Here is a 72,089-nt window from a genome sequence, read left to right as displayed (position 1 = left end):
CATCACCTGAGTAACAAATTTAAAGGAAACAAGCCATGAAAGTTTCTGTCCTGGATCAAATGTGAAAGGGGAAACGACAATGGCAGCTCAATATTACATGAAAATGGTCTTAAAAGACACTTTGTGCAAGCGATTGTATAATATCCTTGCTTGCACATATAGGTTGAAAAATGTATTTTATAAGTTTGACTTGTACAAAGACGTATACCTAATCATGAGCCATGTCTTTTCTTGGATGAAGAGGTGGTATATTTCACTTTCTGCTCCAGAATCATTCAAGGATGAAGAGGTGATGTGGATCGGACTTACATTCACATTATAATTATTAATAATGTCTTCCTATTTAAGCTTCTCCAAGGCACTTTTCATCAATATGTAGACATATGTTTATTCTTTCCAATTTCCTCACATATATGTCTTTCTTAAGAAAAATGAAAAATTTCTTCTGCAAATTGAGTAATATCTGACTATTGATGTTGAAGGCATAATAACACCTGCCAAATCTAAATTATCCCACACTACAGCTCACATACATAAAGGTGACTTCTAGGAAAAGACAATACTATTACCTAATTATAAAGGATTACATATTATGCATACTGAACTCTCTCTGTAATCTCCAACAAAATCAATATCAATAACCATGGCATGTTAGACATTCAGTTTCTACTTTGCATATCTACCTTATGGTGTCTTTTCTGTTCTTATCTTTTTTAAATTCACACACACACTATGAAACTTCAAGCAGTATCTCCATGCATGAACTAATGCTTTTATAAGGAAATGGATGCACTCTACTCCAACAGTGTTTCTAAACAAAACTTGTCGGCAAGAGAAGTAGTATTCATATTAGACCAAAAGGTCAGGTAAAAGATCTATTGAACCTCTAGAAAGATTGCTTTTGTACTTTTGAGCAATAGTTGTTCTTATGAATCTATTGATATAAGGGTTTTCCTATATATACATATATATATATATATAACAGCACAGTCTTGTTGAAAACACACGAGGGAAGGCTATGTAGCAATGATGGGAATTCTAAAAGAGAATGACCATAGAATGCAATTCCAGATTGCTTAATTGCAGCATCTTATAGATCAGCTACATGGTAACCTAATAACGCTATTATAAAAATATTTCAATGCTCAATTGTACCATCAACTTTTGGTTACAAGGGCTCTTCTTTGACATGATTAAGCTGGAAGACAGACTCATACCAAAAGAAGCTGAGAATATTGTTATCTCGCTTGATAAATGATAAATAAACATAACCTAATAAAAGAAATGTTAACTTACTTACAAGTCCTACTATACAGGGAATATGATTTTACGTCTTTAATATGCTGATCTATGAAAAGTTATACATCTTTAATATTTTCATGTTAAAGAGTCTTCTGAATATTTATAATGCACGAGAAATTATACTATCCATGTACCAAAAGGAAAATCATGCTTTTGAAATGCATTCTCTTTCTTTGTAATGTAATATATCTTGAAGAGATTCAGAGGCTATATATTTGCCACTGGCCGTTAAAGTAGCACTAAACAAACAACCAGCTATATATCTTTTCTGATTTTGAGACTACATTTAGCACTTAGCACTGTCCTTGATTAGTTTTGCAGCTATATAAAGGGGAATAGAAGAAAAATAAACAAAAAAAGGTGCTGTTAAGAGTCGAAATGAAGATATTCCATTACAAAGAGGTAGCATTCATTCGAGGGTTTCGCTTACCTAATATTTTCAAATGTTTTTTAGACCGTTTTAAATGGTAATTATATCATCATTAAGCATTACTGCCAACTTTCCCTCGTTGACGTACAAATGGCAAAGTTATGATTACTAACGTCCTAAAGGCGCGAAAAAAAAAAACTGAATTTTGAATATCCAGTTTATACCTTTAGCGAAGAAAGCATACCTTGACAGGAAGAAGATGAAACAGTCGTACCCTTGGTAGTGCATATAGTAGTACAAGAGCAATTTCCCATCCTATATCATCAAAATTCAGCTAGTTAATCAATGTTATTAAGATGAAACACATGTCATTTATACACTTAAAATTCTGAACATATGGATAGTTTGCTTCAAATTATCAGTTCTAATTCACCATTGGATACATAAATTTAGTAGGTTGAGAATTAAAAATTGTACATTTGAGAATTAGGAAAAAGGTTAGATATCTGTTTTTGAGCATTTCCACCTCCTTGTTCAATGGCCTATACAAAAAATCATGTGAAAGCAAAATCAGTAAATGATATATCACTCAACCATGGCAGTCTACTGACTAGTATAAGTTGATTTAAAGCAATAGTCTAGGAATAGATGGAGAAATAAACTGTTGCATGATTGAAGATCTTCGAAGATCAGAACAGACTGATCATGGAAATTTATCAGACCTGTAAGATCATTAATAGATCAACATCTCATGAACAATGAACTCCAAGAAATGAAAAATTGTGAAACACAAAAAAAAATGACAAGGGGACATAAGGAAAGGATCCAAATGAATAGAAATCACTCAAAAAAAAAAAACCATTGTTTGTCTTGGATTTTCTTGTTTCAAAAGTCTCTTCTTGTTCCTTCCAGTTGTTGATTGAATTTCAATGCCAGTTTCTCCATTATTGACAGGGTTAGTGCTGGAATGTTCCTCTTGCACATGTGATCTGATAGTGTGATTAGAGGCATAGGATGAACATCCAAGCAGTCTGTGTGCTCTTGCCATTATAGACTGCCAATCAGTGTCCACCTCCTCTGGTGCTTCTCTAGCTGGTCCGTTACCAGGTGCAGGTAAAGAGGACACTTCCATTTCTTCTTTCTGAGATGGAACGTCCTCTGATGAGTCAACTGAGCTTGGTATGGTTGGAAATGAGGGAAATCTCTTTCTAATCCTCATTTTTGCAATTCAGACAGAACAGAAATAAAAATTTGTGTTGAAAAGACGTTATGGGTTCTTGCAGTAAAGTTTTGAGTTTGGTTTATGAATGTCACTAAGGAAAGTGAAATCAATTAAGGAATGGAATGTAAGAATGGGATAGAGTTCTCTGTGTCACTCTTTGCTGTTAATTATCTGAACTTATGGCTCCTTTATTCATTAATTATGAGTAACTGTCACAGCTCAGGCAGCCATCATTTGCAAACTAGGTTCATTTTCTCTCAATTCTTACAATATGATCACAAATTTATTTTAATTTGAGTGGGAACATTTTACTAATGTAAAGGAACACCATCCTGCAGTCTACTCCTATGAGACAAACGTTTGAATTTTTGGAATGCCCGAAAGACAGACAAATGGTAAGAAAGAGAGAGGGTTGGCTTTAGGCTTCATCTTATTGCATCCATGGCTTACATGTGTTTTATGATTCCAGGTTCATAATTTAATTATGAGTTACACATGATACTATTCAGTTGAAAATTAATTCACATTCAAGCTTAAAATCAGGTCCTAGTCAAATTTTCATGCTAATTATCTGTCAAATGAATTTCTTTTGTTCTTCAACATCTATCTGCAAAGTCTAAATATGGAAGAAAATCTGAAAAGATTCAAATCATTAATGCAAAAAATTAATCACAATCCAGCGTGTAAGGAAACTTCATCATAGTAGTTAAAGCACAGGCTCCCATTTTTGGAATGGACAGAATAGCATGCATTGGCTATACATATATAGAGCATATCTGTTTCTCATACCAAATGTGTTAAGACAGTTTAACAAAAAAGAAAGAAGCTGAAAAAGCATTAGGACTAATTATTATGAATTTCATGCTGGAAGATCACCATCTCAACAATGATGTATGAAGTATGAACTGCCTGTGTCATACCCATCCCGAAAGACAGAACCATTTATCACTTTTGTTCTAAAGGGGAACAACCATTGACAGATAATAACAAAGATTGTGTTTGTTAAGAAGAATAGTACCCCTCTCCTAATAATCATCTTTTCAATTTTTTCCCCCTTTACCTCGTATTTATTATTTTAACATTTATTAGAGCAATGCTACACCTTGAGCTATATTAGTGTAATCTAGACCTCAGGCTAAACTATTTGATTGTAGCAGTTGTTGGTATTTTCTTGCAAGACTTCATTTAACATATACAATGACTGCCTTCAAACACAACTTTCCTGAGGGTTCTAAATTACTTTTAGGGTCCAACCACAGGCAAAGTATCAAGTGCAAGATGAAGATAATTTCAAAAGAATTGAGAACTTAATATAAAACAAAAGCTTTGACTGCTTTCTGAAGAAAACTGCTGAAAACATTTATTATCTCCATATCCATGTAATAAGACAAAAATTATAAAATGTCTTATGTGCAACAAAAAGGATTCAACCCAACCTAAAGCATAAAAAGACAAAAAAGCGGGTTTGTTCCCTTTGCTTTTCTTTCTCTGCTGCTCATTTTTTGTATGCACAAAGCCAGCTATATTTCCTGCAGACTACTAAATTTTCTTGGGATTGTTCCTTAAAGGATTCTCTTATTATTTGGCAACTCTGAACCGCAACATTGTTGCTATCATACATTTGGTCTTCCTTTTCTAAAATTTTTTTGGATGGACATCATGATCATGTTTATGGTCAAAGTAATTATGGCAAATTCGGGTTTGAGGTTAGTGCCCCTGTTCAACTATTAGAACATTCTTGCTTTCTTAATCCTGGGACTAGTTGGTATCTCATAAGCGATAAAAATACTGCTTAAGCTTCATCATTTTATTTTTCTGACCCATCAGCACAATGCATTTGCAGCAAATAGAAGAATGTAACTCATGTTTATCAAACAAAAAAAAAAAACCAAAGAAAAACAAAGATCAAAGGTAATGCATAAACTCTGATTTTTATTTCACTCTGTTTCTTTCTCCATGACACCTCAGGTGCCATAGCATAAGGCTTACGACAACATATATTTCAGGAAAGAAAAAGACCATGAGGGCATGTACAATTTATTTATGACATTGTTACCAGAAGAACTCAACTAAGTCTCAATGTATACTCTTAAGGGCAAAATACTTAACTGTTACCATCAGACATATGTTAAGGGCAGTCAGGCAATCATCCAGCACAGCTCTTAATGTAATTTTTCACACCACTCAGTCATGTGCATCAGAAATGCAAATATGGCTCATAGCACATGTCTGAAAGCTATATTGGAAATTGTACAATCAGGTCAGTGCAAGGAAACCAAAATTTTGTTATGAGAATATGGAAAACCATATGATGGTTTTAAGAAAATTTATGTTCTGTGAGAGGATAAAAACAGGAACTGAACCAATTTTTTTTTTTCTGCATTAACACAAGCATCATTAAATCATTTGGCATGATATTAATATAAGCAGTACACTATTTATAACCAGGATAGCAAGTTCATTCTATTTTTCAAAAAAAAAAAAAAGCTCACTCTAAATTGTAACAAACTTAATGACACCTGAGAAGCCATGGGAAAACTAACTTTTTCATTGTTCTTATAGTTGATTGTCAATCACAGTTCCTAAGACTCAAGTACATTGAAGTTATTACCGGTATACTAAGCTGAGCATGAGAAATTTTATGATGGAATAAAGCACACAGTCACAAGGTAAATGCAGACTAACTCAAATTCTTCCTTGGCCTCCCTGTTTTAGGCATTTGTCTTTCTTCTTTTCTGCATAATCAAATTCTCATTACTATATATAATCTAATATAAAGATGATGAAGACAGAGAAATTCACATAGACATGAACACTACACAGATGCATAGCATTCACATGTAGGCATTGGTAAGTATATCCAAGAAACACACTAAACATTTCTGACCAGAAAAAATAAACAATTTAAACATGCATGCTGATAAGATGCACAAGTGGGAGATGTACCAATAGTTCCAATTGGTAGTGTGCTCTCCTCACTTTGGCAGCCTTCCTTGCTTGCCTAGAAACATTCTGTTCCTGAGAAAATCATTAGAAACAAAGGCATGCATCGGCAAATAACAAAAGCATACAACATCAAATTAAGAATAAGGGATTCAATATCAGTTGGGAACTAACCATTTTGTGTAGTATTCCTTAAAGTAATTGAGCCATTTTAAGTCTTTGGCATATATGTAATTTAAATCCTTCCAACACGCATAGAAGTTAGAATCAAATAATTTCTAAGGCTAGATGTTTTTCAGTTTGAACACCAGTTTTTTCGAGTGTTTCTTAACCATTTTATCTAATAGTTCCTTCTCGTTGCAAATTTGATGACTGCCAATTATATCCTATTTAAGAGACAATAGTACTTGAATAAGTTTCTTAACACTGAGAAAAAAAAAGGCTTAAATTTCACCAGAAGAATTACTTCTTCTGCACATGTATGGGTACTTACTCAATAGACCAGTTGGCATCTCCAGATTGATCACCTTCCTTCCTTTTCCCTCCCCTCTTGGCTTCTCCTTAAGCTCAGCAGCTGTATCCTCTAAGCCCATTCCTTCTGGAATTTTATGTCCGTCAAAGCCCTCATTGTCAGGGGGGATGAGGTATTCACAGTTTGTAGGACAACTTATAGTCCTAGTTCTCTTGGTGCCATTTTTGTCTTCTACATCTTCTTGCTTGGAAATTATTCTTGGCTCTATCTCTTTTTCTGGTATTGCATGTTCCTCTTTCTCTCTTGTCAACTCCATCTCCGGTTGGTAAGTTTGTTTTCTCATCTTGTAAGCAGTTTATTTTCTTCTTCTGACTTCTCCATACGTCGCAACAAATTAAGTTATAAGTACATGTAAATAGGAAAGTCTAATTTCCTACATTTCTGGGAAGTATCCTTTAGTCAATCATACCGATTTCGCATATCTAATTTTTCCTCTCCAATGCGTTAAGAACAGGGTTCAGTGTTCACTCTTGTACTTAAAATGCTAAAGATTCTAGCCCCCAAGGTTGATGATTGTTGAACCTAACATCAACTTGTAGACATGCTTGGCCCCAATTTTTGAAGCTTTTGAACGTGGGTGTACATAGTTGATTTTACTTATTAATTTATTATTGATATTAAATATATCTAAATAAATTTAAATAAATTTTTATTTTTTTATTACATTTAATAAAACTCTAATATTTTTATTTTTAGTCAAATAAGTCTTTATATTTTTGTTTCAAGTTAAATAAGTCCTTATGATGAATGGTTGATATAATCAAAATGTGATTTATCATTTTATGTCATGTAACATTCAAGTGACATGTTGACATGTCATAATAAATAATTATATACTACGCTGATGTGGCATAATTACATGACATGAGATATTTTTCACCCTCTACTCAATGTCACGTCAACATCATACGAGTATAAAATAACAAGTGACATTTTGATTAATGACAATTAGTTAATCATTAGTCATAAAAGCTTATTTGACTCAAAATAAAAGTATAGAGGCTTCATTGAACGCAATAGATGAATTAAAGCCTAATTGAATTTTCTTGAATAGTTCAAGAACTTATTTGAACATGATATCTATATTTTTTTTAACAGGTGTTTTACAATAACGATGTTATATAGAGACTAACAAAAACAACTACTTTACGCATATGGTAATAAAAGTAATCAAGAACAAGTGATAGCATCTATAGGTTAGTTTCACCTTAAGATGTTCTATTCTTTTTTCTCATACGTTTTCTCTCTTACTTTCTACTCAAAACCAAGTCTTATTACACTATTAATTATCATAAAACTAACTACTTCAATGGTGACATAATGGATTTCTAACATTACTCATTATATAGAATAAAACGCTACCTTAATATCAATATAATGGATTTTCTTAACCATTACCCATTATGTGCATTAAAGGTCTTTTCAATAATGTTACTTATGATATGCATTAAAGTCCATTCTTCAGTAATTGTTTCTTTTGCCTCTATATATAGAGTTTTGACAATTCATTTTAGGAAAAGAAGATTTCTTGAGCTAATGCAAACACATTTTTCACTTTTAGCTTTCCCTTTCAAATTCTCTTTGACTTAGCTCTTCTACACATTGTTCTCAACCTTGCTCGATTGTGTCACATCTCAAATCTGAGATCATAATCGACAAAGGATCTAATAAGAAAGTCCCACTCGACCCATGAAAGCTTTAGAAATACAAATAGAAACCAAGTATAAACTATAAAATCCATGGGACGCATCACCATGTACACATTAAAATTCAATTCCAAAAAATCCATATGCACCATTTCGTGCTCAATATTGAAAAATAGAAATACTTTTCAAAATAGTTGGAGTAATAAGCCTTTTTGTGGCCAAATCAAAGTGTAAATACTTAATACAAAGTATAAAATAGAGTTCAATAATCCTTTAATAGACAAACAAAGACAATATGGGCAGTATGGACGGTGGAGTACAACTTAAAAAAAATGGGTGACTACACTAGATGACTTTAGACCCCCTACCATAGAATAAAGTAGCTCCCTCCAAAGGAAAACAAGCCAAATAGACTATTGATCTTGAAGCAAAAAATGCATCTTACGTGTGTTAGTTATAAATAACTTCATGAGTAAATACAGGGAAGGGAAACAAGCTAACCGGACTAGTAGTTACAAAAATACATTTTTAGTAAAAAAATGTGAACATAAGTTCAAAACTCAAATATTTTCATATCTCGCTTTCAAAGTATGATCAAACCCAATTCTGAAGGTTATAAATGTACATAAAATCTTTGAAGAGCTTCCTTGAATATAACCAAGTCAAATGTATCTCAAAGTCCCTTTAAAAGAATGCAAATTTCAAAAATAAGCCTTAAGTTTCGAAATTTTAGAAATGCAAATCATCTATATCCACTTTTAAATTCAATCTCATGATTCATCAATCATAGTATGAAATCTCATCTACAAAACATTGAACTTTTGTAGAGTACTACTGAAGAAAAACTAACAGAAATAGAGGATAGAGTATCATCCCGACTATCTAGACAAACAACAAATGTTGAAACACCAATACGTATATAATATATACATATATATATAGTCTATTGTATCTAGCCACTTACTTTCAAATAATTAAAGGATAAGGTATCGTCCCCACTATCTAGAACATACAAAGGGTGTTGTCAAACCTATGTGGTCCGGTGCGTAAAGCAACTGATCATAAACCATACAGATCATTACGCATAATGGCTAGTGTCTATTGTTGCTAACCACAAATCCTTATCTTAATAGGCTCCAATAAAACATTTCCAAATTAGATTCATTTCAAATCGTTATAACAAAATGCATTGGGTGAAATCATTCACTTATACAATCCAAATGTTAAGACATAAATCCTCTAATGTCATCAATTCAATCTAAATTATCAAAACAAAGTGATCTGATGCTAAAGTCTTTTCAAAATTATTTTCATCATAAATATCTAATATTAGACATACTATCAATTAACATACAAATTCATAATTTTAAGATATCAAAACATTTAAAGTGCTTCTTCCCCATTCACAAATTAAATACATAATATGCATATTTACATAACATATACATATATTTCTTTAAACTCATTTAAACTTGTTAAGAGATGACAAATCCTTTTTCATAATCTATACTTCATCGAAATGAGATTTTCATAAGAAATTGTAGATAAGGCATGCTTAATTATATCAAAATAATTAAAACTATCATATTTACTTACCTTATCAAAGTGTGTCATTCCCTTTAGCAACTTTTGACAAAGAACTCAACCTTTCAAAGCCATTAAATGTTTTAACAGAAACTATCCATGTATAATGAATTATTAATACCTTTTTCCTTATTCATAACTTTCATAAATACCCATTTATCCTTCTACAAATTTCTTCAATCATTCTCTAACCTAAAATCAGTAACTACAATCTAATATAACTATGATTTTATATTTTAACTAGTTAGAGTTCTTATTTACTTTGTCAAGCTTGTGAAGACCAAAACCAATCAAAAACCTAAATTTTAGAGAGGAAAATAGATTTTTAGGAACCACAAATTCTGGAAATCAAAACCCAAAGATTAGATGTTTAAGATGCGGAAGCCTTACCTCAAAAAGTCTTTAAAATGAAAATTTAAACTCAAACATGAGTTTAAATGGTTTAAAATGCTTTAGAAAGGTGAAAAAAAATTAGAGAAAAAAGAGAGGCCAAGAATAGAGAGAGAAAGTGTAACAATGTCTGAGGGGGGTTTATATAGTTTTAGGGCATTATTTTATTTGTGAAAAGACCATATGTGAAACCACAACCCTTAATAACAGGTTAAAGTTGTAACTTACCTTGGTGAACGTGTAGATTTATGTTTTCTAATGATATTTTTGAACATATACAACCTAAAAATGGGTGTTTTCATTGTGAAATGAGTTTATTTTAAAGTTAGGGACTTAAAGAAGGTCAAATACTTTGGTTTTAGTCATGAAAACTACATTCTAAACCAAAAGTATCATTACCTATTCATAGGTAATACTTGAAACCCAAAAATGCATCTGTTGAATAAAGTATCGACACTTGTAAACCCAGAACAAAAGTATCAATACCTATTCCAAAAGTACCGATACTTCTATCGTAGATTGAAAAAAAGTAAGGATGATAATTCTATCATATAGAGTTATTTGGGTCTAATTTTGATAGTAATTTAGCTTAGTTATTGTAGTAATGCATAAAAATTACTAGGTTTTATTTAAATTATTTTGAATTAGTTAATTTAGGTTAGTCAATCTAATCTTAATTAATTTTATGCTTAAATTGTTGTTAATGTAATTAAGATAGGTTGTTATTGATTTATTTGTGCTTTTGTAGGTGTTTGATGAAAGAGGAATTTTAGTGGAAGGAGAAGAGCAATTTCAGGAGGTAGACTTCCACTGCATATACTTTAGTATTTTCACCATAAGTCTCTCTACGAAACTCCAAATGAGATGATTCTTAGACCGTTGGAAAGAGAAAAGAAAAAAATACAATTTCATATTTACTACTTCACCTAGTTTAGCATGGAATGTAGTCAAAAACTTATTGAAGTTGATGCACTGTAGCGGTCCTATAACAATTACGATTTCAACTATTTAAATGGTGTAGGCTACGGCTTTGGAGGTAGTAGGCCACAACCCACATAGTCTGATGAGGAAATCTTGATTGGAATTTGACTTCTTTCTTTACCCAACTTGACCTTATAAAAATAACCTTTTGAAGGACTTTTGAAAGGAAGAGAGGAAAAAACACTAGATTGACAAATGAGATTCAAGCCAAAAAATTATTGATAAAAAAAAGTCTCATTGGAGCTGAAAAGAAATTGAAGGATTCAAGAAGATTTGGAGATCAAGAGTTTCACTCTTGGAGTTTCTTTATTTTTTATTTTTCTTGGTTTAGTTTCAACATTTAAACTTTATTTGATGATGATGTGTGACTTGATAAGGAATTAAATTGTTTATCTAAGGTTATGATTGAACTCAATGTGTAGTCTGAATTATTGATCTCTATTTTACTTATGTTTGATGGATTTGGGTTGTTTATTTTATTCTATTCTCAATGCTTCTAATTGCTGATCACCAATTAGATTGAATTAGAAACTTAGGTTAAACCTTAACGAAGGAGATTTAGGTAGACCTTGAATAGAATAGAGTATGATCAAATGCACTTAGTTGATTAGGTAGTTTAATTTACATATAGGGTAGACATACACTTATAAGCCATACGTAACTAAAATTAGAGCACAAACTTAATGAATCTTTTTTAATTTAATTTGCATAGACATATAGTAAATTAATTAAGAGAGGTACTTTTATGAGAAACTCGACAGAGGTTTGTAAATAATTTAGGACTCTAAGTTAACAACTTAATCCATTAAACTAAGTTAAGAGAGAGAGAGACAATAATCAGATGAAGTATTGAGGGACATCATAATCTTAGGTCTAGTAGTTAAGTGAGTTTTATAAAATAAAATTACTATTTAATTGTAATTTTAATTTATTATTTTAATTTTTTTAAAATAATTTTAAATGTAATTGTTTGGATAAAATTAAGGTGTTACAAATTTAATAGTTAAGAATAAGAATTGATTCAATTCTCTATGAGATTGATATTTTACTCATTAATATATTATCTTTGCAATACGTATACTTATGTAGGTAGAAAATTGAACAACAAAGGATAAAATGAAATTTTTCCTAAAATTTTAAAGCCCTAAAACTCTAAATTTTTCATATGGATGCAATGAAAGTAACCCGGAACTAGTAGGGAGGGTTAATAGGTTAGTGTCACCATGCAATGTTCTACAAAGTTTTCCTTGGTTGCTTAGATATAAAAGTAGCTATTAGGTCTATTTTTTAATCTTTTCTTGAATCACAAGTGTTTCTCCCTCTTACTATGTTTTCTCATACCTTTTTCCTTTATACATTTTCCCTCTTTCTTTCTTCTCAAGAAATAATCTTAGTATAATATTAATGAATAATAACCACATAATGGGTTTTTAATCATTACTCATTATATACAATAAAACTACTATTATTTAGTAAATGTTACCTATTATGTACATTAAAACTCTTTTCAATAATGTTACTCATTGTGTACATTAAAGTCTATTCTTGAGTAACTATTTCTTTTGTCTTTAACTATAGAGCTTTGACAATTCATTTTAAGGGAATAATGTTTCTTAAGCTAGTGTAAACACACTTTTCACTCTTTGTTGCTCTTTTAAATTCTCTTTTACTTAATTCTTTTATGTCCTGTTCTTAATATTACTTTACCACTTACTTATTCTTTTTTACCTGCCACAACACTTAGTACTTCAGAGATTGCTCTAATCTTCCTTTATGTCACCTCCATCACATTTTTTTTACTTATTTACAGCAATACCTCTCTACTTATGACAAGAACCCTTCTACAGCCATTGTATGATTTGTCTAATGCTTATTATTTAGCAAGCTAGTGTCAGACAAGAGAATATGGAGTTTGTTGACTTGAAATCTTTATTTCTTTATTTCATTTCAGTTTACTTTGCTTGTAATATTTGCTTATTGTAATTTGTATTTGCATTCAATAATTGTACCAAATTCCTAAAAAAACTTGCTATTTTATTTTTAATTTGAAATGTAAGTGGCATAAGTAATGAAATTTTGTGCATTCCATTTGGCCGAGCAATTACATAAGCCTTCAATATTCTTTATTCTTAGTTCTCTATCTTTTAATCTTTGTGATTGTATAAACTTCTTACTTTAACATGCATCAGAGCATTGAAAGTCTTAAAGGACCTTTGTGAGTTGAAAATATGCAAGAACAACTACAAAGTAAGCACAAAATCACTTCCTTTCAAGCAGTTTTCTATTCCACCTTTTCTAATATGTCCTCCACGAATTTTACTACTCCTTCCCCTTCAATATTTTTTAAGAAAGTTATCTTATATGGGCTATTAAAATAAAAGCTTACTTGAGAGCTTTTGATCTATGGGAGGTAGTAGATATTGGAAGCGAACCACCTACCTCAAGAGCAAACCCAACCATAGTTCAAATAAAATAACACAATGAAGAAGTGACTAAATGATAAAAGACCTTATCTTGTGTCCATTTTGTTGTTTCTAATGTTATATTCACAAGAATCTTGACTTGTGAAACACCCAAAAAAGATTGGAATAAGTTGGAGCAAGAGTTTTAGAAAAGTGAAAGGACTAGCACTACAAAAAATAGGGAATTACCAATGAAATATTCCATCGATAATACCTTTGATTTCATCAGTAATGTGGTATATCGATGGAAACTTTCGTTCGCATAATTTTCATAGGTAATGAAAAATCTGTCAATAATGGAATTTTTCATCAGCAAGGGTACTGATCAAATATTCAGTCAGTATTTCTATCGGTAAAGGTTTTGATCCATTAGCCAATATGTTTGTTAGCAATTGGAGATATTCGTTGGTGATTTTCATTGGTAGTAATACTAACGGATGTAAATCTGTTCATAATCACTAACAGAATAAATCTATAGGTATTTTTCCAACTATTTTACCACTGAATTACCAATGGAACACCGATGGAGTCAGTTTTGAAGTTCAAAAGCCTTATTCATCATTAATGCCTTAGAATCCATCAGTAATCCATCAATATGTTTGTTATGCACTCTGTAGGTAATAAATGAATTTCATCTCTAATTTGATTGCTAACTGATGAACTCTGTTGGCAATGGATGAATTCCATTGGTAATTCCATCGATAATAAATGCTAAAATGATTTTTTTCTAAAAAAAATCATTTTTTTGCTTGTTCTATTAGTAATATAATTATTATATGATATTGTTATTGAAAAGCAAATATATATGTTCCTAAAAATATGAAAATGTAATACAAACCATAATCAATACAAATAAAAAAATTCTAATGTAAACATTCATGAAAAGTAAGAAATACAAAGAAGTATATAACACTCGATCATTGAGAACGTGGCTGTTTGTCTTGCTACTGCTGTAGTTGAGGCAAAAGAGTCAACTGCTGTGATAAGGAAGACGCGGAGGCATTTGAAGGCGTTAACCTCTCAACAATCACCTTCAACAAGTCATTAATATTGCTCGTCAACATTATTAAGTGATCAATGTTAGTAACTAATTATTAATAGCCCTCGGGCTTAGGCGTAAGACTCAAAGGAGTTTGTGCAACCTCAAGACCTCATGCAAACTTAGACATCGCTACATATATATATATATATATATCGAATATAAACACATATATTATCACTTACACTAACAACCTTGGACCTGTTGCCTATAAATTCTCTTGTACTTTTCTATCACTCGTGAGTACATTCGAAGAGTTTGAAGAATTTCATTTGTCTTTGCATCACCTCATATTACAATGACAAAAAGACAATAAAAATAAAAAGCACATCATTGCATGGTGTCGCAATTGTTAATGACATAAAGAACAACTAGTAAAGTAAATCATTTTTGTAGTACTACAATAAAAACATGTACCATTCTCTTATAGTGTATTGCAAAAGGTAAAAAGCCATCTATGTGTTTTGTTATTCTACCGTCTTTCTTTGTCAGGCAATTTTATTCGGCCTTGTGTGCATGTGCCTGCCACTCAAATGTGGACCATATATTATCAACTAACTGGTCCCATACCTCTACAGTGATCCAAGGTCATGGCTTACCCTTCGTTATTAGGATATCGACTTCAAGGTTACTTGTGTCCTTATTGGCCTTCTCGCATTTATCCCTTAATAGATCCTTGAAGCATTCTTCGTAAATCTTCTCCCATATGTTGTGGATGTCCATTACATCTAAAGTAGTCTATGCAAAAGATTTTTGCATTAAAAAAATATATATTAGTATGAAAATGATGATAGATATACAATAAGAATAAATCTTAATGTTACCTAGTATTTACGCCACATGTTCTAATGCTCTTGAGGAATATGCCTACAAGTTAGCTAAGATCCATTGAAGTTACTCGTGATTATCCTTGTTATGGTCAGAGTAACTCCAATCTCCTCAAAATTCCTAAAAAATAAATATATTGTCAATAAAAACGCATTAATGAACTTAATGCATATAATGATATAAACAAAAGTAGAAGAAATTATCTCCCTCTAAGAGGATACAAAGCATACATTCATACGAATGAATAAGAATGGGTAATCTGAAAGTGAGTGCTTAGGCCCTAGCTTGTGACAAATTGTTGGATATAAGAGCAGCATCTAGAGTAGAGTTTCTGATTAGAGTAGTTGAACTTAGCATCGGTACCTCTGGCTTTACAAGAGTATCTGCCACTGAAATGGAAGTCCAAGGTCTAGCAGAAAGATGTGGCATAACAAGTGGGGCATTGAAAGCCCAGCGACACTAGACTATCTTCGAGGGTCTACCTTTGTCTTTGGCTTAACCATGTTTGTGCAATGATAACTGAAAGATATAGAGTTATTTGGGCTTAATTTTGATAATAAATTAGCATAGTTCTTGTAGTAATACATAGAAATTAATAGATTTTATTTAATTATTTGAAATTAGTTATTTTAGGTGAGTCAATCTAATCTTAGTTAATTTTATGCTTAATTTTGGTGCTAATATAATTAAGATAGGTTGTTATTGATTTATTTGTGCTTTTGTAGGTGTTTGATGAAAAAAGAATTTTAATGAAAGAAGAAAAGCAATTTTAAGGTGCAAACTTTTACTGTACATGTTTCGGTATTTTGACTATAACTCTCTCGATAGGGCTCCATATGAAGCGATTCTTATACCATTGGAAATATAAGAGAAAAATCTACAACTTTCATGTTTAGCACTTCATAGAGTTCGGCCTGGAAGGTAGTCAAAACCCTTGTCAAATGTGATGTACTTTAGCAGTCCTAGAGCAATTATGATTTCTGGGCAAAGCTACGACTTATATAGTCGGATGAGGAAATCCTAGTTGAAATTGACTTCTTTCTTCACACAGCTAGACCTAACTTCAAAGCCTATAAAAATAACCTTTTGAAAGACTTTTAAAAAGGGAAAAAGAAAAAGAGAACAAAAACACCAAATTCATAATTGAGAGTCAGCCACAGAGTCATTGAAACTAAGAAGAATTTGAAGGATTCAAGGAGATTTGGAGATCAAGAATACAACTCTTGCGTTTTCCTATCTTTTCTTTTATTCTCTTATTTTCTTGGTTTTGTTTTTAATGTTTAAATTTTATTCGATGATAATGTGTGACTTCATGAGGAACTAAACTTTTTATCTAAGATTATGATTGAACTCAGTATGTAGTCTGAATTATTTATCTCTCTTTTACTTATGTTTGATAGATTTAAGTTATTTATTTTATTTTATTCTTAATGTTTCTAGCTTACTAGCCACCAATAAGATTGAATTGGAAGCCTAGGCTAAACCTTGACGAAAGAGATTTAGGTAGACCTTTAATATAATAACCTATGATCCAATACACTTAGTTGATTAGGTGATTTGATTTGATATAAGGTAGATATACACTTATAAGCTATACGTAACCAGGATTAAAGCACAAACTTAATAAATCTTTCTTCAATATAATTTGCATAGACATATAGTAAATTAATTGTGAGAGATATTTTTATAAGAAACTCGACAGAGACTTGTAAATAATTTAGGACTCTAGGTTAACAACTTAATCAATAAAAGAAAGTTGACAAAGAGAAACAATAATCAGGGGATATCATAATCTTAGGTCTGTTAATCATTCCATATCTGAGCCACCAAGCCAAACTCTCAAGAACATCCCAAGATGAAAATAACCTATAAATCATGTTACTTACTCTGAGTTGCTTTCACAGCTATCCGTGTGAAGTAGTTATCCTAATATTATTAGTTGTTCCACATGGAATAGTGCTACACTTATTCTAGTTGTTCTACGTGAAATAGTATTTCATTTGTTCTAATTATTCTACGTGAAGTATTACTTCACTTGATTTAGTTATTCTGTATGAAGTAGTGCTTCACTTGTAATGGTTATTCACATTATTCCTTATACAATATTATGCTTTAAAATTATTCTTTAGAGAATACTTATTAACCAAAATCAAGTATCTACATTTGCTATGCCCATAGAACCAAAACACAACACTGAAGTTTCTCATAACCATATGCACTATAAGATGAGCTCACTATAAACTCCAATTAAAGCGCCTTACAGTGTGGAGCAGTTGCAGCATTTCAGCTTTTGGCTACGTGCTCTGTTTGGGAAAAAAAATGTATAGCCTGTCTGAAGCCAAGTACTTTGCACTCCATTAAGAAAGATATCTAAAATTTTTATCACACCAAAGCTGCTATCATCTATTACTCCTACTGCAAAGCAATTACTTCACAGAACAAACTGAAGAGTAGGCTATGCTACAATGGTTGCAAGGTTCAAAGACTGTTGAAAAAAAATAATTAGGACACTCTCCATACAAATTGGTCAATCATAAGAGCTTCCAAACTTTCCCGTTTTGATATTCACCTGAGGAAGGAAGATGACTCCAAGGCTTTTTCCACCTCTAAGAATACTTTTATCATTGTTTTAGTATATTAGATGAAATATTGCCATGTTTTGCAGTTATACAAGTCTCCACTCTCCACCAAATAATTCTGTTCATTTTAACTGATTCATCTTAATTGCTTTTATGGTAACTAGAAGAAAGAACATTCCTTCACGTGACTTAAAAAGTATCATAACCAATGTCTAAATGGTGTTGCTGTACTTAGCAATGTCCCTTTCTAGTGCGCTTTTCTCAAGTTGAACATAATGCTTAGTGGTTCCTGCTTAATATCGAGGAGAAAGTATTTCGCTGTATGCCTTTTTTTCGTTTTTTTTTGAATTTTTATTTATTCTATGACATGAGAATTGTGTCTACAGAAAAGTGATTATTAATCAGATTAATAATGCCTTAAGTCCTGGGATGCGACCTTTCGATTAGATGAAACTTCAATGTAGTAGAGTTTGACTTTATCACTGGTCAAATCAAAATATATTCAATGGCATATGTTTCTAATATATTCTGTAGTTATTCTACTTGAGCTGTAATTTCTCATTATGAACTCAGGAAGAAGTTTAGCTATATCAGAATGTGCCTACACTTCAGTCAAATATCTTATGCATAGAATGGGCAGGTATGGGTAGGGGTCTTATACAGCCTAGCCCTTTCTCTTTAAACTAGAAAGCAAAACTATTTTCCCCCTTGGGACCGAACCTGGCGAAACAGAACAATTCCTAGTGCAGGACACCTCCACCATAAACGAAGATGGAAAACATATATATCTGATCATAAAGCAATCATTTCTTTGAATCAAGTACTGACAGAAAGCTGACATTGGAAGTTTGGGACAGGGAGAAACAATAAATCACAGCTGAGAGGATACTTACGATACTAGATGAGGAAATTGAACACTGGGGAAGGGAACATTGAACTGGAAAGACACTGTTGTGTGTCTGTGAGAGAGAGAGAGAGGGAGAGTCCACATACCCTTTAGGCTGTAAAGGTTTTATTCTCTACCTAAAAGGACCTTTAGCAGCATTATTGTTATTTGGAAGGTAACACGTGTAGTTGTGTTTACATTATCTGCCTCATGGATCATGTTACCTACAAACCTAAACAAAAAGGAATATAAGAGCACCAATCTGGTTTTGTTCGTCACATGTAAAGAAACTAGGAAGAACAAGAGTAAAGATGGTACAAATTACATCTTGCAATTTCGGCATAAAGTTTCACTGCAAAAAGAAATTAAATTACTTAGGCCAAAAGTAGCAGTGGAAAAACAAGAAAAACAAAAACACATAAACCATTAGCACAAAACTGGTGATCTTCTGAAACAAACTATACTATTTCGTTCTGATGTTTTATTTACAGGGACAGGGTTCTGTAAATACAGTTACATCTCACCTCTAAATCTACTGCAAAACAGGACTTGCAGGAAAAAGAAATAAATATTGAATAATTTATGGATACAGAGCAAGAAAAAAATTCCAAGATCCAACTTTCCTACCTATCAAAAGGTAAATTTAAGCAAACTGCAAAACTGTTGAAAGAGAATTGAGACTTGATTTCTCGTTCTTCCTTAAATCTCTTGACATAACACTGGAGTTACCTGTTTTGGGTGGGATTTGAAGCACTCGGCGGTGCTTTCCTTAAACTTGTCTCCACAGCTTTCTTTGGGTCTTGAATGGCTCTACTCAACTTGTTTAGATTCGCAGAAATAGAAGCAAAAGAACCTAGCAATCTCCTCGGTTGATTTCTAACTCTTGAATGAGTGTTGCTCCAACAGTGGAGGGACAGTGGAGAACAGATGAGTAAGTGAAAGAGTAGTAAGGCAAAAGCAGCAAACAAAGCTCTATGAATGGATTTCATATTGTTGTTCAGTTGGAGAAGAAATGTAACAGAGATGACTTCGACGCTAAGACATTCATAGGTATCTTCAGGAAAGGTGACCGTGCATGTGTTACATGTTGGTTCTTCTAAAGTCTTATACACAAGTGTAACATATACACATAGATGTAGATATAGATATATAACTAGAAAACTACGCCTTTCCTAATTAAAACCTGTTTTGAAGTTGAATATTCCTATCCTGGCTAGGTATCATGTCTTTAGACTAAATTGAATACCATAGCTATTTAACCAGGGTTATGACATATTTACCTTGTCTGGTTTCGAAAGGTAGATGGAACCTAGTTACAATCAGGTTCTGAAATAACTGAAGGAAAGATACTCATAAGCACAAAATCATTAGCAACACAGTTATAACCAAACATTAATTTGGATAAGAGAAAATTAATGACAGCAAAGTAGGTCAGTAAGGCTGTAAAATAATCATAAAGTGCATGTTGGGATTTCCACTAATAATACATAAGAATTTTATAGAAGCACAAATTTGACTGACCTTCAGTAACATCTTCTTGATTAGATATCTTATAATTCTTGTTCATTTTCTTTGTTGTTTAATGGGTTGGATCTTGGAAGCAGCTCATCATGTGATACTGAATTGAGTAGTACATTTCTCTGACTCTTCTGGAATACTCAAATATTAGATAACATGTGTCCTGTGACCTATCACATGAGACCAAATCAGTTGCATCATTTGTCTGCCCTACCCTGTTTATTAAATTAGGAATCATTTTTTTGTATCTCTATTAAGTGTAACAAAAACAGCCAAAGCTAGCTGGGTAATCCTGCTTTCTGCAAACAGTTATCTTCTAGGAAAATGCCCTGTTTACTCTTCTAGTTTTACCATCTGGGATTTGGGGTTCTACTAAGGATCTACATCTTTACTCATCAGTGACTTTTCTCACACATATAAGTAATCTTTTTCCTTGATTAAGTTTAGCAGGAACATGGTTTCAACTTGGTAACAATTTAAAGCACACAGCTGCCAGACATTATTAACAAACTAAAAGCATGTTGAAAAGATCTTTTTCTTTTCTAACTTTGGCAGGTTTCCTCCACACACCACACCCACCCCATTCTCCCCACCCCCCCCAAAAAAAAAAAACCTATATGATGCCCCATCACTGATTAGTCAGCAATCAAATAAAATAGAGAGAAAGACAGTTAACATAAACATTCCAGTCCCATCTCCTTAGGAATGGTCATGGTGATAGAATACGAAAGCCATTACTATAAGATCTGGTCAAAAGGACTCCCAAGAGTTGTAGTTGAAGGATCCCTATGAAAAGTAAGAACATGTGAATAGATTGGAAGAACCACGTTCATTTGTCAGAACCCGAGTAGACGTGACAGTATAGGCTTTCGAGTTAACCCACACTCTTATGTTGGTCAAATGGTACCAAATTTACTTGAGCAGTGTTTCATTCATGTGGGCAATATGATTTTCTGGAGTGAAACAACCTGGATCAAACACTAGTTGCATATAAGCTTAGGTTCCATTCCATGAGTTCTAATCCGATGGATTTGATTTCGAAGGGAGTTATCACATGACATAGTTGCAAGTACAAAATTCTAATTCATAATAAACAAATAAGCCTTGCTTTAACTACTTCAATTTTTAACTAATCTGATTCCTTTTTTAATATAAGTTTAATATAGATAAATCCAATGATAAATTGAATTTACAGCTTACAACCTAAAAACTTAAAAACTAAAAAACATCATATACTTGAAAACCAACAATTTTGATTAACTTTCTCCCATGAATATATTAATCAGAGGTTACATAGTGAAATCATTTCACGTACTATAAGTTACAACTCACTCAATTTCTTCATTATCGGACAATATCAAGGGACTCTCCTTCCATGTGATACTACTATAACCAAAAAGTCTTGCAAAACAAGAAATTAACTGCTCACGAATTACTTCTTCAGCAGGAAGCACAGCACCTGTCTCCCTTCTCAAAGATGTAACTTCTTTATCTCCAATCCCGCAAGGTACAATATGTTTAAAATACTTCAAGTCAGGATCAATGTTGAATGCCAACCCATGAGAGGTTACTCCATACGATATCCGGACACCAATTGCACCAATCTTTCTGTCTCCAACCCAAACCCCTGTCTCACCCTTTTGTCCAGCACAAGCTTTCACACCATACAAGGATGCTAATTCAATCATAGTTAACTCTAGTTTCTCTACATAATTCCTAGCACCAAGCCCAATTTCCCGAAGAGAAATAACAGGGTATAAGATGGCTTGACGAGGACCATGAAATGTAATGTCTCCTCCCCTTTGTGTATAATGAAGTTCAGCTCCTATTTGTTTCAATTCAGACACAGGTATTAACAAATTGTGATCAGTTCTCCGTTTGCCAAGGGTATATGTTGGAGGATGTTGCAGGGACAGGAGAGTATCTGGAATCTTACAAATTTTTCTATAAGATACCAGCTTCTCCTGCAGCTTAAGTGCATCCAAGTAGTTGACAACGCCCATCTTCCACACCTCAAGATTCCGTGGACTTCTCATTCCCTGTAGAATGCGACATGATTAACCACGTTTCCTTGATTCATCATTTCAACTATTGTGACACATCGAACTATCCAGTACAGAATAAAAAACTACTACTGGCACCATCTGATCCCAAAAGGGAGAGCAAAGGCAATTCTTCATATGCAACATTTAAGTTATTGTTTAATTTGTAAAACAGCCCAATGGAACAAATATTTTAGGCAATTAGAAAACAATAGGAGCATTGAAATGACCATAGTCAAGATAAATTAACAGATGCTTTAGGGCATCTGAAGTTCGAAGGAGCAATTTGATGTGATTGAACAAAACAAAAACAAAGATGAAAGTCAGAATGAAATCATCGTTGTGCAGGTCGCAGCAATTTCGGGTAAAAGTAAGAGAACAATGATTAGACGCTTAGCACATCTAAAACATAGTCTAGGGAGGTAAAGGCTTGTAGGAAAGAATTGAATAGAGCAACATGTTTAAGAAAGTAGAGCATTAAGGCGGAAACAGAACACCCCTTCCCTCCCCTCCCAAAGCTAGTTTGGAAATGAAAAGAGTTATGTCAAGTTGCATATGACAAGTGTTTCAACTGCAAAGAAACTTGCCACAAACAAAAGAGAGTAGTAAGCTTTAATATTACGACCATAGAGCGTCTCAATTTACGTTTGCCATTAACAAAAATGGAACTTTTAGGAGGTTATGGAAGTAACATTCAAACACCTTTCAATTCATTAGCAAACCCATCAAATGAAGAAGAAGAAAACTATGCCCAGAAATTCAGATTTGCTCTTACTTGACAACTCATTGAAGCATTTTCTCATACACTTGTACAAGTTTCAGCAAAACTGAATGTGGGTATCAAGAATTGGGGAGAAGAATTAGTGTTTTACACTATAACGCAAGAAATGACGAAATCAAATGAGAAGCAGCCAAAAAATTAAAAAGAACAAACCTTACCTACCTCCTATATTTGCAAAGCACAGTTATCAAAACTCTGAGGGAGATGATTTAAGCCTCTGCAATGACGCTCTCACACGGACGGAAGAGGCCACTCTGTTTCCGGATCTTGACATTTGTCATCATATAAAACCAATGGTTGAGCTTTCATGCATTAATTAAAATCAAGAGAATCCAAAAGGGTGCGGAATCAAGAGTTATTATCAATTTTAGACACATATAACAAGAGACGATTCCTCCAGTCTTCACAGTGTTCGTTTTATTTTTATATTTGTCTGTATGTCTGTCTATCGCTGGGTGATGCACCTCGCCTCTCTGCTCTGCTAGATCGTCAATTTGAGCGCTTTGACTTTGTAATAGCCAACGTGTCAAGATCTGATATATGGACTGGAGAGGAGAGGAGAGGAGAGGAGCTAGATCCAAATCCAAGATTTAAATTTGTAAACACACTACTGAAAATATAATAATATTAATTTACAAAGATTACCATTGTCTAGACATCAGGATGCCACATCAATAAGAGAGATAGAGATAGTCTTGAATTTATAAATGAAAATAAATCGAAATAAAAATATCAAGATTTAAGTAAAAAATGAAAATCAATTATACGTAATAAAATATCCTTGATCCCTTAAGCATATAAATAGGAACCTTCCTGCCTTCACCCAGTAGAGTGATCGCATAGGCACTCCGCTGAGAATATAATTTCAATTTATGCAGTCCAGTCCAAAAGCTAGGATAGTCAAATGTGACAATGATTAAGATGGAAAAGAACCACGAGGGGGTAAATGGAGCCTCCCACTTTGAGCGTCAAGGTTTCCTGGTAGGTTTTTTTTTTTCTTTTTTTCTCTAGTATACCATTACATCAAATGGGCAACAGATACAAGAAGCTGATGCCATGGCTATAGCATAGATACGCATTACAGAGTGAAGTGCATGCTGTCCCCACTGGGATACAAGCATTACTACACTTTATTGCATAAGGGGAGGAAAAGCTAAATAAAAAACTTTTCCACTATTATATACAAAGGTGCACTCTTCCTTTTTTTGGTATTTCTAAGTTTGTGTAACATGGCCAACTAATGAACTCATGAAGAACAAGACAGCATGCAAACACCAGGCCGATAAGCCCATGCTGGAGGCAAGCGTGCGTATTTTTCCATTCCCGGTTGCTCATCATATGGCCGCTCCATTACTTTTAGCAGCCTTCGCACCTCTCCAAAGTCACCAAGTTCAGCTGCATCAATAGCACTCTGACAAAGATAGTTCCTGAGAACATATTTAGGGTTCACTGAGTTCATTGAAGTTTTCCTCTCCTCGTCTGAGATGCCACTGGCAACAAGCTGCAGAAAAAAGATATCTTGTCAGATTTTCTGCAGTTGCTATAACAAATTGGAAAATGAGGAACACAACTTTGTTTACTTATCAACACCAGTTTGGCTACAATAACAGAAACTAATAAACTAGCATAATTACCAAATAGGCATATGGCAACCCTATAAACCCATTTTTGGAGTTTAAAAACTTCAACACCAGATTATAGGATAGTAATTCACACACACATCTCAGTGTGTATATATTCATGTGACCAAAATACTATTGTACCTCTTGTATATAGGATTGAACCCAACTGACCCATGCCTCCTTGCGTTCCTTGCCAATATCTAGCAGAACAGCCTTCAGTGGCACCAATAACTCATCTTCTGGAATACCAGGATCTGCTTTGATATTGGAAAGTGACCGAAAGAAATTCGTGTAATCCACTTTATCAACAGCCAAATTATTAAGAAGTCTATTGACAAGCTGTTTATTGTATTTTTGGAGGCCAAGCTTTTGGCTCATTATAGCTTGGTAATCATCCATAAATTTTGTCCCATACCTGCAACAAGATAATGTATAAGTGGTCTATAACAGAAGATTTTTAGCATTATTACAACGAAGCGAGAACTCAAAATTAGACATACCTTTCCATAGCATAGTTTGCTTCTTTATCATTTATCAAATGTGCAGCCATCAAAGTTGAGGCAAATTGTGCAATATTCCATAAGCCAATATCAGGCTGATTTGCAAAACAGTATCTTCTCCCAGGAAGATCTGTAGTATTTGGTGTGTAACTTGGGTCAAAAGCATCCAAAAATCCAAATGGACCATAATCAATGGTGAGACCCAAAATGCTCATGTTGTCAGTGTTCAGAACACCATGAGTAAAGCCAACTCCCTGCCATCTTGCAACCAAAGAAGCAGTCCGCTCACCAACCTCCACTATCCATGCTGATATGAACCAAAAGAGAAGTAAAAAATTAGAATTATTACCACTTAAATCATCAAATTTTACTACATTGCGTTCAATATGGACAAACTGCACTCAAGGCATACACAAGACATAACTAGTTGTCAACATTGCATTAAGGGGTACAAGGGGGATCGACTCATGTCCTGCACCACACTCAAAGCATACACAAGGCAAAACTAGTTGTCAACATTGCATTAAGGGGTGCAGGGAAGCACTCATGTCCTGCATACCACAGACAAATTCAACTCTCTATGTATCATTGAGCCAGTCACAAGGAAGTATAAATTTGTGAACATAAATCAAGACTAAAAATGTAAAATGTTTCCTTCTTGACCCAATTGTAAAGTTGGAACCCAGCAGAGTAAAGCTAGCCTGTCTCAATTGCTTCCCAACCAACAAGTCAAAACCATTAGGTCATAACACTAGAGAAAGGAGCACGTGTCATTCACCTAGATACACAAGTGAGCACTATGCAACAACAGTTCAGGCCTTCTTCCAGTATGTGGGATCAGCCATTGTGCTCTACACAAACTCTATAGACAGAAAACTTGGAATAGCCCTACAATTTTTGAATGTGACAAAGCTTACAGCCAACGGCAATACGAAATCATGTTTCATGGTCATTAGAGAAGTAAAAAGAAATCCACAAAAGACAGTAGTTGACAGAATGCAGAACCACAAAGAAAGAAAGGAGACCTACTAGACCCACAAACTAATTTTTCATCTATCCACCCTAATTTTGCCTAAACTACTTTCATATAGCTCATCAAGTTTACCATCATCTATACCACGTGTGGTAATGAATCCTATATATTTACCTGCATACTTGTTTGAAGTCAAATCCACAACTGAATGATCATCATCACCTGTGCTAAAAGACAAGCTCTCACTTTTACTTATGTTCTCGATATGAGGGAAGTGATGTCTGATGGCATAGTCCGCCAAACCACGAACAATGCCAAGGTCCTCTTCTCCCCTAGAAGCATGTATCTGGAATGAACCAAACCGCAGGAAGGACTGGGCAACTCTGCAAACAACTGCACCAGGTTCTTCCTTTGGATTGCCACTGCATTAGAAGGTTAAAAGAATTATAGTTGAAAATACACCCCACATATTTATCAAGTAGTATGCAGGAAATGTCCACTTAGCCAGTCATTATCTAAATCAAAACCCAGTGAACATACTCATAGAACATGTCTCGAGTTACAAATTTTCCAGTAGTCACAAGACAAAGGGCACGTGTAGTTGGGATTCCTAGAAAATGCATTGCTTCACTGCAAAGAAATTCGCGGATGCTACTTCGCAAGACTGCAAGCCCATCTGCAAATCGACTGTATGGGGTCTTCCCAGCTCCTTTAAGCTGCAATTCCCACCTTTCTAACTTAGAATTTAGAATCTCCCCAAGAGTAATTGCACGGCCGTCACCCAGCTGACCAGCCCACATTCCAAATTGATGCCCACCATAGCATTGAGCATATGGCACCCTGTCAAAGGGAATATCAATGAGGACCAGCAGGAGCATAACTAAGAAATAAGCTGATGGTAATAAAAGCTTTGTGACAAATACTTACGCTCCAGCCAAAGGAGAAGCCCCAGAAAATTTAAGGGGAAAATCTGGTCTTTCAAATCTGCAGCTCCAGTGAAGAGCTATATGGTTAATCCCTAGGATAACATGAAGCAATACAAAGGGATACAGAAAAAGGCAGTAAATAACAATCAAGACCAAGGCTTGAAAAATGAAAATTTCAAGAATATAGGAAATGACTTAATCCTATAAATTAAGGTTATGTTTAGTCAATAGGTTAATAGATAGAATAGGAGAGGACAAAATTATGAGTAAATTGTCTTCATTTACCTTGTTTTGGTGCACGCATAACGAGAAGACTTCAATTTATTTTACTTACTCCTAACCATATAGGAGTGTGCATATCGTATAGGTTGATTAATCCAACTAACTCTCAAATTCTTCTATCAGAGACTAGATAAAATAAAATGACAAATATAGCATGAAATAAGACATCATCCCATGCATGAAACAAGCCTTAAAAGAAAACATGCATTTCAGCATTTTTACAGATAAATATCAAAGCACAAACAAATGTAGACATGGCAAGTTAAAAAGACATCCTTGTAAATCAGAATATTGCCATATGATCATCATAGCTATACAAATAATGCCCCCCCCCCCCCCCCCCCCACCTTTCCCCTTCTTTTTAGTTTTCAATCAAATGCTAGAAGTTGAACATTCCAAGAATATCCAACATCAATAACGAAAAGAGTTTAAGGCATGGTGAAAATTTGAAAATAGAAAAATCTCTGACAGTTTCCATGATACTCAGGAAATGTATATTCCAAAGACATTTCAAGTTCTCACATGGAAGATCTTAACAACAGTATATCAGAAACCCAAGGAGTACACATGGAAGCAAATGCCCGCATGTTTTTTCTAGGAAGTAACATTTCAGCTAGGGAAATTGAAACTAACATTTCACTCACTACTTCTAATCCTGCACCCACAATATACATAATAACGCTAAATAAAGATTGCTTAGATGCCCATCAACATTCATTCGCTCATGCTTTTTAAAATCACAGTGTAATGCAATGCTTACTCTTTAGGATTCAAATCAAGCAAATCAGCCACTGAGTCTGACCAGGCAACAAGCTTTGGATTCTCTACTTCAGCTGATGGCAAAACTTTCGTATAACAGGCGTGTAAAACCTGCAAAATCATCATAAAAATCTTTAAAAAAAGCTTATTTCAAATTATACAAATCAAAGATTCAACCTTGTCATTTCTCGCTCTTTAATCACTAGATAAAGATCCATTTTTTTTTCCTTTTTCCATTCTTATGAACTAAAACCATTAACAAATTTGCGATTTTAACTAGTAGTTTAATTTTAATAAAATACAGGAAAAAAATACAGGAAAAATCTCCTTATTTTAAAAAACAATATACTTCCAATAATTTCCTATTAAATCAAGAAAAATAGCATAAAATTAAAACGTGCAAAAGAAAATAAAATGAAGTTAGAAAAATAACCTGACGTGGTATTGAATCACTTCTAGGGTCACCAGGGAGCTCTCTAACGAAGGAATGGTCCCAATTCAGATCTTCAAGGCCTAATTTGACATTTTTGTTTTTAATTTTGTTGTTGATATTATCATTATCTCGCTCTGTTAAGCTTTGATTTTTCAAACCCTCGGCTATAGAGTCGACGGAGAGGGAAGAAGGGGGGTCGGGTGAAGGCGAGTCCATGCGAAGGCTGCCGCCGGTGGAGAGGTGGCATGCAAGGGAGAGGCGGGTTTGAGGAAAAGGGGAGGGCTTGAAGGGAATTTAGGGGAAGAGCGAAGGAAGGCGCGGAGGCAAAGAGAAGTGAAAGAGGAAGAAGCGAGTGAGAGGAGCGGTGATATCGGAGAGAAATGAAATATCATTTTTTCCTTTTTCTTTTTTTGATAAAATAAAAATTATGGTCAGGGGTTAGAAAAGGTTAGAGAGAGGGCGGTTGGTTAGTCGGTCCAATACGTGACCAAAGCATCTCACATACAACTGACCACATGTTTCTAAGTTGACCCAACCCAACAACAAAACAATCCCCTCAGTTGGGAACCCCATGCTTCTTTTCAAAATTATTCACTTAAACTTTATTGAATTTGCACGATTTTATTTTATTTTTCAATTTATCATATTGGATCACTTGAGCCTACTAAATTTGGGCTTTACTTACTATGGGTTTAGTATATTCATTGAAACATTGGGGTTCGTGTGATTCAAGTCTGCACTGTGAACCAAAATTTATCTTTTTTTTTAATAAATTTAAATTAAAATTAATGTGTTTATTTAGATGATTAATTGTAACTAAATAAGAAAAATACTGATTGCGACTTCTTCATTATCAGATGAATATATTATTGAATTTGGTACTTTAGGTCGAGAGGTAAAGTAAGTGCCACGTAACCTCAATTAATGAGTTTTATTTTATTTTAATATATTTTAATTTAGAACTTAATTTATTGTTCATGATCTTTATCTCTATTTTAAGTTTTTTACCTCAAAAAATGCATTGCCTCTTATAAATCTAAATACCAAATAACAAAAAAAAAAGAGAAAAAGGAAAACGAGACGTATGGCATTTGAAATGGTTAACTATATTACTAAATTAAGTAAGAAAATTAAGCAAGAATTAAAAGTTTCAAAAATCCGAGCTGTCATGTAATTGCTCTTGCAATCTAAGATGAAAATTTTAAGAATTTGATAAATTCTTGCAGCAGAAGTGTGGTGAGTTTGCATCAGGTATGTCTTAAGTTCTAAATCTTTATGAATTGAGTATAATATTTAAAAAAGTTCATAAAGTATTTAAAAAAATTTAAATAAAATTTTTTTATTATGTTCATGTTAGGAATTTGTCAAATTCTGTCTACCTTACTAAATACTGTCTATCTTGTCAAAATTTTTACCTATTGCCAAATACTATCTATCTTGCCATCTAACTCTTTCTCGTTATCCAAAAAGCAAAAATGGCATCAAAATATGTGTTTTAGGTTCTTGGATTTATTAGTTTATATTCATAGAACCCCAGAATTAAGGGGTTGAAATTAATTAGACATGTTCGTAAATGTAAACATTGTATAACTTTGGTAACTTAAACCTGACTGGGAACAAGTAAATTAATTAGTTATTAGATATTGCATTACTAGTTTTAAACATTGTGTCACTGATTTTTAGGTATTGTGATACTGATTTTTAAGTAATGTGACTTATTATTGTGTCTTTAGTTTTTAGACATTGCATGACTGGTTTTTAAGTATTGTGTAACTAGGTTGTAGGTATTGCATGATTGATTTTTAGACAATGCCTAAGTCATACAATGTCCAAAAACCAGTCACGCAATACCTATCAATCAATCACGTAATACCATATGAACCAGTCACGTAATACTTAAAAATTAGTCAAATAATGCCTATCAATCAGTCATGCAATGTTAAATCAACCAGTTACGCAATATCTAAAAACTAGTCATGTAATGTTTAAAAACTAGTCACGTAATACCTAAAAACTTATTACATAATGCTTAAAAACCACCAAAACTATTGAATTTCATTTAACAAAATCAATAATTTTAAACAACACATCATATTTCATTTAACAATACAATCAACAAGTATACTTACTTGGCAAAAAATACTCAAAATGCTCAAAGGTTTTTCTTCCTGTATCAAAAACACTCTAAAATGCTTAAAATGCTCAAAGCGCTCTAAGGTTTGTCTTCGTGTATCACAAATCACTATAAAATGTTCAAAATGCTTAAAGGTTTTTCTTTCTAGTAACGAATACTTCGAGATGAATGGTTTGGCGAGGAAAGCTCAAAGGTTATGAGTCGATTTGAGGCAAAGACTTAAACATATAGGTCGGTTTCATTAATGGTAACTTTATTTAAAATTAATTTCTCTTGGCTAAAAATAGTTAAATTATAAATAGGGCTATTTTCAAAAACACCTTATTTATGAGGGGTATTTTTGAAAAGAACCCTTTCACCTTTTGTTATTGGACGGTTATGAGGGTTTACAGCATAAGGTTTACAATTGGACAACTAATTTAAATATTAATATTGGATCATTTCTTGTAATTATAGTTACTCCAAAAATGCAACCATAAATCTATGATGAAGTGATTTCATAGTTAATAAACTTGAATTATCTTAATGAGATTAACAATAATTCTAAGTTTATTGACGTTTAGAATAGTTACGTCTAAATAGGTTCCCCACTTAGCTCCGTAGAATTCAATTTGTTTAAGTTGAAATGCATACATTTTTAATTAATTAAATTAATGTTCAAAAATGGTAACTTTACATATTGTCTTAATTAAGACAAGAGTTGTCTTAAATTAGACAATAGTATATGTGTTAATTTAAGACAAAAAATGTTTTAATTATATTATTTCATTTTTGGTAAGTCAAAAACTTATCTTAATGAATAAATATTTTTTTAAGGTAAGAGTTGTTTTAAAATGAAAAATATTTATTAAAATAACTATTATCTTAAAATAAAATAATATTGAAGGATTTTAATTATAATTAAAGAATTAAATAATTTATTCTTTATTTATAATTAATTATAATTTCTTGACAAATTATAAGACTCCATGTTTGACAAGGATTTCTTTATTTTATTATTAATTTGTTCTAATTAAAAATGGATAATAACAATACAAAATAATTATTCAATAAGAAATCCTATTTTGACATGAACAAATAATTGTTAGCTATACGATTGATCCTTGTTTTAATATGACAAAAGCTAATGATAAAAATATTGAATGCTTGATGCATTAGGACTTAATGAAAAATCCCTATGCTATTGATTGACAAATAGGCTATGCATTTCAAGATTAATTATGTGTTTTAAGGCTTAAACTAAGTTGTAATGTTAAGACCTCGGAAAAGAGTATCGAGACTTATATGTCTCATGTGCCTGAGGAAACATCCTACGTATAAAGGCGTATCAGTATAATTTGGACGGTATCGACATTCCACTAAATAAGAGTCATTTTTCCAAAGAACGTGTACTGAAGTATTGAGAACAGGAATAAAATATCAAGACAACTATTTAGAAAAGTAGAATTTTAGAGAGCAAGACCAAATGCATCGAGACACACATCTCAAGAATCAAGCCTTGCTTTCAATCTTCAGAATCTAGTGAAAAAGTTTGAATGTATCGAGATAGAAGACTTCAAGTACCGAGACTTCACCTTAAGACTTCAAGAGTAAATGTCCAAGTGCTTGACATTAAAATTGGGTTCAAAAAGAAGAATTTTTCTATATATCAAGACAAAGGTATAGAGATATCAAAATGAGGTATGGAGACATTTCACAGAGTCTTGATACTTTGTTTCAAAATCTTAATACTTGGTTTCAAAGTCTTGATACCTAATTTCAAAATCTTGATATTAGGCGCAATGTATAGAGACTTGGTTTCAAAGTCTTAATACTTCACCATTAGATTTTAAATTCCAGAGAGCAAAAGTTAAAGTATCAAGATGTCTTTGGAGGGTATCAATACCTCATTTCATAAAACTAGAAAAAGACAAGAATAATGGTTAATTTCTACATCAAATCATCCTCAACAGCTATAAAGCTTCTCCAACGTCTACAAGCTTCTCCAACAATAAAAAGGACTTCTCAAGCACATTTAAAAGGTAAGGAAAGTTAAGAAAGAGATCATTTGACCTAGAATCAAATGAAAAAAAAAAAGAGGAAAAAGAAAGAAAAACCAAGCTAAAGCAACCACTCATATTCTTCCAAAAGCTTGTGAGCTATATTTGGGCTTCCACTCCTTTGTGCTTTCATTCATATCTTTTGTAATCATTTTTTAGCTTTACCAAACTCTTCCTTCATTTACTCACCTAGCCAAATTAGCCTTTTAGAATCATATGTGAGCTTTAATGTTGTAAAAGAAAAAAGGTTATGCTTGAACCTTTAGAAGGCTAAGGTCTGTTTGATCCTTGAAAAGACTAAGGTTATGTCTACTCCTTGAAAAGGCATTGTGTTGATTATCCCTACTCTCGTGAAAAGGTAGTGTGTGGGTTGTGCTTGATCTGGTGAAATGGTAGTGCAAGGTTATGCTTAATCCTTTCCTAAAGGCAATGTGTAAAAGTTATGCTTGACCTTTGAAAACGTAATCTTCATAGTAGATTGAAAACACCTTGGTTAGCCAAGGAAGAGGATATAGGCGCTTAGGGAAAAGGCTGAACCTCTATAAATAGTTTGTCTTTTCTCTTTTCCTCTTAAACTTGTTCTTTATCTCTTTACTCTTCACTATTTCTCACTTATGGATTTTTACTTTGCTGTGAAGAGGTTTGAACAATTGTTTTTGATCTTGCTTATTTCGTTTTAAAAAAACTTTTTAAATCTACTATCAGCTCTTTTCTTTTTTACTTGGAAATTATGCTTTTTGTCTTAATGTGAAGATATGTGAATATTTGTCTTCAAAATTGTTTCATTTCAATGAACTCTTCAAATCACTTTTGATTTACCTTAATAAATATCTTAGTTTACTTTTCTTTGAAGAGTTTTGAGAATCCACTTCCAACCTACTTGATCATTTACGTTTTAAATTGGTCGTGATATGTTTTAAAGAGAGAGCAAGTTTGTAAATCTTTTTTCTTCTTGAGCTTGTGTTCTTATCATGAAAAATGTTTTAGAAATTTGTTCAAAGCTCACTTACTTTTCATCTTTATATTTGAGCATTTCACTTCACCATGAAAAGTATTGAAAATTTGTTTTCAGCTTATTTGTTCATTTCCCTTGGTTTGTTTTAAAGTGAAAACAAATTTTGAAAACCTGTCATCAAGCTCAAAAGCTCAAGTTGTTTAAAATAATTTTTTAAATCCAATTCATCTTCCTCTTAGATATTCCCACATCCTTTTTATTGAGCTAATCAAACTGACAATAATTATAATTAAATAAATAAATTATTTATTATTTAATTATAATTTTTATAATATTTGGAGGAGTGTGATGCAACCATAACTTTTTATGGATGACCTACTTAGATTCTTGATACGAATTTAATTTTAATTAAATTCTTTAAAATAAAAAAAAATCATGATGGAAAATAATATTAAAGGGGTGGCTGTACCTTATAAAATAGCACAAGAAGAAAATCTTTTAGCTGAACCTATTGTTACAAATTTTCTTCTTCCAAAATCCTCCATCGTTGCCTTTTGCTTTAAGGTCTTCTTGATCTCAAATTTTTGTATTTTTTCTAGACATTTCTCATAAGAAAAATAATCATTGTTTTAAAGAAGAAAAAGAGAGAAACAATTAAGTTACAATCTTGATTTAGTATTTCACTCTTTGTCCATTCAAGATGCAAGTTGAAGAGATTCTTGAAGAATAAGTGATAAGTTTGTTTGTTTAAGAAATCAATCCTTGGTGTGACAGGTGAATTTACTACAATTCACTAAGAGGCAAGATCCAAGATTTTCACAAGAAAAATGTGTGATTTCTTATACATCTTGATTCTTGAATTTTTTCATGCGATTAAATCAATTTGCTTAAATGTATGATGTATAGTTCCATTTATATATTTGGATTGATTATTTCCGTAATTAGAAAATTTTTTGAAATCTATAGTTTACACAAACACATGCATGTTGGATTTTGATTGTAGTGAATGTTTGTGATTGTTTAACCCATGGACTTTAAAAATTTTCTAACTACGGAAGCAATTTATCCAATTTACACAAGTGAAAATTCACAATCATATATCATACAAATCAAATAATAATCACATCAATATAAAAGAATCAAAAGTAAAAGATATTACCTACTCCATCCTAGGAATATATTTAATTCTTTTCTCCTAATGAATTATAGTAAATTCACTACCACACTAATTGTTAGAATTCTCAAGTAATTTGAATTACCACTTATTCTTCAAGAATCTTTCAATCTCGAACCTAGAGTAGGCTATGTGTGAGATATTTTTCAAAATGATAACTAGATAGTTTTCTCTCAGCTTCTTTTATGACAATTTTTCTTTGTGTGAGGCTTGTAGAAAATTGCTAGAGTAAGAAGAAAACCTAGAGAGAGATGAAGTTTGGCTATCTCAAAAGAGGGTGGCTAGGGTTTTGGCCAAAATCATATATTTATAATGTGATTTTTGGCCTTATAAAAATAAGAGAGATATTTCTCTCTTAAAACTCCTTTTAATTTAATTAATTAAAATTAAATTAATATTTACCATTTATAATTATAATTAAATAATAATTTATTTAATTTTAATTGCTAGTCTATGTCAAATTAGGATTATTCTATTTTATTATTATCCATCTTTAATTAAAAAAAATTAATAATAAAATAAAGAAATCCTAATCACACATGAAGTAATATAATTATCTCATTATTATAATTACTTATAAATAAAGATTTAATCATTTTAATTATTATATTTATAATTAAATATCCTCCATTATTATTTTTATTTATAAGTCAATAATTATGTCAATAAACCTTTTTTTACAAAAAAATATTTCTATTTTAAGATAATTTTGACTTACTAAAAGTAATATGATAAAGACAACTCTTGTCTCAATTAACCCACAAATACTCATGTTTATAATTAAAACATTATATGCACCTTATCTAAATTAAGATAACTCTTTTCTTAATTAAGATAACACTTAGTTACCAATTTAAACATTTATTTGTATAAATAATTAAAAATGCATTTCATCCTTAACAAGTAGAATTGTACGAAGCTAAGTAGGGAATCACATTAGACATAGATATTTCAAGCTCTAATAAACATAGAATTATCTCTTATTCTCAATAAAAATAATTGTAGTTTATTGACCATGGAATCACTCCACCATAGATTCATGTTTGCACTCTTGAGTAATCTACAATTATGAGAAATATCTAATATGTAAAATTTAATATTAGTTTGCCCAATTGCAAACCTTATGTTGTTAACCCTCATAGCCATCAAATGACAAAGATGAATTTATCGTTTTACCCTTTATATCAATTTTGTCTCTTAATCTCAAATTTTATCCAATTAGTGATCCAATACTCGAGATCTAATCTTTTAAGTATTAAGATGTGACGTCAAGGCATTTTAAAGACACTAGGGCATTGTGAAAACACCAATTGTGGTGAGGTTAAAAACCCCACTAAGGTGAACACCAATCTTGGCAAGGTTAGAAAACCCCATTAAGGTGAATAATGGCTAAAATCCCACTTTGGTTGGCTAAACCAAATATACTAAAATCTTTTACTCTTTTGAGAAAAGCCTAGAGATAACAAGCATTCATGTTTATTAAAAAAACTATTCTATATTTAATCTCAACTTTAATGTCTAGTAATTAAGCTAAGAAGGCTTTATATAACTATTCTTAAGGAAGAGAGCCTTCTTGCTTTTCCTATGTGGAATTATTACAATAAAAATAAATAAGAAAGTAACCTAACTTAAACTCTTTTGAAGTACAAGTAAAATAAACGATAACTAAGGAAAGATTATTATGGAAATAATATTCTCTATCTTAATGTGCAAGTAACCTAATAACATACTCCAGTATCATTCTCCATAGATTAAAGAAAAAAAATTGCCTACACAGGTTCCTTTGTCCAAATCGAATCTCTTTCACATCTAACACTTCTTCAATAACTCTAGCCTTAGCAATGGAATGTGTTGAACTTGAGAAATCTCATCAAATCCATCAAATGGATACAAGTTTGAAACATTGAATATAGGATTGATTTGTAACTTACGTGGTAGCTCAATTAAGTAGGCAGTTGAATTTATTTTCTTTAGCACCTTACAAGGTCCAAACTTTCTAAACTTGAGCTTATGGTAAGTCCCTTAAGAAATCTTTCTTGTCTCAAGTGCACAAGTACTTGATCACCTTTCTCAAATTCTTACTTACAACGATGTTGATTGGTAGCAAAAGAGCATGCTACAATATTGGCTTTTAAGGTAACTCTTACCTCTTCATGAATATTCTGAATGTGATAAGCAAATAGCATCACCAACCATTTGAATAATCTATCCAGTGTTTTGAAGGTTTATTTTCCATTCATCTTTACTCCTCATTCTAATTTGATGATATCCGCTCTTCAAATCAATCTTTGAAAACACCTTGAAACTAACTAGTTGATCAAGTATCTCATCCAATCAAGGAACAAGAAAACGATACTTGACTGTGATCTTGTTTATGGCATGTTGTTCACACACATCCTCTATGAATTATCTTTCTTTAACAGAGTTGGGCTAGCACAAGGACTTTTACTTTCATATACTAGACCTTTCTTCAATAGCTCCTTAACTTGTCTTTGTACCACCAAAGACTCACTTTGTGCATGATGAACATCAATTTCTTCTATCTCTTCATCATATTCATCATAAATAGGTTTTAACTCTTCTTAATCCAAATAATCCTCCGCATGTAACTTCCTATGAAATCAACTACTTCAATCTTGACTTCCCCACCAGTTAAATCAAATGCTTATAATAACTAGTCCTCCAATACAACTCTTACCACTTGATTTGTGGGTTTATCTTGGACCTATTGTTGTTGATTTGAGCAACATCACTTTCTGCAAGTTGATTTTGTAATTCTTGAATTTGATGATGTAATTCCTTAATCTCAATATAATGATCATCTCTTAGACGATTTTGGTGTCTTGGCGGTATTTTATTGTTTGGTAATAAAGATGTAGTGATGTAGAAAAAAATGATGATATTGTCGTAACGTGCAAATCTGGGAACCTAATCGTTAAATGTAAAGATTTGAGAGTAACCACCAATCTCTTTTTATCTAAGTGTGATTGGTCATCTATTGATTTTGTTCTTGTCAACAAGATTCTAAATTGATTTTAAGTTCGTCTAAAGAATAATAAAGTGGTTTGCGAATTTTAGAGTGGGTTCGAGAGTACAATTACGCAAGGGAAAGAATTAGTACTCCTGTGACGCCCGTTCCACGAATGGTACCATTTAATCATATTTGTTCTATTTGAATCTCAATTTTTATTTATTTTTTATGCTTCCTTATATATTTTTTTAGTCTTGATTTTACATGTCTTGCTTTTTTTTCTTATCTTTCTTTCTAATTTATTATTACTATTTTTTATTTATTATTATTATTATTTTAAAAAACCTAAAGTATGATTATTCTACTGTACAAATGCACATGATACAATTATAAAATGATGTCACGATTTACTAATTTTAAATAATGGGAAGTGAAAACCTTGGATCAAAAAATCATTCATAAACCATTCCATTGCTTTGGTGAAGTCCAAAAATTTTCCTCACCTAAGGATGTCCCAAGAAGAACTTATCTCTACAAGTCATTTGAGAAAATCCCATCATCAAGATTCTCGTCCCATTAACAAAATAAATGCGTTATATGCTATGTCAAGATAAAATCGTGAATGATGCTAAAATGAGGGCATTTATGAATATAATTTTATTGATTACAATTTCTATAATAATATATTTAATATTCTAATTTAATTAAATACCTCATTTATTTTTATTATATATCTTTTAGAGAAACTTTTTATTTAAATTGATAATTTTTTATGGGTTATTACTATTATTTTTTTTTTCGAGTTATTTTTATTGAATAAACAACTAGGTTCTACTAATCTTTTGTTTGCAATAATTGCTTGAATTAATTGATTACTATATCGGTTTTAATTTTAGATAGAATATTATATGAATTTATTCCTTTACATATTTAAGATAACTACTATCAACAGAAAAGTTGGGCATAAAAACAATATCTTTAGTGTTAGAAGAATCAAGAGTTAAAAATTAAAAAGTTGAAAAATGTCATCTTGCTCATGAAAACTCAAAACCAAGCTTCCAATTTTTAAATATATTACTTAGGTGGAAAGGGGTTTGAGAGAGTTGTGAGTTAGGAGAAAAGCTGAGGAAAACATTTAGGAATGAAAAACCCTTGTTGAATAGGACATATTTATACTTTGAAAAGTGAAAATACCTATTTGGCCTCTTTTGTATTTAAAAAATCAATGAAATGTATCAATACATTTGACAATATATTGATTCTTTTGGTTTTAGAAAAATTGTATTGATACACCATGAACATGTATCAATACACTTAAGACAAAATGCAATTTCCAAAATAGATTACCTACAAAAGCTTGCTCAGCTTATTTACATTTACTTCTTTCTTTTACTCTCCATTAATTTCAGATACTTAATGTAAATAAGTAGACACCCCCCATTTGGATTAAACGAAAATATCAAAAAAATTCAAAAGAATCAAAATCTAAATTTTGGTTTCAAAGACAAAATTAAAAATATTCAACTGAAATTAAATTTGCAATTCTCATTTACCATAGAAAATACTCCAAAAATTATAAAAAAATTATTTTTGGTTATCTAAATATAAAGGGAACCATTATCTTCATTTTTTTACCTCCAATAGATTATTTTATAAAAATCACATATTTCAACCCCTTTTAAACTTAAAAAAATTTTTACTTAAATAGTGATAGCCAACCAATGTGACAATGAATTCTTTTGAAAATTAAAACAAGGTTGATGTTCAAAATATGAAATTTACATGCTCATATAAAGATTTTTTAATTTATTCTCTTACATCAAGGTGGGGTTTAACATGTTAAGGCTTTGATCAACTAAATAAAGACTTTTGTAATAAGCCACACTTCAAAGGCAATGAAAACAGGAGTTTTAAACTACAAAATGTTTGATTGTGATGAGATAGTAAACAAACAACCCACCACTCTAGCTTCTAGTACCATCTTTAGACTAGCAACACCTCTATCAACAATGCAACAGCTTAAGAGAACAGCCCTTGCCATCACTAGTTAGCACATAAGTAGCTAGAGAACTTTTCCCAAAGAGCACACCTCAAAAACGTCATGACACCAACTAGAAAGAAAAATTGCCCACCCAAAAATATTAAACCAGGTTTAATTCGTATATTGTTTCACATTTTGACTCATTTCTTCCCACAACTGCAATTGCATTCAAACTAATAAGTAAAGGGTGAGAGTTTAATGAAAATCATTGGACAAGAATAATCTTAAAAGAGAATTTAATATTAGATATTGTTATGTAAAAATTACAAAAGATGATGATGATGATGATGATGAAAGACTCCAAGAGAGAGGTAATTTAAATTTTCACAGGGAAGGAAAAATCGGGAGTTTGAGGAGAACAAAGTGAAAGCCATATGGCTTACGCTAGATAAAAAGAAATTAAACAACGGAAAATTGAGACAGAAAGAAAATTTGTCCATGGCTTATGTGAGCGTAAGTCAAAGTGCATATCCCTAGAGGCTACAACTAGTTTTTGCTTTCGTTGAGTTGCTCTCGACAATGATGAAAATAGGTTATCCACAGCTCTTGTGAAAAGAAAGAAAGAAAAAGGACAAAATGAAGGCAATGTTAAAGGAAAAGAGAATGAAAGTAAAGAAAGAAAAACAAAAGCATTGTTTACTTTTAGTAGTAGCAAATTTCCACTTGCTTAATCATTTGTATCATTGCATCTTCATTATTCTTTAATTGAAATGGAAACAAAGCTTATACTCTTCTGTTCTTAGCCAAGACACACTCCAAACCAACCCCTTAATAAAAGCATAGTTTTTTTTTTAATTAGAGAAAAGGAAGATTCAAACCTTATTCGTTAGATGAGGAGATAATGTACTAATCAATGAACTAAATATTTAGATATCTTTTAACAAAAGCATAGTTAAAGCTGAAACTTTTATGAATTTGCTGTCAAAAAGAAACACTAAAATCTATTTGCTAGCTACGTGTTGAAATGTTTCATGTTTTTGTTGCAAGACTATATATTTTATATACATTTTCACTCTATTTTTTATATATATATTTAAAGTATTGGCAATACATTCATAACTAAATTAACTATAGCGCGTATATTTTGTAACAATATGCCATAAAAACTTCATCAAATCCAGCTTCAAGTAAGGTAAAACAAGTCTATATTTTATAAAGCTCTACCAAAATCTTATGTGATTATGTTTACCAACACTGACTTCTATTACTAAGTTAACAATGCATGTATAAAGTTACAAAAGATCATAATATTGATTTACATTTTCATGTCAACCCTTTTAACGATTTGTATATATAATTTTAATTACAACAAATTGCATTAATCCTTACCCACAAAAATTTATAAAATAAAAGAATATAATAAAAATAACTACTAAAACATGTCTGCCACTAACCGTGTAGAACGCACGGATTTATCTCTAGTAATAATAATATTATTATTAATAGGTTTAAACGCACGAGCAAGGCGAAGGCGGCATGACACTGTGAAACGTATGACGAAGCCTATTACTGCACTTAACAGAAAAAACAAACGAGAGTAGACAAAACGATGTGCCATGCGGGCCTGGAGAGTGGAACTCAAACTGAATTATTAACTGAACTAAAGAAAGCGCCATAAAAACAGATTTCAAGTCCGCGTTCTCTCTCTCTCCTCTCTCAAACACACATGCGCACACTCTCTCTCTGTCTCTCGTAATCCAAACCAAATCTCTTCAGACAAAAATTCACACTCTATACCCTAATTTTATCCCCATTTTGCATCGACAAACCGCTCTCCAAGCCCTCGGAATCCCCGCTCTTGGCTCAAATTTCAAACAATTTCGAAAATTGGAAGCAGTAATTTTGTTCCTAACGCAGCAAATTCGTTTCTGAAAGTTTTGACTTTTTGAGAGCTTATTGGATTCGATTTTGCTTGGGACTCGAAGAATTTCCTGATAAAGTATCGTTGTTTTTCATCGTTGGAGCGCTTGGAGATAGTTTTGGGAAAGAGATTCGTTGAATTTTATTGCTTTCGGAGCTGATTGGGAGTGAATTTTGGTTGTAATTTGAAGAATTTTGGATGAAATAATTGGTTTTCGGTTCTCAAAACCGGAGGGCTTTGGACGGGCAAGGTGAGCTGGTAACATTTAGTGATTTTCTTTGTGTAATTGAGGAGCTTAATTTTGTGAATTTAGGGTTTCTCCTTGATGAATTTTACTTAAAATTGAATTTCTAATATGTTTTCTTTTTTTTTTGATTTGGTTTTAATGTGGCGGGACTGGTTAAACAATTGTGAAGCTTAACTTAGTATAGAAAGTTTGTATCTTTGCATCGTCTTCTTGGTTAAGAACTTAATTTTGGGAGTTAGGGTTTTGTTTCAATGAATTTGCTTGTATTCTTTTTTTTTTTTTTTGGCTATATGCTTTTTGCTTCATGAAATACAAGTTGGTATAAAGTAACAGTAAATGATGAAAGCAAAATCATAATTGTTTTAAAAATGAATAAATGATTAAAATACAGTACCAATTCTAACATAATTGTTCTATATAAAAGTAAAAACTCGCGTATTTTCTTCTTTAAAAAGAGATACATTTTTAATTTTTAATTATTCAAAATATTATCTGCTTTTGTATCCAAACATGCATATAGAATCTAATAGTAACCAATTGGTACCTCAATAATTGGTGTTTTGATGCATAATTAGGAACAGTAACTGAGTCGAATTCATTAGGCCAGAAACCTAAATCGGAAAATTTAACTTGTAAAACACCAGAAACACTCACTATCAATTTTTTTTCTTAATGATTTCGTAGCTAGTTTGAAGTGATAAGAAGTTACAATTGGAATTTCCCTGCTTAAAATTGTAGTCATATTTTAAGGTTCTTGGATTGAGCTGTGGTTATTTTTATAATCTATTGTTTTCAATTCCTGTAGCACAGAAAATGAGAACAGTGAGTTTATAGCTAGTTTAGTTGATTGAGGTTCTTATTGTAGCCGAAGTTTATGACTTCATTGGATCTTTATTGTTTCCAGGATTTGTACCTTGTCTTGCTGAACAACTTAGCAGCTTGCTTCTGGTGCTTCTATTGGTTCAAAGTGTTATCATAGAGTTTAGTGAAGACTGAATCTAAAGGAGCTGTCATGGACTATGGGCTTTCTGATAGCAGTGGTGAGTTGAGTTAAAAGTTTAGTTTTCAATTTATCTTTTTTTTTCTTTTTTTTTTTAACTAAATGATTTTGAGATGGAAAAAGTTGGTTTTGTCAGCTTGATTAATTGATGCATTCCTTGGTTAATTTTGGGTGAGTATTTAGGGTTCAGGCCATTTTCTCACACCCCTTTCTCTCTTTCTCAATGTTGCAATTTCTGCATCGTTTGGAAGTGTTCTATAATGTTTATAAAAGGGTGCTTTGAAGAAATGATATAACTGCTGGTAACCTTATGAAAGATTCTGAATGTAATCAGATTTCTTTTGCTAATCGGGGGTATAAAAATGGTAAAAAGATTCATTATTACCTCTGAACTCTGGCATAAATTGTGCCACATCCTAGAAGCTTAACTCAAATAATGAATCTTTCTGATCTGAAACAACTGCAGGAACAGATGATGACCTCCCTCCTTCACATCAGAATAGGTTTCAAAGAGGGGGTCGCACTGCTGCAGGGAATGGAAGATCAGCAGTTGTAGGTTCTGCTCCTTTGCCTAGGATGCACAGTGACATGGAAACTCAAATCCACCTCATAGAGCAGGAAGCATACAGTTCGGTCTTGCGGGCCTTCAAAGCTCAATCAGATGCCTTAACTTGGGTATTTGTCAAAATCTTTTATTCAATAATTTGTCCCATAAAGATTATGTCAAGTAGGTTTTAAAGCTATTTACACTATATGCGTTTTCCTTCTCAGGAGAAAGAAAGTTTAATTACTGAACTCAGAAAGGAGTTGAGAGTATCAGATGAGGAACATAGGGAGCTTCTATTGAGGGTTAATGCTGATGATATCCTCCGGAGAATAAGGTCTGATAATCCTATGCCATGCAATCAAATATCTAATGACTTCTGGTCAGTTCTGCATTTTTAATGGGAACTTTGATCAATTCTTGCTGTTAGGGAATGGAGAACAGCAAGTGGGCTCCAGCCTGGGATGCTCAGTACTAGTCAGCCTGTTCATGACACTGTACCTAGTCCTACAGTTTCAGGATCACGCAAGAAGCAAAAAACGTCACAGTCTGTAGCGTCATTATCTATGGGCGCTCCATCTCCTGCATTGCATCCATCAATGCAACCATCTTCATCTGCCCTGAGACGAGGTCCTCTCCCTGGAGCAAAGAGCAAGAAGTCAAAATCAGTGAGTTAATTCATTTTAAGAGATATGAGAAAAGCTAATGAATGGGATATGTGTGTTTTACTTTCATTATTTACTTATGATGATTTTGCTGCATCCTCAATGAAGTCGACGCAGTACCCTTCCACAGGTCTTCCTGTAAGGCCCCAGGCTCCTAATCGTACCTCTTCTGGAGCCTTTGCAACAAATGAACCCGCTGAAGCAGCACCATATGATCCATTAATTGGAAGGAAAGTTTGGACAAGGTGGCCTGAAGACAACCATTTCTATGAGGCTGTTATAACAAACTATAACCCAGTTGAGGTATATTTCACAGTTCATTATACAGTATTCTGTTGATTAATGGATCTCTTCGTAATCTTGTATTTCCATATTGATAGGGGCGGCATGCTTTGGTTTATGATATTAATACGGCAGATGAAACCTGGGAATGGGTCAATCTCAAAGAGGTAGAATTGTTGCATTTCAGTGCTATTTCATGCAATGTATAATTGCTTTTGACCTGTTTTATCTTTAGTTACTATGTTAATGTACAATTTTTAAGAAAATCAACTTTTAATTTTATAGTATATGTTTCTTGGGAACTTACTATGCCATTCATCAGAAATTGCGTGAATTTATATGCATATCTATCCTTGTGTCTTGAGCCAGTTTTGTTCAGAGATATGGTTTATATCTCATAGAGTTTCAAAACATTGTCAAGCTTACCAGTTAACCAGTGATCAATATGCTTTTCATGAATTTGCATGCAGTTTATGGCTGGGAATTATAATCCTTAGGAGGTTCCCAAGTTACTCTTGCATGTATTTTGGAATATTTATCAATAATAATAAGGTTCACGTGATGCAGTAATATATTTCCAAGTTGTTGATCCAACTTTAACTAAATTCTAGTTACTGATACTGACCAATATTATCAACTGTCTGCATATGTTGATAATTTGCTCGCACTACTATCATTCTGCCTCACTCAAACTTATTAAGGGCTGTGCATTATATTCCAAGGATATGGTCCATGTTTTGGAACTGTTGTATGATCACTATACACTGTACATAACGTTGTGCTAAGCTTAAATTATTTCGTGCTGAAGTGGTAATTTTGTCAACTGTAACTTGTCTCATTATCCTAGTACTTCTTTGGCCTTTTTTTGTTTTTTTTTTTTTGCTTTTTATTACTTCTTTGGCCACCTTTGGCAGTAAGAAAAGTATTTCGATTATCCACTCTTTTTCGATCATACAGTAGAACATTGGAATAAGTCCTTTGGATTATGCTTTCCTGCCATCCACTGATTGTTGTATTTATATTGGTAGATATCTCCTGAAGATATTAGATGGGAAGGTGATGATCCTGGAATATCCCGTAGAGGTGGTCGCCCTGGACCAGGCCGTGGGATTAAGAAGTCCATGGCACGTGGTGGTGGGGTTGCCGGAGCAGGTAGAGGTAGGGGGAGTTTAAAGGGTCAGGCCAAAAAAGATTTTCCTTTGGCGCAAAATGGTATTGGGAAAAAGGTTTTGGGTGATATTGAGATACTTCATACAGATACTCTAATTAAGGAGGTATAATTGCTGCTGGAAGATCATCTAATAGACTGCAATTGTTGAATGTGGTGCACTTCTTTCCTAATTGTGTAAATTTTGAACAGGTGGAAAAAGTTTTTGGTGCAAGCCAACCTGATCCCGTGGAGATTGAGAAAGCAAAGAAAGTGCTGAAAGTAAGTGTGATCTTGTAATAGTTTTCTTGCATTGTTCTGTATCAGCTATTGCAGTGATCATGATGGATACTCATCATTGCAGGAGCATGAACTAGCCCTAGTAGAAGCAATTGCAAGGCTTGAAGATGCATCTGACGGTGAAAGTGGTAATAACTAATTACATATAATTATGTTTATATAATAGTTAAAATAAGGATGCACCATCTTCTGTTGTATCATCTAATTGTAGCTTCTGGATGTTCAGTTTACCTGTAGCAAAGGTGTACAACTTTCCAATTAATTATTGTTTCTACCCCCATTCCCATTCTCATAAGAATGAATGCTATGATTCAAATTTCAAACAGGCACGAATACATCATCTATAGCATAGGAGTTGTCTTAACTTGTGAATTAACTGCTGCTCATGCAACTTCAACATCAGCAAGATGAAAAACATACTGCAAATAAGGGAGGGAAAAAAACAAAATGGAAAAATCTTGTGACATGTGTTAAGCTTATGTGATCTCTCTTGTACCACCAAACGAGTTTTTAGTTACCTCAATGAATGGGATATATGGCTGTAAGCAGTTAAAGAGGTTTTATAGCTTTATTGATGAAGGAGAATGCCGTCTGTTTTTTTTTATTTATTTGTTTGGCTTTAAAAGCAGATGGAGAACATCCATTCTCACAAGGACAATCAATGGAACAAGAAAGAGCATGGAGAAAACGGCAGTGGGATGAGATGGGTAATGGTAGAGTGATTGAAGGATCTGATGGCAATAAAAGTGACAAGAGATAAGTCAGCGAGACGACATGCGATTTTAGCCAAGCTTTGTATATCCATCCAATCCAGTGCTTGTATCTTTGTTATATCCTTGACATGCCACCAGCAGTGTCTTGGTTCATAATCTTTTTTAGTCATCAGTTTTAACTCTTAATTGTGACTTTGAATTTAACCGTAAGCTAGGAAAATGCTTGTATAATTTTTTTTGTTTTAATTTTAAAATACCAGTGAATATCTCTGACCATGTAAAATGGTTATGTTCATATTGTTGTTGGCTTTATTCTCTCCTTCTCTCCTTAAATCTTATTCATTTGATTGCAGCCAAGTTCAGTGGAACCCACGTTTTCAGTTTGATTAGACAGCATGGAAACCAACCCTCCCTCTAAATTCCTGCAAATTACACAAATACATAAAAATCAGCATACACAAAACCAATAACAGAGTTTTTAAGAAGACGAATTTTCACAGCAATTCACAAAGCGTTAGTCTAAGAGCTGTCTGCTTGCCCTACAAGGTCAAGGAGGCAATAAATTCAACGATAAGATTCACCATCTGAGCATCATAAGCTGGGCCTTCCATTTCAAAGTGACTAACTCCTTCGATTAAATGTGTTTCATTGCGTCCTGCTGCAGATTTCAGCTTGTTCTGAAGCTGTTTGACGCTGGTAAATCCATCCCGAGTTCCCATGACAAAGAGTTTTTGTTTTGGGGATTGTAGGATGGCTTTGTGGTGCCGTCCGAAAAGGATTGAGGCCATCATGCCAAAAGGGTATCCCAGACTCACATAGCCCACAACTTGCTCAATTTGATCAACTGCAGAACCTGCAATTGGCGCTCCTGTAACAAAAGATGAGGTTAAGTTAACTGGAATTATACATACTTTCATCGTCCAAAAACTATGCTAGCTGAGGCAATATCACATTGCAAATTGCAAAGCTGGAAGATATCCCTATCAATTGAGATAAGGTGCTGTAATGCAATAAGAAAATATGGTTTTACATGCTAAATACAAATGGCAATCACATGGCCCAGTAATGACAGATGATTTATGAAACATCTTTCCCTTCTCAGACTCCTTCAGCAAATTCAATCGAACATGGCCCTGTTTATTTATCAACAAACAATCCTGTAACAGAAAAAATCTCAATTGATCATGGCCGCTCACAAGCAGCCTGTTCTGAACATCCTAATTAATCCCTATTGCAGAACCCAATCTTGTGCATTTACAGAAAGTTTACAGCAGTCAAGTCATTTCTTCTGCTTTCCACCCTCCACCACCACCACCCACACACATACTTCTGTTGATCTGTTTCTTTCTTCTGTGAACCTCTCTCAACCTCTCAACTATTGAGTGACCAGCACTCAACATATTTCACTGCCGTCAACTTTGTAAGAAGGAAAAATGAATATTGACTTGCACCAAAGCACCCATTTTTCTCTGACCAGCAACAGAAACTCAATTTAAAAAACAAAAACTTATTTTCAGCACATCAGCATTATGGGTCTCTACCACATTGTGGCCAAGTGATTTACTGGGACACACCAAGCAATCCATGCTCAAAATTAATGAAACAAAAAGAGCATGTGATACCTCAAAATGACTATTTTTAATATATAAAAAGCATGACCTTTGAAAACTCAATCGCATAATTATCAGACTGGTTCTACAGCAAATCTGCTGTTCAAAAACTAACTGAATCTACCAACTAAAACTTTTCCCTCACAATCATTGATGCAATTGTCACCAAGTAACAGTTGCTAACTAACACCAATACTTTTTAAGTATGTAATTACACCGGCAGTAAGCCCAAATACTGCACAAAATCCATTGCACATCAATATTTTATCTTTATTGAAGAAAAACTGTATATCCAATAGTTCATTTACCACTCAAGATAAAATATCGGTCAACTTACACAATAAACAAGTAAATTTTCCAGCAACTTCAAGCATAGAGGGGAAACAAACACACTCACCAATTTGCCTTCGACTTGGCCTTTAATAAGAATCCAGGCAACCCCTCACCTTTACATATAAAGCAAAGCATAGTGGGAAAGAGAACTTGTCAATTTGGCTCAGAACTAGCCAAAAATAATAACTCAGGCAACCTTCACCTTTACAGATAAAGTGGAGCACAGAGCAAACAAGAGCTCCACGACTTACCTTTGGCTTAGCCAATAATAAAAATCAAGGCACAGAGCGCCACCTTTACTTATAAGGCTAGTGCTGATATTACTCTTAATACTTAAGTATCTCCGAAGGACAAAGCCTTTGATCATTGCAGATGGTTGGTCAGCGTGGAGCTGAACTTAAGGCCTCCTTTCTCAGTGGCTACCAATAGGCTATTGTCCTGTATCTGTATGTTAGTTAACCAACCAGCAGTGTACCACTCAAAACATCTAATTTCAAGTTTAACACTAACTTGGTCATCAAGCATATTGAAATAAGTTTCATCCATCTTTTTTGATGATGATTCAAACAACTATCAGAGACAGAGAGGCATGCTTTTCCAAAAATTGTGGCAAATATCAAATTTTTCAACAAACCATTTCCTAAAACAACTACAAATCAAACCTCTTAACATTTCCTGTACTCGTCTACAAGTCTGGTAATTTTTCCAAATTCTGAAATTACTCATCATAATATCTGGAACCATTAACAAGAAGATGGCAAGTGACTTCAAACTAATATATATATATAAAAGCCAAGTAAAAGTTTTCGTCAAACAACACACCAAATACATCAAAAAACCTAAAACCAAAAATACCTATGTAATCAATTTATATGATTAGCACTTGACCAAGAAGTTATATTTAAATTAGCCTATAAATCATAGAAACAGGACTTGTCCAATCAACTTTCCCTTCAGTGTTAGAAAGAAATTAAAATTTTCTCACTTCCTTTTTAAAGCAAATTAGGTACATAAGAATCTAAAACCTGTTTTGCTGGGATCTAAATTTAAAACAACAATCTAATCACTACCCAAAAACCAAAAATAGTTCGCCATAACAAAAACCAAGATATTTGCGCAAAAATAAAAAAATAAAAAAACAAGCTAAGAGGATATTTAAATTTATACCTGCAGAAGAACCCACCAACAAGATATTGTCAGAAGAAAGATTTTGAGAAACCCAATTGCAGACAGCAACAACATCCTTGACTTCAGTAAAACCTGTAAGAGAAGCTCTTCCAGTTGACCTTCCAACTCCTCTCATGTCAAAAGTAACAGCCCTGTAACCTTTGTCAGCTAACCCAGAAGCCATCCCCTTTAAAAGAGCCTGACAGCCACCCAAGACTGAGTAAGGGTGGACAAGAACTATGACTAGGTTGTTGTCTTTGATCTCTTCTTTTGGTTTGAAAACTCTTGTGCTCAGCTTGACCCCATCAGGACTTTCTACCGTGTGTGACTCCCGTGTGTAGTTTGACATTTTTGTGGAGAGCTGAATGGAATGAAATCAGAAGACGAGAAACAATTGGGAGTTTTGAGAGAGAGAGAAAGAGAGAGAGAGAGAGAATGAATTGGTATGGAAACTTGATGGGTTCAGTACTGTTCGTGGGACAACTCAACAGGCCTTGGGGGGCTCATCAAAGTTTTACATTTTCACTTGGTTGGGCAGCCTTTTTTGGTGCATTTCATAGTGGAAAAACTGTTTTTTCTTTTTCTTTCTTTAAACCTTTTTGGATAAGGATAGGGCCAAGGGGATTGGCTGCTTTTCTATAGACTAGTAAAATAAAAATTCAATATGTTTGTATGAGGACATCGACCTTTTTTTTTTTGTTTTTGAAAGATAATTCTGAAAGTTAATTTTAAAAAATTTAACAATTCTATTTAATTATTTGTAAATAAGAAAGTTCCTATAAACGAAACAAATTCCCATAAAAAATATGCTAAAATTAATCTCAAAATCTATGAAGTTTGTTTCATCGATTATTGAATAGAAATCCATTGATAATCAGGGATATTATCAATGAAGTTTTTCCCGATGAAATATTTATGAAAAATATTCTATTAGAAATATCTAATTATGATAAAATGATTAGTTGATGTTAAATTTTATTTCTTGTTTATTTTAAATAAATATATAATCTATTAAAAGTTAAAATCATTTTTTTCGTTTTATAGTAAAAATTACCAAAAAAAAAAAGAATCAAAGACTTAAAGCTTGAATACTAACCCTTAAAAAAAACCTTCAAAGTGAAAACTTTAACTAATAAAAAGTAGTTCCATATCAACTTTTCATTTTAAATTTTATAGATGATTGGTTTGGACTTTAGACCCTACAAATTCTGAATATTTCATTGTTAAAATATAAAAATAAATTTTTAGTTAAAATTAATTATTATTATTATTATAACACTTTCGATTAGATTGAGTTTATTTTAACCCGACCAAGAAAGGTCGGCTTGCCTGGCCATGGGCCTGTGGAATTGGCCAGCCGAAAACGGACTTTACACACATTTACCCGACACTTTAAAATTTTTAGCCTGGTAGTTTTTCTGCGTGGTAATTGTTCGAGGGTTGCACTTACACCCTTAACCAGGGCTACAACCCCAGCCCTGCCAGATCCAGGAAGTGGTGGGCCAACCATCTGGGGTCGACCCCATGTTTCGTTGTTCACACCCAACAACTCCTCCTTATAATCTTCACATCTTTTCAATTCAATTTGGCATTTTTTTGTCTTTCCGCACATATTGGATGGAATATCAAATTGGTAGCTTTTTTTTTTTTTTTTTTTAGTTTTCGTCTAATTCTAAGAGCAGTTGATGTTAGTGAAAAACAAAAGAAACAAACAGGAGATTAAAAACCCTATCATTCATCTCATCTGCACATGCTGCGTATACCGAAGAGGCCCAACATATTGTTTACTCTTTTAATTCCTCCCTCTCCTCTCCCTCTCCCTCTAGTTAAGTAAAAACACTAGAGTCTAGAGACTTAGCAAATACCCAATTGAAACGAAAACGCAATCACTACTATACTATACATTATACAGCATAATCACCATCACCTTCTAGACCGTTTCCAGCCCTCCCACCACCCCCCACTCCCTCCTCATTCTCAACGTTGTCTCTCCCTCTCTTGGCCGTAGATCCGCCGCAGTAGCCCTTTTTGGTGGCCTTCCAACCCCTCTCTTCACCCTCCCACTCTCCTCTCTCGCCCCTCTTCCTCCCGAACTCCGTGTAACCCTCTTCACATCTCTCTTCCTACCCCTCCCCTTTCCCTCTTTACCATCTTTGCTCCCATTCTCCGAATCCTCATCGTCTGTCGCTCCACTCGGTGAGTTTTGCTTCATTCTTTTCAAGAAACTTGCCGCGCCTTCTTTCTTCCTCGCCATGTTTTCTTTCTTATCCACCTTGAGGTCCAGAGCATCATGAGAGCTAAGCTCATTACCACCATACTCGTGCTTTGTCTCCCCACTCTTGCTGCTTGTTCTTAATGAGTTTCTACGGCCTGAAACCGCTCTTTCTTTACTTCTTTTCTTCCTTATGCCGTTGTCATCTATTCCACCAAAATAACTAGTATTAACCTTCTTCTCAGTTGCCTTTGGTTTCTCTCCAACCTTTCTTTCCTTTTTATCTCCTCTCCTGCTAGCATTCTGGGTTAATGCCTTGATAGAACTGCGTTTGCTGCATGCAACTATAGTAGAAGATTTGTTGGGTTTCGGAAGAGATTCGGGTGGCTGATCAAGTCCCGGCTTCAAAGTCGCAGGTTGAGGAGGTTGTTTCCGAAGCTCATCGCTTATTTCCTTCAAGACCAAAGCCCGGAGTTCTTGAGCAGCAATGTGTTCTGGAGAATTTTTGCGGTGAAAAATTATAATATTATTGAATAAAAGGAGGAGATCCCTGAAAAACTTTGCGCTGCAATCCGAGTAGACACCTTCGTCAAGCCTGGATTCAATTCTTTCCAGATCCATGTGTTGCCTGACCAGCATTTTGTACCTTTCAGATTCCTGCAACAATGGCAGAATTACAAAATGACTTATTAATTACTAAAAATTATGCAATTCTATAAAATAGTTGAGCTAAGCTGTAGAACCCTGGCCCCGCAGTGGTAGTTCTGTTGATTTTCTGATAATCTACTCACATGCATGTTCCACAACTTCTTTTAATTAATTTATTTAAGACCCTAAAATTTTGGTATTAATTTCTAAATTTGATTCACTAACTTGCTTACGACTGCTTAACTCACTGATGGCCTATTTTAAAAAGTGAATGTTTTACTCACAAAATACATTTTCATGAGCACACTAACTTAAATGAAAAGCACCTTTTTTAAACGAAAGTAAATTAAGGTACAAGAGGTGTAACAATAATGAATTCAAATTTTAATTTAAGTTCTAAAAATAAAACATGACAGATTTGGTGAAGAATACATCTCCAATCAAAGTAACGTATGTGAAAGATACCTCAACTTATTGAAATTAAACAAAATAATAAAAAAAAAAATTGGTCCTTATGGATAAGTTTGATATAGGGAACATTAGTAGGTTTTACATTAATTTAAGGCGTTATTCATTACATACGAGAATCAAGTTTACAGTCTAGCTAGTTTGTATGTAAGTAAGTGGGCATTGACCGAGGTAAACATTAAAAGCAAAATTGGAAATTTTATTATGATTCGGCATTTTAAAATTCTACCCCAAAAAATTATATTATTAAATTGTACAATTAGTTATAAGATCCGAATTAGTGGCTCAAAAACAACAATAAGTAATACCGCTCCTCAAATGAGTTTAACACGTAAAATTCTTTTTTCATTTTTTATGATGACATGCTTTTATTTTATAGAAACCGCAACGTTAATGTGCCTAGAATTCTTGTACTTTTCTGCAAAAAGCCAACGGCATCTTATGCGCACGCACACTTTCTTAATATGTGGGTATGCCAACGTTCTTGGTCCTCTATCTATCCCCCTGAATTTTTACCCTAATGAGAAAAGGAAAAAGGAATTCTACCACATAGTCCTTCATTTTTCCGCTTCTGCCACCAAAATACAAATAAAAAAAATTGATCCTAAAATGAATACATACATACATACATACATACATACATATATAACATCAAATCCTTTGTGAAAAAAATCCAAAGGTAAGACTTACTCTTAAATTGTTGATTCACATAAATAATAACTAGAATACATATGCACATAAAGATGAAAATGATATTGCAAAAAAAATAATTTTTTTTAAGTATTTTGAAAGAAAAAAAGAGAGTATTTATGAGTAATCTCTTACAAAAATTCATAATTTTATTTTTTAAACTTCATCATAAAGAAAGTTAACAGACATAAATGTAATTAATTTAATATTAGATAGAATAAGTGATTATGGTTTTTAAATAATTTTATCAACTGAATTGACTTCTTTTTAACTTATGACACTAAATTCAAAAAGTGATTTTATATAATAATATAAATTGAAGGTATAGTAAAAACTAACGATAGAAAGCCAAATCCAGAATTTAAAAATCCCATCCTCCAGCAAGAACAAAGGGGAAAAATGGATATGAAACCAACCAATAAAAAATTTACAAATCTTACCGATAATTTTTTGATCTAAAAATATGTAAAGGACTCCCGGATCTAATCTTCCGTAGACCAAAGTTGCAATTATTTTCCGCGCTAAACAAACTAATTTAAAAAAAAAATTCGAAAGTATACACTGATTAATTAAATGATTAAATTCATTAATTCTAATAATAATAAAACTACGTAACATAAAGATAAACTATTGAAGTCCTTACGTGGAGCAAGCCCCCAACCTTGTAAGTTATAACCTGGCCGACACTACTCAATCTTAAAATTTTGAAAGTAAAAATAAAAATAAAAATGCTCCCTTATTTTTTTTATAAAAAGAAATTCAATTATTTCTTTTATTAAGTACCACATCACTCGCATATATAAATTAAAGTGAAAAATTAATTAGTTTAAAATTAAAATCACTAAAATGATAAAAAAATCAATCAAGGAAATCTTGAAATAATAAAATTTCCAAAAGAATCCGATCCTAGGCAGTATCCAGGAGTACGTTATTTACGTTCTAGTCCACCACATTCAAATTCGGGAAGCAAAAATCCAAGATGGTGGCAGTAACTGAAAATGCTGTGCTGATGCTCTACAGCCGTCCATAACGCGCCACCTCAATCCAAAGACTGGTCAAAATTACGGAATACCCTATATACTTTGTGATTCTACTATTAAGATTTCCGACAAATGACGTGGCAGGCTAATTGGCTCCCAGCCTCATTCCCCGCACGGTTCCGGTGGCAAGCGTCATTTCCACTTGATCGCGTTTTTAATTTTTCGTAATTTTTTAAAATTTTCAACCATAAAAACTCTTGTTTTTCTTCTTTTAGATAGAGAATATTCCTTATTAGTTATTACTAATATTCATAAATATTTAAAAAATTACCTGGCTCCGTTGACAGCGGCCAAAAGCCGAGCCGAGCCGATGAGAGCGGATGATGCCGAGAAGCCTAACCAAGGATTCAGGCTTCACCGCCGAGGCTCTCTTCATGGCGGGAGAACTCTCATCTCCTTCGCGCTCCTCAGCGCTGCTACTTCCATCCCCGCTAGTAAAACGACGCCGTTTCTTCTTCGACAAACTCGCGGAACTTTGCACGTCACTCGTCTGCTTCTTATTATCACGTTCTTCGCCATTTACTCGTTCATTGCCCGGCCCTTTCCCGGTTCGAACCGGATCAGGCTCATTTCCAGTACCCGGCCCGCTCGACTGTGTTTTAACTTGTGCCTTTTTCTCTCCTCCTACTTCCTCTACTGCCTCGACATCGTTTTGTTCGTCTTTAATTATAACCGTCGTCGTCGTGGCCTCCTCAGGTTTTTGACTGGTGGAGTTGGACTCGTTGAAGGATCGGTCATCAAGATCACCGGAATCATCGCCGACGGCGGGTTCACCTGCGACGATCTCCGGCGAAGGCTTATTTTGATGGTCATCCAGATCTGCCTCCTCTTTCAAACTCCTATCTCTTTCCTCCACCAATCTCTTGACCTTCAATTCCAGCGACCTGTAATCACAAAGAGAAAAAAGCAACCTCTCAGATCTCGCCACAAGGCAAGGGAAGTACGTAATCATTCGTAAAACGGATCGTCATTTGATTTCATTTATTTACACGATCGAAACGTCACGTCGTTGAACCTCCCGACGAAGCTCTTCAACACGAATCCTTCGGAGCTGGTCAACCAAACTTGAAGAAGAAGCGGCATCGTTGGGGGAAATGAAGCGTCGTTTAAGATCAAAAAACTTGTCCTTACAGAGTTGAGGAGTGAAGGAAGGAAGAAGGAAGGAAGAAGAGATTCTCCGGTGCTGGAGTTCCAAGGCGATGGAGTCCCAGCTCTTAGTGCCGTGGCGGTTGACGGCACAGGCTAGGAGGAGCTCCTCTAACGTCCCCCAAGGTTGCGCGCTGGTTTCGTGTGCCCTAGCCATAGTACGCTCATGTCATCATCGTCATCATCATCAATATCATTTGTTTTGAAAAACTAGGGTTTTTATTTTTATTTTTATTTTTAATTTGATCTGTTTTGCCGTTTTGATTGGGTTCCTTATATTCTCATCGTCGTTTTTTTCTTCTCCTTATACTCGATTTTATTACAGATGTTGTTTTTTAAAAAATCTTTTTGTGTGAGTATTTATACTGAGTGTGGGGTGGGCTCTGTGTCTGTGTGTGTGCGCTTTTGCTCTCTGGAATTTTTCTGACCTTCGCCTTTTTGGTTTCTCACATTAGTTTGGGCTGGATCGACGACTTGCTTTTGGTTTCCATTTCAAATATTTCTTTTTTGGAAAAAAAAATAAAGAGAGTAGTACCATTAGTTTTCAATATCACCAAAATATCCTTCTCCATTTCTCTAATCTTTCTTCAAAGAATGATTGGAGACTTGAAGTTATAAATTAGAACTGAAACCCCCACGGGTTTCCCTAAGGAGCAACATGAAGTGTTGAAACCAGTCCAGTGATTGATTTGAGCCTCCTGTACAAAGGCAAAGTTTCTCGGTATTATTTGCTTTATGATTTAAGCGGGAGGGGCTTCGGCCCTGGCCCAATTCACCTGTGCGCTGTGAGGCTCTCACCGCACTTCCACCTTCTTAGATCTTTTCTAAGGCATCTGGATTTGGGTTCCAACCCAACTAATCCTTCCCGCCTCATCTTCTGTAATTTCTTACTGTAAAAATATGGAATTCCAAGCTGCATCCGATCCCATTCCCATATTAAACTAGTTAACCAAAAGGTTTCTTATTTGGGGTTCTGAATTTTTCGTAAACACCGCTAGTATGACATACATATATATAGTTAAATATATTGATCTCTTTAAATTTTAGTCATAATCTCACATGAGTTTATTAATATTTGAAATGAACAATCTGTTCCAAACATATAAACAATGTTAATGGGTAAATGTAAAATGTATCATTCTTCTTTCTCCCGTCTTTTCATTGTTTGCCTTTCTCTTAAGTTAATCGGCAGCGACGCTCCCTTACATTGACCAACCACCTCATAGTTAAATCTAACCGTCGAATGCCAAATCGAACTAGATCTCCCCTAGATCTTGGGGTTCAATCTAGTCGCACACCCTAGATCTCGCACTCCCTTAAAGGAGCATGATCTATTGCTCCCTTGCTCCCTAAGGGAGTGCCAATGTAGTGAGAGTTCATGGTGAGGTGGTCGGTTAACGAGAGGTAAGGTAAAGAGAATTTTTTTTGAATAGGAGAGAAAAAATTATAAAAATAAAAAATTATAGTTTATATAATTTGATAATTTTTAAAATTAATAAAAAGTAAAATTATTCAAAAAATATCGTCACATTATCAAACTAATAGAAATATTAATAGTTGACTAACAGTTGGATTTATGTGTTTAACGAAAGATATTGTTTTGAGATAGACTATTTATTTCAAATACTAATAAACTCATATGAAATTATGAGTAAAAGATAAGAAATTAGGATATTTTACCTATATATATATATATGTTTATATAAGGTGTTTAACTCAAATTCACTTTTCTAATTTGGCTGACGTAAATGTAAGAGATGTTACAATACTAGTGCAGTAAAATCATAATTTTGAAATCTATACGAAAAGAAATGAGTGTAGATTTTGTATAATTATTTTAATGTTATAATAATATCAACTTGTTTTTGGCACAAATATATTTGTGATTTATATGGATTTACATGTTACTTGTTCATGGCACAAAAATATTCGTGATTTATGCGGATTTACATGTTAACTCATATATTAATATGATACAATTAATTAGTGTAATAGGTTAACTCACGTTATTCAAAACATCTAATTTGTTTCAACTAACTTATTGGATTATTAATATTTAAATAGATAAAATAACTTATTATTCATGTTTAAATAAGTTAATCATGCTTTATTTAAATTACTCATAGTTAAACATTTTAACCTATCATGTCATGTATTGTGTATAATAAATGAGTCATATTATTGTCAAAAACTTTGATACGACTAATTAACTGTGTTGTGTTCATATGAAATCATTTATCTCTTATATTATGATATTTATATGACAAAGTTATAATCCGTTAACTGAATTTGGATTCTAATAAGTAACCATTAATGAGAATTGAGATTATAATAAGTAGAGTGTTATTTTTATTGGATTGGAGAATGTGTATCAATAAGGTTTCCTCCCCCTCCCCGGTTATAATTTGTTCAAGCTTTATTTTTGCCTTTTCTCACAATTTTCACTAAAATATATGTATTATTTCCCTTTTTTGAATAAAAATTTTAATGTCTCAAATTGGTTAATAAGTGATTGGAGAATCTACGTTATTAATTTTTATCCCCCATTTGGGATTTCAAGAGTTGATTTGGAAAATAATACATTAATTTGTATTTTTAGAATTGTTTATGCGGATTTCTTATTTCAATGTCCATAAAACTTAAATTTCAATAATTTTCTTGCCAATTTCAGAATAAATAACTTATGTCCTCCAATACTTGGTATCCATTACCAAAAGAAAAAAAAGTAAATAAATAAAAATTTCTAGATTTTTTTTTTGAGAAACTAAAATTTCAAGATTTTAATCTAGAAGATATATTACATTCTTTTTTTGGTCTACAATAATGTGCTGTCTCATAGCAGTACTTATAGCGCATTTATCAAGGTAGTTTATGTTACTTCTTTTTGTGGACAGTTACATATGCAGAGGCGTAGTTGACCTTACAGACACATATTGGCCACCATGTTTAGCCATACTCCTTAGTCTTGGGAGGCTACGAGTCTATTGTAGTTTGTCAATTGTTCGTATTAGAGTTTTGGAGTCTTGGAGATCCAACTAGAGAACGACCATATATCAATGCATTAGAAAGATACTCAGCTCACAATTTTACCTATCAAAACCAACTTGTACTTGGGCCTAGGCAACGGTTTGTTGCAACTGGACAAACGACCGTAACCGTCGAACTATTTCAACCGATGATTGCAGCAGCAATTGTCGATAGTACCAATCAACCGACGACATTTTTTTTTAATTTTGGTGTAAAGACTATTCTACCCTTCATTAACCCTTTTCTAAACCAACAGTCAACCCCTTCCAATCCCCTCCACCCCACCCCCAAAGAGAAACCCCCAAATTTTCACTCCCCCTCCCCTACTAAACCCTAACTCACCTTATTAACTCACCTATTCATACTCCATCCGTTTGTTGTTGTCTAAGTCACTCCAAATTGTTGTCAGCCACCTATTATAGCAAGGTGAACCATATTTTTTTTTTTTTTTGCTATTGGTTTTGTGAAAATAGCAAGAGAGAGAAAGCTTGAGAGATTATGAATATTATTTTTTGGTTAAAATTCATACTAAAGAGAAAATATGTCAAAGATTATGAGTGTTATATGTCGTTTTTGCTTATGAAAAATAATATTAATGCAAATAAAATAATTTCAAGGGATTAGAAAAATGATAGGTTTGGTTTTTAATTTTTGAGAATTAAATTTTTTTGTGATCATATTTAATTATAGAATTTTTTAAACTAATCTTTATTTATTATATAAAGATTAATATTTATTTATTGCATGAAGATTAATATTATTAACAATTTAAAAAAATAAATAAGTTCAAAAGATTACATATAAATAGCCATTTACAAGGGATTGTTTGAAAAAGCCCAAGTCAAAAAAAAAAGAAAAGGTCATTTACAAAGGGTTGAACAAAAAACAAAGCCCAAATTAGTCTCAGTCAATCCAAGTCAGTCCAAATCAACCCAAAACAGCCTAAGTCGAGCCACTTTAAAAACAGACCAAGACTGAGCAAATTGAAATTAGTTAAAATCGATTGAAATCGACCTCTTACACGGTTCGGTTTGAGCAATTTTTATGATGAATTTTTTGATCGATTTTAAGTGATATCGAATTGACAATCGACAAAATTGAACCATGCTCACCTCTACTTCTACTTAATTCTTTCTACACTTAACGGCTTTTGCTTAAGAATGTCAGTTGATACCTTATAATTAAATATTTTGTATTATTCGACCTGATTAAGTAAGACTAACGAACCATTTAATTGGATTTGGATAATTAAATTGCTACTCATCACAAATTCAAATAAGATTTGAATAGCGGTTTCAAGATACCCACTATCTGAATTTAAATATAAATAATAATTTTTAATATTCAATTTTAGTTTTATTTATATATATATTTCATTTATAGGTTTCTTATGATTTTAAATTTCATTAATTGCTTTAAATATGATTTTAAAGTTTAATTTATTTATAAATTAATTTTAATCTATTAATTTAATTTTCATTTTTTTAAAAAACAATGTCAAAATTTATAAAATTACTTGATCACTCAACTTCAACAGAGTTCTTGGTATAGGATAAGCAGAAAATAAAAAACACCATGGCCAACAAGGTTATTCAGTCCTTACAATGCCTTCAAAATGAACACGTTACCTATTACTCTGGCTAGAGAAAAACAGATAATAACATAGCAACTCAACGCTTTCCACCGCCATCACCAAGCTAGGGAACCTTTGGTGTAGAACCCTTTGGAATGTTACCCTTGCCACTTGTCTTTTGTTGCTTTGTTGCTACTTCTGCTTTCTTAGCCTTTTTTTCATCCTTAGTTTTCTTGATTCTTTCCTTGATTTCTCGAAGAGCAGTTTCCCTAGAAGCATCACGAACTTTTGGTTTATCACTTCTCTTTTTTTGGATCACCTCTAAGGTATGGATTGGGAGTAATAAAAGATAGTAATTCAAAACATTAATAAGATATTTATAAGGTTCGTGTTAAGATATCTTAAATATAACAAATACCTTAATCATTGACATCCTTATTTTTACATTTTATATTTTTTTAATTTTTTTCTTTTTTTGATTTTAATAAGAGAATTTAAATTTGACTATTTAAGTAGAAGACACATGCATTTATCATTGAGTCAAATACGAAGACACCCTCTAGTACTTACTAAGCATTATTTCTACGTTTTCTTTACGAGTGGCTCAAAAAGGCATACCATAAGGCCAAACGAACTACAATGCTTGGCCTCAAGATTTGAAATTGTTTCTCTCATATCTTAGTATTTGTGGAGGGTTAAGATAATAGTTGAGAGATGATTTAAATGATATACTGTTGTGATTTTAAGGTTATTATGCTTAAGTTCATTTATGTTTCTGGGCATGTCAATTAACAGTTGTTTGTTTCCTACATCATGAAAACTTCATTTATGTTCAGTGTACATATCCAAAAGCTTAACTCTACTACTTTCTCATCTAGAAGTTAGGATAGCAGAACACCCATAGAGGCTTGGATGGATCCATGCTTTCATAAGCTCTTAAGACCAACCTTGGTAGCCTCGTATGGTCCAAATTTTACCTTAAATCTTATATATGATTTATTTATCGTTATGATTTATTGCTTTCAAAGTTTTTATATTTTTTTAGTGTTGTTAGTAGTGTTTATTTATTCATTTATTATGTGTATGAAATATAGTTAAATAGCTCTTTAGCTTAATGAGCAAGATCTTTAAAAAAAAAACATTTTTTATGAATTCAAGTTTTATAATTCTAAATATTTAACTTAGTTTGTACAAAGTTGATTTTATGATCTAATTATTTGATTTGAGACGAATGGGTACCTTAAATAATGAAGTATCCAAAAATTATCAAAATAAAAAATTAGGTTTTTTTTTAAATGGGCCCCGTGCATAAGGTGTTTCTGACAATAGGCCTTACTATAATTTTAACTGTTTTCAGCCAAAAGAATTAAAATTTGGATAAAATTACCCTTAATGAAACCGACCCATTTGTTTGGCTTTACACTTCAACCTGAAATCTATTAACAGGTCAAGAATGTTTAGGTTTGTGTCTCAAACCAACTCATATTCTTTGAGCTTTTCTCATCAGACCATTCATCTCTGGAGTATTTCTTACCAAAAATAAAAACATTTAAACAGTTTGAGCATTTTGGAGTAGTTTTTGATACACGAAGAAAACTTTTGAGCGTTTTGAGCATTTTTAAGCATTTTGGAGTGATTTTTGATATATGAAAAAAAACCTTTGAACATTTTGAGCAATCTTTATCAAATAGGCATATTCGTTAATTATGATGTTAAATGAAAATATGGTGTATTGTTTGAAGTTGTTGATTTTGTTAAATGAAATTCAATACTTTTGGTGGTTTTTAGGCATTGCTGACTAACTTTGGGTATTGCGTAACTAATTTTTAGATATTGCGTTACTGACTCAAAGCATTGCATGACTAGTTTTTCAGTATTACGTGACTGGTTGATATGACATTGCGTGACTGGTTGATAGGCATTGCATCACTTGTTAATACGGCATTGTATGACTAGTTAGTAAGGCATTGCATGACTAGTTAGTAAGGCATTGTGTGATTTAGGTATTGCTTAAAAATCAATCATGTAATACCTAAAAACTAGTTACGCAATGCCTAAAACCAATCACATAATGCCTAAAAATCAGTCACGTAGTGATTAAGTCACGTAATGTCTAAAAATCAGTATCGTAATATTTAAAAACTAGTCTAATCAATTTCAACTCTTTAATTTTGGGGTTTTATGAATAAACCAATAAACTCAAGAACCTAAAACACATTTTTTTTTGCTAAGTCATGAAATTGTGCATTTCATAAAAAATAGGTTACAAAACGCCATAACCCTTCAAAGCAAGACAAAATATATCCCTATCGGGAGGGCTTTGCTCACTCCTCTTATGCAAAAGCAAAATATACTCTTTTTACAAAGTATTTTCTAAACAATTTCAACTCAAAATCTCATAAAAAAAAATAAAAATCTCCTGCAAACATGATTAACAATCATCCCAATCCCAAACACAATAAAACCGTGACTCACCATAAAACCCATCAAATATGCTTTAGCTGTTCCTTCTCCTTAAGTCCATTATCTTAACTAATTTGATCCAACTCATCAATACAAGCATCTCCATTGCAGCATACATTTCGAAGCAAGTCATCACTAGAAAGCATCCAGTTATTACATTCTGATCCTGTTTGCAATCACCATAGAAGAGCAAAATTGTTGTTCATCACCCTTGAAAACCCCAAGATCCACCATAAAAAAAAATCAAAATAAAAAAGAGCTTGATGTCATCTTTGCTCTTTGGATGGCAAGATATACTAGGAACGACATGATTACAGCATCAATGCAGCGGAAGAACAAAAATTGAAATAAAATAAAACATGCCTCCTATCTTTGGATCACCTTGGTTGTTAAATGTAAAGTTAAGTACTACATAAAATTAAAAAATTTTACCTTTCCAAGTGATATCGTAATCAAATGGATTCTTTTTGGTGACAAAACGTGAACTCCTTTTGTGTGAAAGAATTCAAGCCACTCAATCGCTTGGCCTCTAATGATGCACACACGATTGCAACGGATCTTTCCCAAAGAGAGAGCTTTATGCCACGGGCTTGTGCTAGCAAGTGGACAACGATTTGTCCTCTTTTCTTCTTTGATTTCCTGCAAATGATCAAAGGAGAAGTTCTCAAAATAAAACCTCTCAAGAGTGGTGACACTCAAGAGAGAAGGAGTTTTTTATTTTGTTTCCTTCCCACTTCCTTATTTAAAAAAAGAGTGGCTATAATGTGATATTTATATCTAGATTTAATTTATCAAAATTTGCTAAATAAGTCCTTAATATTAGAATAATTATAATATTTAACTAATACCTAATTAAACTCTTTTAATTAGGTCCTTAGTAGTTAAAACCTAGAATTCGATTTAAGTCTAACTTAAATTCATCACATTCTTAATTTAATCCAAATTGCAACCTTTGTGTGTGACCCATTAGGTTCCTACTAAGTTGGTAATGGAATTGGATTATAATATTATTAATTAATTAATTTAAATGAATCATATTCAATTTTAAATTAACTAATTCAATTCCATAGACCATGATTAGCATCTAACAATGCATCATTACATTGAAAAACTGTACATTGACAACCTTTTAGTGCCAATCTATGAGAACGATTGCTTACTTCACAAGTAAGGAACATAACTTGTGCCAATCTTTGAGCATTATTGATGCCCTATCTCAATAATACAATGATCAGGAACTTTTAGGAATAATGTTTTAATGCATTAGGATCTCATAATTGTATTCTAATACAATTCATTTGCAAGGCATATATAGTTCTATGGGCTTATCTACATAAGTATATAAAATAATTTAAATCACAAACTTATGGATAAAGAACTACCTTAATGTTATTATGAATAACAAAATATCATACATGATCATCTCAAAATTATAATTCCCATACAACCACAGATTGGCTTGTAGAGCTTATACTAACAAGATAGACAGTATTTGACCATAGAGAAAAATCGAGATTTAATTTAAAACTTTTATCTAGATGACGGAATAGAGAAAACTAAAACCATTTAATTTGTTTGAAATTGTTTAAAGGGTATTGTTGTCAAGGCATGCTAAAAATTAGCTAAAAATAGTTGAAATTATAAAAAATGACATTTTTGAATTGGGTTTATGAGGAAGGTTATCTCTTACAATTTCTTCTAAAAAATTAGATGATGAAGTAGGGTAAACTTCAAAAAAACTCTCTCAAACCATCTAAAAGTACAATTTGATCCTTTTATTTCAAAATAATGTTTTTGATATTTTAACTATTAACATCGTTAGTCATCAATTAAAAAAATGAGACCGAATATCACATTATTCATTATACACAAATAGACATTTTAAGACATAAATGTCTTCTTTGAATTTCAAAAAAAAATATATTTTTATTGCCAGAACAAATAAACTTAAAAAAAATAAGTGGTTTATTTGTTGTTATTCTTTTCAAAAATATGAACTTCAAATTATTAGATTTATTTAATAAATTTTTTATATTTTATTTTGTTATTCTATTCTCTTTAACATTTCCCCCTATTCTTATGAAGATACAATATAAGGTAAAATACCCAAAACTAGATTTGATAATTCATGTTTTCATGTCTTAAACATGTCAGATATAATTAGACATGGAACATGTTAAGGTTAAATATAAACACGATACGAATAATATTCATGTCTTAAATCTGAAACATGAACACATATACGTTTAATAATTGTATAACATGACATGACACGATTAACACATTTATTAAATATGTTAACATATGACACGATACGATTAATAACACGATTAACATATTTAACACAATTAAATAAAAATATTTATAATTAAATATAATATTATTATTTAAATTTAAAATCCATAATTATAAAAATAATTATAACAAAATAAAATAATAATGCAAAATTTCAAAATTAGGGTTTAAGCATGGCATAATTACATTATTATCCTTATTAAATTTAAAAAACTTATTAAAATAATTGTTTAAAATTATTTAAGTAAGGTTAAAATAGTCTTTGACTATTAATTTTGAACAAGTTGATAAACGTGTCGTGTATACACGTTTAAATACGATAACACAATTAACATGATTAATTAAACATGTTTAAACATATTTCAAACGTGTTACTCATGTCTAGACCTGTCAATATGGGCTTAGCCCATTGGGCTGGCCCATATTTAATTAAAAATGGGGTGGGTTGGGTTATAAAATTTAAGCCCATATTAAATTCGGGCTTAAATGGGCTAGCCCATTTGGGTTAGGGGCTAACCCGGGTTGGGGCGGGTCAGCCCGGCGGGCAAAAAGAAAAAAGCTTTGTTTAATAATTTTTTGTAGCTGGCTGGTGGGTGGTGGGCTCATCCAACTTTTTATTCAAAAATGCGCTCCAGAGTTGAGACTTTTTCATCGCCAGCAGCTCAGGCTCAGCCAAACCCACTAGTGAAAGTTGGAAACCGGAGCTGGCGACCCTCGAAAGTTTTTGTTCTTGTTGATTCTTCATTGCCATTTGTGCATGCAATCAATCAAGTATCTGTCTCAGACTGTATTTTGATCTGTGTTTCCATTTCTCTTGAGGCGTGGGATCGTGTCTGGGTCTAAATCTGATGACAAAAGGAACTCTGCTTGCCCATCTGATGGGTGTTACGTTTTTTTTTTCTTCTTTTGAATCATTTTTCAAAAATTGAAGAAACTGGATTTTATAGTATATTCTATCTGGAATATCTATGCCTGTTGGTTAAGGTTGTATGAGTATCAAAATCCACTGTTTTAGCATGACAGTGGGTAAGCTCAATCTGCTTTTATTTCCTTTTATTTATCTATTGTTTTATTTTATTATTATTTTATCTTTGTTTATTGTGTGTAAATATATTTGTGAATTCTTGGATCATTAGTTGTGAATTGTTATTTTGAAATTTTGGATTAATCAGTTGTGAATTGTTGTTTGTAATTATCGTTTGTTGGTCTAAATTTTTAATATTTTGTAATTATGTTTATGTTATTTGAAGGTGACGGTGATGGATCAATCAGTTGAAAATTGTATCAATTTAGATGATGATGCGAATATTTTGAATGAGAATGAAATCCCCTCCCAATCTCATGTATCCGAATCTAAACAGTTGAGTAAGAGGGCGAAAAAGGAAACTTCAAATGTTTGGAATTATTTCACTAAAATAGGCAAAAAGCAAGATGGAGTAGAAAGGGCAACTTGTAATGGATGTAAAATGGAGTATAGGTTGGCTCTAATCTGGTGGCTCTAATTATGGCACTTCACATTTACGTTGTCACATTGAAATTTGTAAATCCATTTCATATTTTAATCCACATCAAATGCTTTTGGATTATGAAGGGAGATTAAAGGCTAGAAAATTTGATCCTAGAATTTCACGTGACATCTTGCTGAAGCCATAATTAAGCATGACTTGCCTTATGCTTTTGTTGAATATGATAAGATTTAGCTTGGGCTAAGTATGTAAATCCAGATATAGTCATGCATTCTAGAAACACTACTGTATCTGATGTTCAGAGAATTCATTTGAGAGAGAAAGAAACTTAAACAAGTCATGGCAAGGTACCTAATAGAATTTGTTTAACTTCTGATGTATGGACAGATCTACTTCTGAGGGCTATATTTGTTTGACTGTTCACTTTGTCAATGAAAATTGAAGTTATTAGCAAGTTACTCAACTTTTGTCGTATGCCGCCTCCACACACTGGAGTTGAATTAGCTACCACTATATTTGATTGTTTGAAAGAATGGGGAATAGATAGAAAAATTTTCTCTCTTACTCTAGATAATGCTTCTGCTAATGATAACATGCAAGCTATCTTGAAAGGCCATCTTCAGTTGCAAAGTAGCTTGATTTGTGCTGGTGAATTTTTTCATGTGCGTTGTTGTGCTCATATATTAAATCTTCTTGTTCAAGAGGGCTTGAAAGTAGTGAATGAAGCATTGTTTAAAATTAGGGAGAGTGTGAAATATGTAAAGGCATCGGATGGGAGGATGAAAAAGTTTCAAGATGTGTTCAACACGTTGGTATTGATGCAGGTGTTGGGTTACGTTTAGACGTGTCAACTAGATGGAATCAACATATTTGATGCTTGAAAGTGCAATCAAATATCGAAAAGCTTTTGCTAGCCTTCAATTGTTGATAGAACTTATAAATATAATCCATCTGATGAGGAATGGGGGGAGCAATGATAATTTGTGAATTCTTGGAGCCCTTTTATGAGACTACAAACTTGATATCCGGTTCTTCTTATCCAACTTCCAACTTGTATTTCATGCAAGTTTGGAAAATTGAATCGATTTTAAATGAGAATTTGTATGATGAAGATGAGGTTATCAAGGATATGTCTCAAAGGATGAAAATGAAATTTGACAAATATTGGAAAGATTATAGTGTAGTGCTTGCATTTGGAGCTATTCTTGACCCAAGGATGAAGCTTGATTTTTTAAAATTTTTGCTATTCTAAGATTAATGCTTCTACTTGTCATGAAAAGTTAGAAAATGTGAAGACAAAGTTGTAGAGCTTTTTGAACAATATGCAAGCAACATTGGTGCATCAAGTACATCATCTCACTCAATGAGTAATTTGCCTAAGCAAGTCGAAAAGGGAACTAAACTCAAGGGATCAAAGATCTTTAGTGTAAGTTTGTATCTTTCCTTAATCTTATTACAGAGAATTATGTTACTTTATTTATGTTTTGATAATTTTTTTTTGTCAATGTATTTAAAAATGATAGGAGTTCAAAATGTTTCAAAATGAAACAATTTCTATTGCTGGAAAGTCTGAGTTGGATGTTTATTTGGATGAGGCAAAGCTTGATTATGAAGTGTTTGAAGACTTTGATGTACTTAATTATTGGAGGGACAATGCTAAGCGTTTTCCTGATCTTTCTATTATGGCACGAGATGTATTGAGCATTTCCGATTACTACAGTAGCATCAGAGTCTGCTTTTAGTATCGGTGGTCATGTTCTTACCAAGTTTAGAATTTCCCTCGTCATGAAAATGTTCAAATGCTTGTCTGCACGAAAAATTGGTTGCATGGCTTTCTTTAGCTGCGGAAAGTATTGTTTATTTATATATATTTCAATATCTTTAATATTTCCTTGTTAAATTAATAATTTTAGTTAAAATTCAAACTCATTATATCTTTTTCTTTTATGATAATGAATATTAGATGATAATGATGAGGACTTGGAAACATCATTGCTGTCCAAAGAAGACTCAAATGTTTTTATTGCGGATGAAGATTGAGAAAAATATTAATTAATCTTGAAGTTTATGAATATTTGATTATGTATTTATGTAGTTATGTTGATGGGATTGTAGTTTGTGTAATTGTATTAAAGATTGAAAATTTAAAATTTTATTTATGTTTGATGTAATGTATTTACTTATTTATATTTGGTGTAATTTATTTATTTGTTATATGTTTTTATTATTTAATTTATGAACTAAATCATAATATAGTTATATTTATTTTACTAAATAATTTTTTTTTTGAAAAAATGGGCTAGCCCGGCCCAACCCATGGGTTAGCAAGGGGTGGGTTGGGTTGAGGATTTGTAACCCATATAAAAATATGGGCTGGCCCGTCCCAACCATATTTTTGCAGCCACAAGGGCTAGGGCCGGGTTGGGCCGGCCCGGCCCATATTGACAGGTCTACTCATGTCTAACATGTTAAGATACGAAAATTTTCGTGTCTTAAATGTGTAAGATATGATTAGATACGAAACGTGTTATGGCTAAGCCCAAACTTGTTTAATCCCTATATTTTCGTGTCGTGTCCAAAATTGCCAAGTCTATCCAAAACCTTTTAAGTTTTAGTCATAATTCCATGGGAGTCCATTAGTATTCAAAATGAAAATTTTTCTCAAAACATGTAAATGACGTTAATGAACAAATGAGAAATGTCAAAAATACTTTTTTTCTTTCTCCTTTTTTTTTCACTATTTTTCTTTCTCTTAGGCCAATCAACATACCTTGTGGCCGAATTTGGCTGTGGATGCTAGATCTGATTGGATCTCTTTAGGGGGAGTGTGCGACTGGTGTACCCTGTGGCTGAATCTGACCATAGAATGCTGGATCTAGCCAAATCTCCCCAAGGGGTTGTGATTTGGGCACGTTCCTTGGGACCGCTGTCACAGGCTTAGAACTTTAGTTACGATCCGTGCAGCACTTAAACTTTTGTATAGAAAGACAAAGCAAGACTAACCCTAAATATTCATGATTAATGATGTGGTAGTGAAAAAAATCAAACCTTGAAGAAAAAATAATTATATCATTTCTAAGAGAAAACAAATACCTAACATTCTATGAAAATAACCTAAATTTCTATAATACTTAAATATTGACTACTTTGGCAATTCAGCTTTATTGCCTTTTCCTAATGGCTAAGGTAGCTATTTATAATTTGATAGCACCTTTTCCTAATCCAACTCTACTTTTAATTGTCTAATACAATTAGAGTAGCTAACAAGATATTTAAATCAATAGGTGCTCTATTCCTAAGTAGAACACAACTAGCTTAAAGTCTTAGTTACAAGTAAAATAAATAATAGTAATATGTAGTTATATACGAGAAATCTAGCCTTAATTAAACTCCTTTATGTGAGCAGTCCTCTTGTAGTTGGGCTCCCAATGTATCTATAGCCTGATAAAGTGTGGCCTAATAGCTCATGGCCCTTAGGTTTGCATGTAAAGAACATTTCAAAAGGTGTTTATGAAACAATATTTTAAAAGGTGTTTTATTTCCTAAAATTGGTGTAGAAACCCAATTAATAATGCAAGCAACAATAAAAATAGCATCACCCCACTTTTTTTTTTAAAGCTTGAGATAAAAGTGACCTAGCTGCCACTGATAGATGTTGATGTTTTCTATCAACAATGCTGTTTTGTTGGGTGATCTTAATGCAAGAGAGTTGAGGCACGATACCTTTGGAACTAAAAAAATCAATAAGGTCAAACTTAGAACAATTATTTGACCTTATTTATTTAATAGAAATATTGAATTAATTTAAAATCAAATTATAAAATGTACACAAAATCATTGACACTTTTGATTTATGTTTCATTAAAAAAATCCATGTAAACCAAGTGTATTCATCAACAATAGTAAAAACATATATGCCTTGAAATTGTAGACAGTTCATATGATCCCAAAATATGAACATTTATTAACTTAAAAGCAAATGTAAAACTAGGTACATGTGTTGGAAAAGGGAGCCTTTTTTGTTGTACAAGAGGGCATACATCATAAATAAAACTGTTTGTACAAGTTACATTAGGAAAAACTTGATGAATCTATTTTATTCTTTTGGGTGGAATGTGCCCTAATCTAAAATGCCACAAATCAAAAACATTTGACAAGCTTCAGCAAGTATTTACAATTGGAAAATCAACATGTCTGTCTTTTTGAAATTATGCAATCAATTTTGCATTCAACTCCTTTTGTAAGAGATAAAGCCTGTCTTTCTCTCTAGCACCCCTTATCACTTTCTGGGAAATTGGGTACTGTGTGATGCAATATGAGTCAATGAAAAACAATGTTGTTTTGACATTTTGCTATTTTATTAACACAAATCAAATTGAACCTAAAACTTGGCACACATAAAACAGTTTTTAAAGTCAAATTTCCTAATGGAATAGTGCCTATGTGAGTTATCAAAACATTGGTCTTATTTGGCAATTGAACAAACTTGTTATGTACTTTCTTATAAGCATGAAAATATTTCCTATTTCTAGCTATATGATCAGTAGCATTAATGTCAAGTATCCAAGTATCAATATCTAAAAGTGGACATGCTTAAGCATGAACATTATTCACAAAAGAATATGGAAAAGAAGTATTTAAGGAAAAACAAGAATATTTATAGAACTTAATTGCCAGAGTTGAATTCCCCATAGTAGTCTTACTTTGTTGGTTTGATATTGTAAAATTATCATAATTAACAAATGATGGTTGCTCATTAATAATAGACATGAGCTAGTGAATTTGATCCTTAGAAAGGCTAATTTGAGATATGGAACTATAAATGACGTCATCACCAACTTCATCAATTTGGATCAAAGAGACCATATTGTTAGTCGAATGATATTAACCTTTCTTAGCACTGCCATTAAACTTGTTCTTAATAAATTTATAATCTGTAAGAAAATCGATCAAATGATAGCGTTTTTCTTCCCACGATGAAACCACAGATCTATAATCAATTGAGTTAAACGTTAAAACAAACACCAAAATCGAATCTTGAAAATGAAATCTTTAAACAATATCAAGCAAAAAACAAGAAACCTTTACAGATGTGTAAAGAAAATAATCTAAAATAAAAAAACCCTAGCTCAACGCTATTTGAAAGATCAAACACAAGAGTAACACAGTCACACAAAAATAACCACAAAATTGAAAAAATAAACTGATTAAAGGAAAGATCTAGATGAAAAGATTAAGAATCAAGAATCAACCAAAGAAAAAAAAACCCTTGATCGAG

At 32.7% G+C, this 72,089-nt stretch overlaps 7 protein-coding genes across 12 annotated transcripts in view; 1 reads left to right on the top strand and 6 right to left on the bottom strand.

The window, feature by feature from the left end:
- Positions 1-2,259, bottom strand: part of LOC110412855 (uncharacterized) — a 2,707-nt gene extending 448 nt beyond the window's left edge. The window contains exons 1-3 of the mRNA XM_021423496.1: positions 2,150-2,259; positions 1,917-1,987; positions 1-6 (exon numbers count right to left, since the gene is read on the bottom strand). The exon at positions 1-6 is cut by the window's left edge and continues 448 nt beyond it. Coding sequence (XP_021279171.1) covers positions 1-6; positions 1,917-1,987; positions 2,150-2,151 — 79 coding nt within the window. The 5' untranslated portion in view covers positions 2,152-2,259. The remainder of the gene's footprint in view (positions 7-1,916; positions 1,988-2,149) is intronic.
- Positions 2,260-5,840: 3,581 nt separating this feature from the next.
- Positions 5,841-6,635, bottom strand: LOC110412937 (uncharacterized). Its single transcript, XM_021423593.2, has 2 exons — positions 6,331-6,635; positions 5,841-5,912 (listed from the first exon to the last, which is right to left on the bottom strand). Exons 1-2 carry the CDS (start codon positions 6,623-6,625, stop codon positions 5,896-5,898), a joined length of 312 nt encoding a protein of 103 aa, XP_021279268.1. The 5' UTR covers positions 6,626-6,635; the 3' UTR covers positions 5,841-5,895.
- A 14,886-nt stretch (positions 6,636-21,521) lies between these two features.
- Positions 21,522-23,682, bottom strand: LIP2 (lipoyltransferase 2). Of its 4 annotated transcripts, none has more exons than XM_021422484.1 (2): positions 23,259-23,682; positions 21,522-22,321 (listed from the first exon to the last, which is right to left on the bottom strand). In XM_021422484.1, exon 2 carries the CDS (start codon positions 22,316-22,318, stop codon positions 21,611-21,613), a length of 708 nt encoding a protein of 235 aa, XP_021278159.1. In that variant the 5' UTR covers positions 22,319-22,321; positions 23,259-23,682; the 3' UTR covers positions 21,522-21,610. The 4 variants fall into 4 exon arrangements, with proteins under 4 accessions (XP_021278159.1, XP_021278158.1, XP_021278157.1 ...); XM_021422483.1 differs by having other exon boundaries at positions 23,264-23,682; XM_021422482.1 differs by having other exon boundaries at positions 23,268-23,682.
- Positions 23,683-23,843: 161 nt separating this feature from the next.
- LOC110412060 (selenoprotein O) lies at positions 23,844-29,005 on the bottom strand. Of its 2 annotated transcripts, XM_089782952.1 has the most exons (9): positions 28,889-29,005; positions 28,601-28,856; positions 28,169-28,278; positions 27,128-27,184; positions 26,741-27,040; positions 26,375-26,622; positions 25,228-25,534; positions 24,869-25,142; positions 23,844-24,606 (listed from the first exon to the last, which is right to left on the bottom strand). In XM_089782952.1, exons 1-9 carry the CDS (start codon positions 28,990-28,992, stop codon positions 24,352-24,354), a joined length of 1,911 nt encoding a protein of 636 aa, XP_089639078.1. In that variant the 5' UTR covers positions 28,993-29,005; the 3' UTR covers positions 23,844-24,351. The 2 variants fall into 2 exon arrangements, with proteins under 2 accessions (XP_089639078.1, XP_021278155.2); XM_021422480.2 differs by having other exon boundaries at positions 28,601-28,961.
- A 12,511-nt stretch (positions 29,006-41,516) lies between these two features.
- On the top strand, positions 41,517-46,985 carry EML3 (Emsy N Terminus (ENT)/ plant Tudor-like domains-containing protein). Of its 2 annotated transcripts, none has more exons than XM_021422147.2 (11): positions 41,517-42,025; positions 42,927-43,062; positions 43,489-43,697; positions 43,794-43,903; positions 43,997-44,234; positions 44,340-44,534; positions 44,612-44,680; positions 45,542-45,787; positions 45,874-45,942; positions 46,025-46,088; positions 46,587-46,985. In XM_021422147.2, exons 2-11 carry the CDS (start codon positions 43,035-43,037, stop codon positions 46,718-46,720), a joined length of 1,362 nt encoding a protein of 453 aa, XP_021277822.1. In that variant the 5' UTR covers positions 41,517-42,025; positions 42,927-43,034; the 3' UTR covers positions 46,721-46,985. The 2 variants fall into 2 exon arrangements, with proteins under 2 accessions (XP_021277822.1, XP_021277823.1); XM_021422148.2 differs by having other exon boundaries at positions 41,519-42,025; positions 46,590-46,985.
- On the bottom strand, positions 46,959-50,327 carry LOC110411818 (alpha/beta-Hydrolases superfamily protein). Its single transcript, XM_021422149.2, has 3 exons — positions 49,784-50,327; positions 47,217-47,541; positions 46,959-47,095 (listed from the first exon to the last, which is right to left on the bottom strand). The coding sequence occupies exons 1-3, from the start codon at positions 50,130-50,132 to the stop codon at positions 47,002-47,004; spliced, it is 768 nt and encodes a 255-aa protein (XP_021277824.1). The 5' UTR covers positions 50,133-50,327; the 3' UTR covers positions 46,959-47,001.
- A 1,177-nt stretch (positions 50,328-51,504) lies between these two features.
- Positions 51,505-56,425, bottom strand: LOC110412985 (uncharacterized). Its single transcript, XM_021423665.2, is given in 5 exon segments — positions 51,505-51,726; positions 51,729-51,797; positions 51,800-52,652; positions 55,113-55,725; positions 55,831-56,425. Coding segments are annotated over 5 exon segments (1,869 nt in total). The 5' UTR covers positions 56,145-56,425; the 3' UTR covers positions 51,505-51,706.
- Between the last annotated feature and the right edge of the window lie 15,664 nt (positions 56,426-72,089).

Source organism: Theobroma umbraticum, unplaced genomic scaffold, assembly GCF_002168275.2.
Source record: "Theobroma umbraticum cultivar Fairchild unplaced genomic scaffold, ASM216827v3 scaffold_95.0, whole genome shotgun sequence".
In the NCBI taxonomy this organism is placed as follows: domain Eukaryota; kingdom Viridiplantae; phylum Streptophyta; class Magnoliopsida; order Malvales; family Malvaceae; genus Theobroma; species Theobroma umbraticum.
This window is presented reverse-complemented; position numbering and strand designations above follow the sequence as displayed.

Coding starts and splice junctions, on each gene's coding strand:
- EML3 (XM_021422147.2), top strand. CDS start 43,035: ATGGACTATGGGCTTTCTGATAGCAGTG. Junction 44,235..44,339: donor AGAGCAAGAAGTCAAAATCA/GTGAGTTAATTC, acceptor TCCTCAATGAAG/TCGACGCAGTACCCTTCCAC. Junction 44,681..45,541: donor AATGGGTCAATCTCAAAGAG/GTAGAATTGTTG, acceptor TTATATTGGTAG/ATATCTCCTGAAGATATTAG.
- LOC110412937 (XM_021423593.2), bottom strand. CDS start 6,625: ATGGAGTTGACAAGAGAGAAAGAGGAACATGCAATACCAGAAAAAGAG.
- LOC110411818 (XM_021422149.2), bottom strand. CDS start 50,132: ATGTCAAACTACACACGGGAGTCACACACGGTAGAAAGTCCTGATGGG. Junction 47,542..49,783: donor GTTGGTGGGTTCTTCTGCAG/GTATAAATTTAA, acceptor CTTTTGTTACAG/GAGCGCCAATTGCAGGTTCT. Junction 47,096..47,216: donor TTTATTGCCTCCTTGACCTT/GTAGGGCAAGCA, acceptor TGTAATTTGCAG/GAATTTAGAGGGAGGGTTGG.
- LOC110412060 (XM_089782952.1), bottom strand. CDS start 28,992: ATGATATTTCATTTCTCTCCGATATCACCGCTCCTCTCACTCGCTTCT. Junction 26,623..26,740: donor ACTCGAGACATGTTCTATGA/GTATGTTCACTG, acceptor CTTCTAATGCAG/TGGCAATCCAAAGGAAGAAC. Junction 25,143..25,227: donor GCAAACTATGCTATGGAAAG/GTATGTCTAATT, acceptor ATCTTGTTGCAG/GTATGGGACAAAATTTATGG.